Source organism: Hippopotamus amphibius, chromosome 10, assembly GCF_030028045.1.
Source record: "Hippopotamus amphibius kiboko isolate mHipAmp2 chromosome 10, mHipAmp2.hap2, whole genome shotgun sequence".
NCBI classification, from domain to species: Eukaryota; Metazoa; Chordata; class Mammalia; order Artiodactyla; family Hippopotamidae; genus Hippopotamus; species Hippopotamus amphibius.
Genome location: NC_080195.1, coordinates 51,853,095 through 51,925,183, shown reverse-complemented (window position 1 = coordinate 51,925,183; position 72,089 = coordinate 51,853,095). Strand labels below are relative to the sequence as shown.

The window sequence follows — 72,089 nt, the reverse complement described above, 5'->3', positions numbered from 1 at the left end:
CTCTCTGAAAGATTGCTTTTTGGGTTATAATCCTCAGTTTGGCTTGAATAGAATTATCCACTTGTAAAAAAAATCAAAGTGTAGTTGATTTACAATTCCATTTTTTTTTGGATCGACTATTAATTTTTTTCATCGACACCCTTATTGCATTGTCTTGACATCCTTGTCAAAAATGAATTCACCATAAATTAGGGTTCATTCCTGGATTCTCAATTCCGTTTTATTGAACTATGTATCTATTCATATGCCCACACTGTCTTGATTTCTATAGGTTTTTATTAAGTTTTAACACAGGGAAGCGTAAGTCCTCCAACTTTGTTCTTTTACAAGATTGTTTTGGCTATTCTTGTTTTGACATTTCCAAATGAATTTTATGATCAATTTGTCAATTTCTGCAAAAAGGCATCTGGGATTTTTTTTTTTTTTGGCTGAGGGGCTTTTGGGATCTTAGTTCCCTGACCAGGGATTGAACGCCAGGTCCTCAGCAGTGAAAGCACAGGGTCTTAAATGTTGGACAGCCAGGGAATTCCCAGCACCTGGGATTTTGATAGGGAATGTCTTGAATCTATAGATCAGCTTTGGGAGTACTCCCATCTTAACAATATTTTCTTCCAGTCTATGAACGTGGATACTTTCCATTCATTTGGTTCTTTTAAAATTTCTTTCAGTGATGTATTATAGTTTTCAATGTGTAGTTTTCAATTGTATACAACTTCAATGTATAATTTTGTTAAATTTATTCCTAAATATATTATACCCTTTAATGCTTTGTAAATGCATTTGTTTTCTTAATTTTATTTTTGGAATGTTCTTTGCTAGTATAAAGAAATACAATTAATTTTTGTATATTGATTTTGTATCTTGCAACCTTGCTGAATGTGTTTATTAGTTGTATAGTGTTTTTGTGTGTGTGTGGATTCCTTAGTATTTTCTATTTACAAGATCATATTATCTATAAATATAGTTTTATTTCTTCCTTTCCAGTCTTGATTACTTATATTTCATTTTCTTGCCTAACTGCCCTGACTAGAACCCCCAGTACAATGCTGAACAGTAGAAGTGAGAGTAAATGTTTTGTTCCTGATCTTAAGAACAAAACATTCAGTCTTTCAGTATTAAGTATAGTGTTAGTTGTGGGTTTATTATACATGGACTTTATCAGGTTGAGAATATTGTCTTCTGGTGCTAGTTGCTGACTGTTTTTTATCATGAATGAATTTAGGATTTTGTCAAATGTTTTCTCTGCATCTGAGATGATCCTGTGGTCTTTGTCCTTTATTAATATGGTATATTACACTAAGTTTTGTATATTGAACTGACCTTGTATTCCTGGGATATATCACACTTGGTCATGGTATATAATCCTTTTTTTTGTTACTGGTTACCATTTACAGGTATTTTGTTAAGGATTTTTCTTCTATATTCTTTTTCAAATTTTTTTCTTTTTTTCTTTTTTCTTTATTGCTTCTATATTCTTAAGAGACGTTGGTCTGTAGTTTTCTTTTCTCATAATTTCTTTCTTTTTCTTTTTCTTTTTCTTTTTTTAAAATTTTTTCTTTATTCTCATGATTTCTTTGATTTTGTTATCAGGATAATACTGGCCTCACAGAATAAACTGAAATGTGTTCCCTTATCTGCTGTTTTTTTGGAAGGGTTTTTGAAGAATTGGTGTTAATTCTTCTTTAATTCTTCCACTTTTAGTTTTCTTTATTTTCTCTACTGTTTGTCTATTCTCTAATTCATTTACTTCCACTTTAGTCTTTATTATTTCCTTCCTCCTGTTTGCTTTGGGTTTTGTCTGATTTTCTCTTTCTAGTAATTTGAGGTAGAAGGTTAGATTATTGATTTGAGATCTTTCTTCTTTGTAAGTATAGGCCTTTACAGCAGTAAATTTCCCTCTGAGCACTGATTTAGCTGCATCCCATAAGTTTTGGTATGTTATGTTTTTATTATCGTTCATCTCAAAGTATTTTCTAATTCCCCTTGAGATTTCTTCTCTGACCTATTGGTTATTTAGGATTGTGTTTGTTTAATTCCTATATTTGTTTTTTATTTCCTAAATTTCATTGTTACTGCATTTTAATTTCATCTCATCTTAATAAGCTTTGAAAATGAAAGTGTTAGTTCTCCAACTTTACTCTTCTTCTTCAAGAATGTTTTGGCTATCCTGTTTGCCTTGCAATTCCATTTACGTTTTATTATCAGCATGTCAACTTCTGACAAAAAGGTAGCTGGGTTTTTGATAGGGATAGTGTTGAATCTGTAGCGTGGCTAGAGTAATAATTTAAGTCTTTTGACACGTGAATATGTGATACCTTTCCATTTACTTAAAGGTATACTTTTTAAAAAATATAAAGTAAAATGTGGAAGCCCCAAGGTAAAGTGAATTTGGAGAGAAAAAAGACTGGTACGTGACACACTAGAGAAGTGAAATCAACTTTAATATTAACTTTGCTACTGTTAAACATTGTTAAAGGGTCTAATGACTCAAATCCACCCTGCTGCAAAAAAAGATAAAAACAAGGGGAAAAGTGAGGATGAGAGAAAAGGGAAAGGAGGGAAGACGAGAGGGAGAGACAAAGGTAGGAGGGAGAGAATGCAACATGTACTGACAAGTTAGATAAAGGCAGAGAATGCTTATTTCATTTAGTGCCTTGCAGGTCTTTTGTGACTTTGGCAAGTGGTGCTCAGTGGAGCAATCGTTCAGCAACCACAGCAGAAAAGATTGAGGATTGACAATGACAGTTTTTTTCTCATGGCATTAATATGAGAATGAAAAGATTTAGTGACGTTAAAAGTTCCTAACACAATTGCTGGAACATCATACACTAACAATAAATGTTAGGTGTTACTGTCATTAAGAATGTTCTTGTTAATATTTTTATTTCAACGTATTTACAGTGCTTGTCTTTAAGAGAATAGGATTATAGATTGTGCCTTTTATGCATTGCTTCTGAGTCATAAAATCACTGACTAATAGTGGGCAAAATTTAAAATAAAAATCATGAAATTCATTTAAATAAGCTGACCAGGCATAACTGTCTGAGTATAAAAAGACAAAAATAAGAAAAGGAAACTCCAAATTTAAAAAAAGCAGATGCTTAATTTACTTTATATATGTACAGATGATATTGCAAGAGGAAAGAATAATCTTTCTCCTCTCTATAAGCTTATTATAATAAGCATATATTTTTCTAACTAGAAGAAAAAATAAAATGTGGAGGAAATAGCAGGCTTTAGAGAAGAGGAACATGTTCATATAGTAAAAGATCAAATAATTAGAACCTAATCTTAAGAAGAAACGATTAGGAGACTGTTATTTTGGCCTTAAATATTTAAAGCTGATCTGCTGTTTATGAGATTTGCAGAGGAGATAATAAAATGGAAGTCGTAAATTAGAACATAAAGATTTCAAAATATCATTTAAAAGTTTGTCAGAACTGAACTAGGCAACTGAAGAAGAGTGTTACTGTATAGCCAGGTGTGTGTGTGTGTGTGTGTGTGTGTGTGTGTGTGTGTGTCTATGTCTGTGTTGTATGGGTACAATAAAAATAATAGCAAATACTGAAATAGAGCTCTTACTTGGCTTGTCTTCAGTTGCTGTTCTAAGGCTTTACAGGGTTTTTTGGGGTTTTGTTTTGGCTTTTTTTTTTACATTTTAATTACTACTTATCCTCATGGGAACCTTATGAGGTAAGAAATATTATTATCCACATATAGGTAGGTTTGCCAGATTTAGTAAATAAAAATAGAGGATGCCCAGATAAATCTGAATTTCAGATAAACAATAACTATTGCCACATACATATGCCAAAAAAAGATTCATTATTTACCTGAAATTCAAATTTAACTGGGCATATATTTTATCTGGCAACCCTCTGTTTAATAGATAAGGAAGCTGAAACTCAGACATGGTGGGGAGGGAGCATCCAAACCTCACCGGAAGAACAGAAAGGAGAAACTGCAGAATGGCCACTCTTTTACACTCTCTGTGCTTCTCTGTAGAAGACAGGGGGCTGGAACCACGGGTTTTGGAGGCCTCATCTTCACTACTGGTCTTTGTCTCTAGGAAGCCAGTTGGAGTCATTCTTCTATTAATTCAACAAATATTGGTAGACGGTTTAGTCAGGTCCAGACTTTGGGACTGCACCATGAACCTAAACAAGATAGGCGTAGCTCCTGCCCTCATGCAGTGGACAGGTTAGTGAGAAGACACAGGTTGTATGAGTGAACACTGCAGAGCGAGGGAGGTTGTGATGGAGAAATTGGGTGCAGCCCCCATGCAGAAGGCCTCCTCTCCTGGCTTCGGGGACTACTGTCAGGTAGAGCAGTGGTTCTCCAAGTGGTGCCGCCCCCCGCCCCCACCCCCTCCCCAGCAACACTGGCACTACCTGGGAGCTTGCTGGAAATGCAGATGTTCAGGCCCCACTCATGTCCTCTTGATCAAAACCTCTGGGGGTAGGCCTAACAATCTGTGTTTTAATAATGCCTCCAGGTGACTTTAACTCTCTCAAGAACCACAGATGTAGAGCATTGGCCATTAGAGGAGGTGAAGATACCCAGAGCATCTCTGGCTTGTCCTCCTCTGTGAATATGGGGTGCTATTCCCTCAAAGCCAGTTGAGGGGAGCAGGGCTTCTGACTCCTTGCCCCATTCCAGTTAAAAAAAAAGACTAACTAGACAGACGCAGTGACTTAAATGTCCTATTTAGAGCTATCCTTTCCTTAAGAAAGGAAAGGAAAGGAAAGAAAAGAAAAGAAAAAGAAAAGAAAAGAAAAGAGGCAGTTGCTCATTCCCCAGACTCTTTCGCCTTTCCCACACATTCAGGAGTAGTTACAGGTCTCTGATCCTTACAGTGGCCTCAGATGCTCTTCTGAGACACTAGGATGAGTTATCAACGAGCTGACTTTTAAGGAAATCCTTGCTTTATGTCCCTCTAGATTTCCACACTTAAAAAAGGTCCTGGAAAGGTGAGAAAGGCCCTTTTAGTTTACTTTTCCTCATCTCCTTCCATGGACTTATTTGTATACAGCCCTTCGAGATCTGGTGTCTGCCAATTTTTCGAGTCTCCTAGGTCTCTTTTTCAACACACGGCTATCGCTCATTGCTCTCAGCTTACTGACTCCTTGTGGTTTCTAGTCCTGTTTACTTTTTCATTCGCCAAGCCTTTGAAGAGACTCTGCCTGTGCTTGGAATGCCCTTCTCGGACTGCCTCATGGCCTCTTCTCATCCTTCAAGATTTCATTCCCACGTTAAGCCCGTCTTAACTCTCAGCTCTCATTTCCATTTGTTCAATATTTCATTCATTTATCAAATATGTGCTGGGCTGCAGCTCTGCGTGAGATACTTTTTTAGGCTTTGGGGATGCAGCAAGGAAGGAAACAAATCCCTGCCCTCGTGGAGCTTACACAGTGGCAGTGGGGCAAAATGGGCAGTAAATACGCACATCATTAAGATACGTAGCATGTCACTAGATGAGTCCATGTATATGAAATACACAAGCAAGCAAAATTAATCTGTGCTGTCAAAACTCAGGATAATGGTTACCCTCGGAGTGTGAAAGGGGGATGGTAGCTAGAAGAGAGCATGGGAGAATCCGGAGGTGTTAGTGATGTTCTGTTTCTTGATCTGGATGCTGGTTACGTGGTTGTATTCAGTTTGCAAAAATTAATTGAGCTGGACATTTACATGCCCTTTTCTGTATGTATATTACATTTCAATAGAAAGTAAATATTTGTGTAGTATATCAGATGGTGAAGAGTCATATAGAGAAAAATAAAGCAGGGAGGGAAGATTGGGGAGAGGGGAGTTAAGGGGGGGAGGAGGGTTGCTACTTAAAATGGGCAATCCAGAGAAAGCCTCACGGACAGGTTAAATTTTAACAAAGATTTATAGGAGGTGAGGGAGCCAGGCCTTGAGGTGGGTGAGGGCTGGTGGATTTGAGGGGCAGCAAGGAGGCCAGCGGTTGGAACAGAGAAAAGGCAAGGGGAAGTGTAAGAGATACCAGAAAGTTAACAGGAGACTGGATAGTGTGGTGCTTTACAGGCCATTGTAAGGGTTCTGGCTTTTGCTCATACTATGGGACAAGATGGAAAGCTATTGGAGGGTTTTGAGCAGAGGAGTGAAATGGTCTGACATATTTTAAAAGTATCTTTCTGGCTGCTTTTGAGAAAAGATCCAAGAGAGGCAAGCATGGGAGCAGGCTGACCAGTTGGGAGATGGTTGTAATAATCCAGGTGAGGGAAGATGATGGCTTGGTCCAAGGTGATAGTAGTGGAAGTGGTGAGAAGAGAGTGAATTAAGCATATATTTTTGAAGGTAGAGGAGATAGGACTTTTTGACAGGTTAGATGATGGGTGTGAGGGAAAGAGGGAAGTTAGTGATGACTAAGGTTTCTGCCCTGAACAACTGGAGGAGTGGTGTCACCATTTATGATGATCAGGAAGTCTGGAGTTTGGACTGGGATGTGTTAAGTTAGAGATGCCCATTTTAGAGATGCCCAGGTTGAGTAGGTTGTTGGATATGAAATTTGGGTTTAGGAGAGAAGTCCAGGCTTGAAACATAAACCTGGGAGTTGTCAACAGATAGATGGTATTTCAAATTATGAGATTAGATGAGCTCACCAAGGGAGTGAATAGAGGTCCAGGGACTGAATCATGGGACACTGCAACATTTATACATCAGGAAGGTGAAGAGAAACCAACAGAGGAAAATGAGAAAAAGTGGACAGTACAGTAGAAGGGAAACTACAAAAGTGTCATGGCCTGAAAGCCAAATGAAGAAAATGTCTCGGGGAGAAAGGAGCGATCACCTGTGTCAAAAGCTGCTGATGGGTCAAGTAAGATGGGGACTGAGAATAGATCGTTTGAGAGAAGGAGTGTGGGGACTGAGAATAGATCACTGGAGAGGTAACACGGAGGACAGTTTGCTTCAGAGGGGAGCAGCAGAGAAACGTGTATTAAGTGAGAAAGTTATAGGGTCTCATTTTTCTTTTTCTTTTTTAGATGAGAGAAGTAACAGTGTTTGTATGTTGATAATGAACAAATGGGGGGGGGGTAAAGTCGATGGTGCAGGAGAGGGGCGAGAATGACTGAGTGATGCCTCTCTGTAGGCAGAGGGGATGGGGTCTAATGCACAGGCAGAAGGGTTTGCCTTAGGTAGGATTACGTAAAAGGGTAGACAGAGTATGTGGGCAAGATGCAGAAAGGTGAGTGGTGTGGCAGCTGGAGCCTGTGGAAGTGATCTTCTGCTTGCTTCTAATTTTCTCAGTGGAACGGGGCAAATCATGAGCAGAGTGTGAAGCTGGGAGTGGTGGTGTTGAAGGTTTGAGGAGGAAGAATGGAGAGCAGGAGAGAATAACTAAAGAAATATTAACAGGCTCCCTGAGCAGTACGAAAAGCACTTTTGAAGTTTGTGGTTGTAAGTTTAACGTGAGAACGCTCCGCATGGTTATGTATTTTCCTGCAGCCACATCCCGTTGCCTGTGTGCGGATACAGAATGGGAGGAGAGTCAGATGTTGGGACTTGGCCATGCAAGTATGACAAAGGAAGCAGATGAGTGCTGGAAAGAGAGGACAAAAATCAATTATGGGATCTAAGCTGGATTAGAGGATGAAGGATGTGAAGCACAGGAAGGACAGTGAAAAAGTGGTAGGATAATTGGGTTTTAGGTCTTGATGGCTGCCAAAGAATTCTAGAGTCGGGTACTAGAGATAGTGAGTGAGCTGGAAGGACAGAGGTAGTGGTTGGAGAGTTTCAGTGCTTGAAATTGAGGTAATGGCATGGTTTTCATTATTGCTAATGACAAAATCTAAGTTCTAACTGTGGGGAGGGTGGCTAAAATAAGATGGGAATAAAGGGTCCTTGGAGGAAAGTAGAAGGGAAACTACGAAAGTGTCCTGGCTTGAAAGCCAAATGAAGAAAATGTTTTGGGGAGGAAGGAGTGATCACCTGTATGATGGATGTATCATACATGAGATAGTGACACCAAGAATTACGACAGAAGTAGTGCTGGCAGCTTGACAAAGCCAGTAGCTAAAATCAAGGAATGGTGGGGGCTTCCCTGGTGGCACAATGGTTAAGAATCCGCCTGCCAATGCAGGGGACATGGGTTCGATCCCTGGGCTGGGAAGATCCCACATGCCGAGGAGCAACTAAGCCCGTGCGCCACGACTACTGAGCCTGTGCTCTAGAGCCTGTGAGCCATACTACTGAGCCCACGTGCCATAGCTACTGAAGCCCGCCTGCCTGTGCCCTGCAACAAGAGAAGCCACCACAATAAGAAGCCCGTGCACCACAATGAAGAGTAGTCCCTGCTCGCCAAAACTAGAGAAAGCCCGTGCACAGCAACAGAGACCCAACACAGCCAAAATAAATAAATAAATAAATAAATAAATAAATAAATAAATAATAAAATAAATCTTAAAAAAATAAAAAAGAAATGGTAGTAGGGAGCAGTAGAAGACTGTAACAAGGAAGGGTGGTGCATGACAGTCTAATGGGATGAGATTTTAAGCTGAGGTATACAGAGAGGAGGACAGAATGATGTAGAAGCCTGATGAGAATGAAAGAATTCACTTACGAAGTGCATGGCGAATGTTAGAAAGAAAACCAGTACCCCTTGAAAGGACTACATGGGAAGAAATGTCCTCAGTGGAGAGTCAAATTCCAGTTAGAGCCACAAAGTGCAGGAAATGTTAACAGAAGAAGTGGAAAACAGAAGGGGTTTGCTGATGATTCATAGCAGGTTCCAGAGGGCACAGTAGAAGTGTCTCAGAAGTTGGGAGCAGGTTGGAAATGGGGTCAATAAAGGGAGAGTAAAGCGCCATATGGTGCTCAGAGTCCGTGTGGTGAAGGATGCACTGAGGGTCTTGGGCTTCTTGTGGGGGTAAACATGCATTGGGAAACAGACCTGATGAGATTCCATATGGTGGTCTCGAGGCAGACTCTGACGGCAAAGCTGTGAATGTTGTGGGGGTGAGAGGGTGAGGGTGTTGTCAGGAGCACCCAGAGCGATGTGGTCCCCTCTTCATTCTCCGTGATGGAGGTGCAGAGGCCAGGGTGGAGCAAGCTTACCTGGACTCCCTTTTGATTCTTGTGGGTGACGACGTGGAAACTGGAGAAAGAGAAGCAAGATGGCTCAGGTCGTGCATGTTACAACTCAGGAGTGCTCCACTGACATAGACTCTGATGTGCCTGGCACCCCTGGAGAAGGGCAGTGTGACTGCCCTGGAAAAACACACTCTTCAAGCACCTCAAACACATCGTGCGTGCAAACTTATGGCATTGCTGAAATTCATTCTTATTTATCTTGTCACAAGACTGTGAATCCCTCACAAGCGGGAGGAACCCTGTTCCTCTGTCCCTCTTCTCTGGCTCCTGATACACAGTAGGCTCTTGGAATAGATGTTGTTACCTCTTAATTTCTGAGTCTTTTGTCATGGCCCCAGAGATGCAAAATAACTTGGAAACTTGAAACGGAAATGCACAACCCTGTTGTTCCTTTTCTCAGGACACATCAGGAGCATCCTCCCTCCTCCCCCTGTAGGCTCGCAAGCTAATAAGCAGACTGTGCAGTCAGTCATTCCTTGGCCTGGGATGTGTTCCTTCCAGTGTATACTGGAATATGGTGGGATCTGGTGACTGAGGGTATCAGTTCCTCTTACATATGTCTCGGTCCCACCAACCTAACAGACACAGTAGTATATTCCAAAGCCCTGGGCCTATTTTGCTTCTCTGTCCCTTCTGTCTCTGAAAGTTGGTGGGAGATATCTGATTCACTTCCCTTTTCTCTTTTTGCTTCTCTCATTGTCCCCCTAACAATATTGTTGAATTAATGAATGAGGAAACCAGGATTTTGCCTTACAAATGAAGGAGAGTTGCTGATGGCAAGTGAGTTATCTGAGGGCTGCTGCTCTTAGGAGGAACAGAAAGGACTCATTTTTTCACAACTCTTCTTTCCTGTGTGACTTTCAGGAATGCACTGTAGCTGAAGCAGGGTTTGCCTCTAGTATACAACAAGCCTACCATGTTTTTTTCTTTTTTACAGGGAGAAAATATCCCCGTACATAGGACTACTATTAAAAGATTTGTATAACATCTGCCTGAGGACCAAACTGTCTTGCCTTTAGCCTCTGGAGCTACTGGTTTTCTCTTGTGGACCATATTCTCTTTGTCCTAGGCAACTACCTGTCATAAACATAAAAAATAAGGAGGTAACAGGTCCAGTGTACTGGATGTTGACTAAAACTATAGGAGCTCCCCTATTTTGTCTCTCTTAGGTCTGTATATTGATAAAGTCTTGTTCGTTTATCTCTAATTCTCTTATCTATAAGACTTACTTTTATTTGATCTCATGCCTCACACATGCCAAGTTCTCTGAATAAAATTTAAAAATCTTTACTGTGAGATGAAATGTGATTAAAAACCTGATGAACCTTCTACACTGTGTATGTTTCACTGATGTGGTGCTGCGGTGACAGACGACTTGTTGGAGACTTCAGGGCAGAGCAGGTTTTCTCTAAGCCAGATTTTTTGGATTTTGGTACTGGTGTTATTACATGGGCACTTTGCTGATACAAAGTTGAGAGAGAGACATCTTCCTAAAACTGATTATGAATGGGAATTACTATATTTGTAAAAACCTTCTCTGGCATAACTAAAGAAAGGCTATGGAAATCTTGGGAAGTCAAAGAAGGTGAGACTAACTCTTGAACTTTTCTGATTTGCCCAGTTGATTTCAGAGTCTTTATTATTCATAAAACTCACCTTCCAAATCTCTCCTCTCTCTATGCTTTTTGTACAGAATCTTCTCCTTCGTTCCTTTTGGAAAGGGGCGGGGGTAATACCTTTCCTGGGCCTTGTGGGAATCAAGCTTAAGTTATGGGAGAGAGGAGAGAAAGGCATGTAACGGAAAAGGAAATTCAGGGAATTCCCTGGTGGCACAGTGGCTAAGAATCTGCCTGCCAATGCAGGGGACAGAGGTTCGAGCCCTGGTCCCGGAAGATCCCACATGCGGCAGAGCAACTAAGCCCGTGCACCACACCTACTGAGCCTGAGCTCTAGAGCCTGCGAGCCACAACTATTGAAGCCAGCACACCTAAAGCCCGTGCTCTGCAACAAGAGAAGCCACCGCAATGAGAAGCCTGTGCACCACAACTAAGAGTAGCCCCCACTCTCTGCAACTAGAGAAAGCCCACACACAATGAAGACCCAACACAGCCAATAAATAAATAAATAAATTTATTTAAAAAAAAAAAAGAAAAGGAAATTCAGAAAATCATCCAGAAACCAGAGATTTTAATTGGCTTAAACACCAAGTTCTTTGAATTACTGGATTCAGGTGATAAAATAATTTTGATGGCGGTAAGACATATGTCTGCTTCTAAAGCCTCCACACAGAATGTCACAAAAAGAAGGCACATTAGAGAGCTTTCCCACGACAAACCTCCGAGGTGTGCACTGGAGGTTGCTGGGCTCCCACACTGGCTGGCATGACTCCTGGATGCATCACCTCTGGGTAGAGCAAGCTGGATTGAGGCTCATGCTTCAGGGAACTTCAGGGGCCTGGCCTGATCTGTACTCATATATCTACTTAAAAGTGAGAAGACATGCAGACTGTTATTAGAACTAAATAAAAAAACTTGTTAATTACTTATATGTGATCAGCAATTACATAATTAGAGAACACTAATGAAGAATGGACAGTTCACATTGATGTAATAATTTTTAAAATAAAGGGAAAGATTGTGGCAAGGTGGAATGAGCACAAGAGGGACCCAGGTTTGAATCTGGACTCTGTTCTTTGCTAATTGTGTGGTCTTACATAAGTTCCTTAAACTTTAAAAACTGTGTTCCTTATCTGTAAAATATCTTTTTCACAAAGTCATTGCGAGAATTATAAGAATGTATAATAGGTGAAAATAATTGGTGATAATGATATTTTACACTTACACAGCACTTTCTATGTGCCAAAGACTATTAAAAAAAATCATATATATTAGCTCATTAAATCCTCGAAAAAGGAAAAAAATGAGGTAGGTGCTATTGTTATGGCACTTTAAAGAGGAAACTGAGACACAGAGTGGTTAAATAATTCCCGGAAATACAAAGGACAGGGGCAGAACCAGGATATAAACTCAGGAAGTCTGGCTGTTAAACATTACATTATACTATCTCTCGGCAAGTTCTCAGTCACAATGTTATGATACAGGTCAATTAGAAAGAAGATGAAACATGAAACGAAGAATGGCATTTATGAAAGACGAAGAATATGTGAAGTTATCAACATTACTGGCTACCAGCTTTAACTATGGAGAATGGTGGAAGAATTTTGGAGCAAGCATTGTTTTGAGTTGTTACTGCTCCTTGGGAAATGACAAATTCTGCTAACTTCTGTCATTTAAAATGAGGCTAGGCACTAGAAGGATAAAGTCCCTTCTCTTTTGTAGGCAGAAATTGCCTTTCAAATATGTCTCATCTTCTTGACAATGTTATATAGGGTTCCTGGTTAAATATTTTATTCTTATCCATTAACAATCTTGTCTCTTATTTTCCTGGCAATACGTTCTTTTTACAAGCCCTAACGTTGTCGTTTCTTATCTGATCACAGCAGGTCAGTTAAGACCTGTGCTTTCCCAGGTATCTCAGTGGTTAAGAATCCGCCTGCCAATGCAGGGGACATGGGTTCGATCACTGGTCGGGGAAGATTCCACATCTGTGGAGCAAACTAAGCCATGTGCCACAACTACTGAGCCTGAGCTCTAGAGCCCTTGAGCCACAGTTACTCAGCCCACGTGCCACAACTACTGAAGCCTGTGCTCCTGGAGCCTGTGCTATGCAACAAGAGAAGCCACTGCAATGAGAAGCCCGTGCACTGCAATGAAGAGTAGCCCCCACTCTCTGCAACTAGAGAAAGCCCGTGTACAGCAACGAAGACCCAAAGCAGCAAATTAATTAATTAATTAATTTAAAAAATTAAAAAAATAATAGGGCAATGAGTTACTGTTTTTCCTCTATTAAAAGCCCCAAAATTTGAAGGCACAGTGCTTGCAAAAATTTGGGAGAAGACAAACTCAGTGTATGTATTTTTGGTGCAATTATAAGTAAATGCAAGCAATCTCTTTGAAGGACAATTGGCAGTTATAAGCAAATTTAGAACAGTACACACCCTGGGGACTTCCTAGATGGTGCAGTGGTTAAGAATCCACTTGCCAATGCAGGGGACACAGGTTTGATCCCTGCTCCAGGAAGATCCCACTTGCTGCGGAGCAACTAAGCCTGTGTGCCACAACTATTGAGCCTGTGCTCTAGAGCCCGTGAGCCACAACTATTGAGCCCATGTGCCGCAAATACTGAAGCCCATGAGCCTAGAGCCCATGCTCTGCAACAAGAGAAGCCACTGCACTGAGAAGCCTGTGCACAGCAATGAAGAGTATCCCCCACTTGCCGGAACCAGAGAAAGCCTGTGTACAGCAATGAAGACCCAACACAGCCAATAAAGAAATTAATTAATTAAAAAAATTTAAAAAAATTTAAGACGTGTACACACCCTCTAAGAGGATGAATTTTTTTCCACTGGATTTTCTTTGACACAATTTGAATTTTTCTTTTACCATGTGCATATATTAATTTTTCAATAAGAAATGTGTTAAATAATTAAAAAAAATGAACTCGAGGGTATCTAAGCTTAGACCTACTCATTCAATAGATTTGTTTTTTTACTCTCTTCTTCCCCTTATTTCAGAAATAATTTAAGAAGACTGATGGGAACTTGACATAGACACTCCAAAACTAAAGTTAATCAAAGTAATTTGTTCTAGTTTACAGAACTCATAATGTTACATTTTGATTATAGGAAACCTCCCTTCTGTATTATGCTTCTTCTAGGCTATTTTAATTCATTTTCATTTCCTAAACACATGCATACTGTAATAACAGGAAAAGTGGTTGCAGAGCATGGTAGAAGGTTGGGAGAGGCCAGCCGGTACTTAAAAGTGGTGGGGGGGGGGGGGGGGGTTGGGAGGGAGTGAATTGGGAGACTGGGATTGCCATATATACACTCTAATAAGAAAAAAAAATCAAATTGTACACTTTGAATATATGCAGTTTATTGTATGTCAACTGTATCTCAATAAAAGTTCTTAAAAAATAAAATAAAATCCTAGGCTGGGGAACCCCCCCCCAAATAAAATAAAAAATAAAAAATAAATAAAATAAAAGTGGTTGTGAACAAGGTACCCTTCAAATTGGGTTTAAGAATTCTGAGAATGGAGAAAGGCTTTTGTGCCCAGGAGCCCCACAGGGTCCTGCTTGATATCAGTCTCCAAGCTTGGCAAGCAGATTCCCAGGCTTATTGTCTCAAGAACCAGTGATCACTCTGCAAGAATGGAAGCAGCAGATGTTGAGCACGAGGCTGAGTATCTATGAAGACCAAGGCACTCCCTGGAAGATGCATCAGGAATACATCAAAAGATGCAATAAATCCCACAGAAAACTGGCTGAATGCTAGCAGAAGACTTTGGACACCAGAAAGAACTGCAAAGATCCTGACATAATTGGGTAGGATGGAGGGGAAAAAAAAGAGAGAAAGAGGAGAAGAAGAAAGGAAAGGGCTGGCTCCTACACCCTGGGGCAGGGGGAGCTGAAACAGAGGAGAAATTGCCAAATTTGAGGAAACCTCCCTTATCTGACAGGGAAACCCCCTCTGCAATGGGGAATCTGATTGGGTCAGAAGGGAGGCCTTTGGGACGGTCCAAAGAGGGTGAAGTGGCCGATCTATGGCAGACGGGAAAGAGTGAGAAACACACGGAAGGTCCGTACCACAGCCCTGCATGTCCCAGACTGAGACATAGGTTCACAGCAGTACAGGGGATCTGGGAGCTGGAATGTGGGAACCGGAGAACTGGTTCAGGGTGAGAAACATTGTTGGCTGTGGGGAAATGGACTGAAGGGACAGGAGGGGAGAAATCCACAGTGGGGACTGCCTACCACAGAAAGCTGGGTGGCCATGGTGGCGGGGTGCTACTGCTGACTCACAGGCAGTCGGCAGGGAGCCATGGCTGTAGCCTCTCTTTCGGCACCTGTGACTAACAAAGGGAGGCCCCCTCTGGGCCTGGATGTTGTAGTTGACAAGCCATAGAAAAAGTCCCCTGAGGGGGCTGGCCTGGTGTGCCTGCTGCTGAGAGCCAGGAGTCCACAGAGTGGGCCATCTCTGGAGACATTCTGCTTACACCCGAGCCTGTTGGCTTCCCTGTGCAATTGGCACTGCCACCGCTGCCAGGGCTCCTGTAATGCAGGCAGGGCACTACTGCTGACTCACACAGGGGAAGGAGCCACTATTTGTACCCTCTCTCTCCCCACACATCGGCACCTACAGACGAACAATAGAGGAAGCTCTGCTGGTCACAGAGTAGTACAAAAAGCCCCCAAGGGCTGCCCCTCAGGCACCTGGCGCCAGGCACCAGTAAAGAACCACACTAAGGCTAGATTTCCTATACCCATGCTGCAAGCATCCCAGCACATTCAGCATCATCCCCAGGGCTCCAGTGATCCAAGCAGGGCACTACTGTTGAGTCACATGCAGGGAGAGGAGCCACTATCAAATCCTCTCTCTCCCCACACATCTGCATCTGCAGATGAACAATAAAGGAAACCTTCACTGAGGCAGATGCAAAGAGCTCCAAGACAGCCTCAGGACCAGACTCTGGTGGTTAGATCACATGCAGAAGCAGGGACAAAACCAAAGCTAAACGCCAGGGACTGGGGGACTAAGGAAGAGGTTCTAAAATTTTCCCACCAGATATACACACTGCAGACTAAATCGCCACAATCCGCTAGTAGACCCTATGTCTTTGATTTTAACGTGATTGCGCCCCTCCTACCATCTCATTGTGGCTTCTCGTTTGTCTCTGGATGTGGGGTGCCTTTTTTGGTGAGTTCCAGTGTCTTTTTGTCAATGGTTGTTCAGCAGTTAGTTGTAATTCCGGTGCTCTTGCAAGAGAGAGTGAGCACACGTCTTCTTACTCCGCCATCTTGAACCATCTCCAACCCTATGTCTTTGGAACATCTGAGTAGACAATGAATGTTCCCACAAATGAAAAAGGTCTATCTCTGGCAGCTGTGGACTTAAGGAGCAAGCACACACAGGAATTGGGCCAGATCAGAGCCTAAGTGGACCCCATAGGACCCACAGCATGTCTAGAGTCCAACCCAGAAGCAGGGGAGGGCCTCTTGGGGAGGTGAAGGTGGCCTGAGGCTCAAGGTGTGTACAAGGAGACTCATAGCTGAGACCTCAAGGAAGCAGAATTATTATTAATTCTATTGATCCGATCCATTCTGTTGTTAATTCTGGTTTTTTGTTTGTTTTGTTTTAATAAGTACAATCTTAGTCCTAAGGGATCTTCACATTTTATAACGTATTTTTTATTCTATTTTTTACTTTTATTTTTATCCTTTTTATATATTTCTATTTCTAGCTAGCTTTTCTGTAGTGCTGAGTTTATCTCCCCATCTTCTTTTCTTCTTTATCTTTAATACATTTCTATTTTTTTCTTTTTCTTTTTATATTTCCAGTCATACTACGCTCTTCTGTTGCTCTGTGTTTTATCCCTTTTTATTTTATTTTACTTCATTTTATCTTATACTTTTAATCAATATTATTGGTCTGCTCTGTTTCCTTGCTTTACTCTTCAGATGACATACTGCGTTGGTTTTCGTTATTAGGTTTTTTTTTAAATTAATTAATTTTATTTTATTTTATTTTTTATTTATTTTTATTTATTGGCTGTGTTGGGTCTTCATTGCTGCACATGGGCTTTCTCTAGTTGCTGTGAGTGGGGGCTACTCTTCATTGTGGTGTGCATGCTCCTCATTGTAGTGGCTTTTGTTGTGGAGCATGGGCTCTAGGCATGTGGGCTTTAATAGTTGTGGCATGTGGGCTCAACAGTTGTGGCTCATGGGCTCTAGAGCACAGGCTCAATAGTTGTGGTGCACGGGCTTTGTTGCTCCGTGGCATGTGGAATCTTCCCAGAGCAGGGCTCAAACCCATGTCCCCTGCATTGGCAGGCAGATTCTTAACCACTGTGCCACCTAGGAAGTCCTAGGTTTTGTCTTTATCTTAGTTCCAATTATAATTGTTTGATTTCGTATTGGGATCTTCAGTCTATCTGGTTGCTCTCTGTTATATTTGCTCCTTGTTTCTATTTGGTCCCTGTTATATTTGGTCCTCATTTCCACAATTCCTCTGTTTTTTGTTTTTTTTTTTAAACCATACTTGTTAGTTTGTTTTGTTTCTTTGCAACAGTCTTTTGTTGGCACACTGCTTAGGCTGTGGGTTTTTTTTTTTTTTTTTCTTTTTGGTTTTGAATTTTTGTTGGTTTTCTCTTTAATTGTCTGTTTGCATTCCGGGGTTCTTCTGTCAGGTTGTTCTAGTGTTTTATGTTCTATTGGGTTGTTTTTGTTTTTCTTGTGTGTGTACGTGTTTCCTTGATTCAGTATTTGTGTGTTTGATCTAACCTTCTACAATTAGTCTGGGGCTTGGGTACTCTTTTTTAATCCCCTTTATTGCCAGAATGAGCAACCTCTGGAGTCTGGATTCCTCTATCAAAAGTCAAGTCAGAGGCTCTGGAGGGAGCACTGAGTCCAGGACATTGGACCAATAGAAAGTCCACAGCCACAGGGAAGATTAATCACAGAGAACTCTCATGGAGGCCTCTATCAGAGTCTAAGATCCACTACACCTGACTGCCTACAACTGCCGGCGCTGGATACCTCACACCCAACTACAAACAAGACAGGAACACAAACCCATCTGTCAGCACACAGACTACCTAAGCCATATTAAGCTCACAGATACCCTAAAACACACGACCTGACATGGCCCTGCTCATCAGAGGAAAAAGACTCAGATCAACACATCAGAAAGCAGGCATCAGACACTTCCGTTAGGAAGCCTACTCAAGACACTGGACCAACACCACCACAGGGGGCAGAGAACAGAAAAAAGAGGAATTACTACTAGGCAGCATAGGGAAATGAGACAGCAAATACTATACATTAGACAAAATGAAAAAACAAAGAAACACCTTGCAGGCAAAGGAGCAAGATAAAAACCCACAAGAGCAAATAAATGAAGAGGAAATAGGCAAACTGCCTGAAAAAGAATTCAGAGAGTAATGACAGTAAAGATGATCCAAAATCTCGAAAACAAAATAGAAAAAATACAAGAAACATTTAATAAGGACCTAGAAGAACTAAAGAGCAAACAAACAGTAATGAACAACACAATAACTAAAATTAAAAATACTCTAGATGGTATAAACAGCAGAATAACTAAGGCAGAAGAACAAGTAAGTGAGCTGGAAAACAGAATGGTGGAAATAAATGCCACAGAGCAGGAAAAAAAGAATAAAAAGAATGGAAGACAGTCTCAGAGACCTCGGGGACACCATTAAGCATACCAACATTTGAATCATAGGCATCCCAGAAGAAGACAAAAAAAAAAAAAAAAAAAAAGAAAAGAAAGGGTCTGAGAAAATATTTGAAGAGGTTATAGTGGAAAACTTCCCCAACATGGGAAAGGAAATAATCAATCAAGTCTAAGAAGCCAGAGAGTCCCATACAGAATAAACCCAAGGAGAAATACACTGAGGCACATATTAATCAAACTAACGAAAATTAAACACAAAGAAAAAATATTAAAAGCAGCAAGAGAAAAGCAACAAATAACATATAAGAAAACACCTGTAAGGATAACAGCTGATCTTTCTGCAGAAACTCTGCAGGCCATAAGGGAGTGGCAAGATATACTGAAAGTCTTGAAAGAGAAAAACCTACAGCTAAGAATACCCTACCCAGCAAAAATCTCATTCATATTCAACGGAGAAATCAACAGCTTTACAGACAAGCAAAAGTTCAGAGAATTCAGTATTACTAAACCAGCCTTACAACAATTGCTCAAGGAACTTCTCTAGGCAGGAAACACAAGAGAAGGAAAAGACTGTAAAAACAAACCCAAAACAATTAAGAAAATGGTGATAGGAACTAACATGTCAATGATTATCTTAAATGTAAAAGGATTAAATGCTCCAACCAAAAGACACAATCTGGCTGAATGCAAGATCCTTAAATATGCTGTCTACAAGAAACCCACTTCAGACCTAGGGACACATACAGACTGAAAGTAAGGGGATGGAAAAAGATACTCTATGCAAATGGAAGTCAAAAGAAAGCTGGAGCAGCAATACTCATATCAGACAAATTAGACTTTAAAGTAAAGACTATTATAAGAGACAAGGAAGGACACTACATAATGATCAAGGGATCCATCCAAGAAGACATAGAACAATTGTAAATATCTATGCACCCACCATAGGAGCACCTCAATACATAAGGCAAATGCTAACAGCCATAAAAGGGGACATCGACAGGAACACAATAATAGTAGGAAACTTTAACACCCCACTTACATCAATGGACAGATCATCCAAACAGAAAATCAATAAGGAAACACAGGCTTTAAATGACACATTAGACCATTGCGACTTAATTGATATTTATAGGACAGTCCATCGAAAAACTACAGAATACACTTTCTTCTCAAGTGCACATGGAACATTCTCCAGGACAGATCACATCTTGGGTCACAAATCAAGCCTTGGAAAATTCAAGAAAATTGAAATCATATCAAGCATCTTCTCCGACCACAATGCCATGAGACTAGATATCAATTACAGGAAAAAAACTGTAAAAAATACAAACACATGGAGGCTAAACAATATGCTATTCAGAAATCACTGAAAAAAAAAGAGGAAATAAAAAAATACCTAGAAAGAAATGACGATGAAAACACAACAACCCAAAACCTATGGGATGCAGCAAAAGCAATCCTAAGAGGGAAATTTAAAGCAATACAATCGTACCTCAAGAAACAAGAAAAATCTTGAAAAAACAACCTAAGCTTGCACCTAAAACAATTAGAGAAAGAAGAAGAAGAAGAACAACAACAACAACAAAAAAAACACAAAGTGAGCAGAAGGAAAGAAATCATAAAGATCAGATCAGAAATAAATGAAAAAGAAAGGAAGGAAACAATAGCAAAGATCAATAACACTAAAAGCTCATTCTTTGAGAAGATAAACAAAATTGATAAACCATTAGCCAGACTCATCAGGAAAAAGGGAGAAGACGCAAATCAACAGAATTAGAAATGAAAAAGGAGAAGTAACAACGGACACCACAGAAATACAAAAGATCATGAGAGACTACTACAAGCAACTATATGCCAATAAATTGGATAACCTAGAAGAAATGGATACATTCTTAGAAAAATACAATCTTCCAAGACAGAACCAGGAAGAAATAGAAAATATGAACAGACCAATCAGAAGCACTGAAATTGAGGCTGTGATTAAAAATCTCCCAACAAACAAAAGTCCATGGCCAGATGGATTCACAGGTGAATTCTATCAAACATTTAGAGAAAAGCTAACACTTATACTTCTCAAACTTCCAAAATATAGCAGAAGGAGGAACACTCCCAAACTCACTCTACGAGGCTACCATCACCCTGACACTAGAACTGAAGATGTCACAAAAAAAGAAAATTACAGGCCAATATCACTGATGAATATAGATGCAAAAATCCTCAACAAAATACTAGCTAACAGAATCCAACAGCACATTAAAAAGATCATACACCATGATCAAGTGGGGTTTATCCCTGGGATGCAAGGATTCTTCAATATATGCAAATCAATCAATGTGATACATCATATTAACAAACTGAAGGATAAAAACCATATGATCATCTCAATAGATGCAGAAAAAGCTTTTGACAAAATTCAACATCCATTTATGATAAAAAAAAAAAACGCTCCAGAAAGTGGGCATAGAAGGAAATTACCTCAACATAATAAAAGCTATATATGACAAAGCAACAGCCAACATCGTTCTAAATGGGGAAAAATGAAAACATTCCCTCTAAGAACAGGAACAAGACAAGGGTGCCCACTCTTACCACTATTATTCAACATAGTTTTGGAAGTTTTAGCCACAGCAATCAGAGAAGAAAATGAAATAAAATAAATCCAAATTGGAAAAGAAGAGGTAAAATAGTCACTCTTTGCAGATGACGTGATATTATGCATAGAAAACCCTAAAGATGCTACCCGAAAACTGCTAGCACTAATTGATGAATTTAGTAAAGTAGCAGGATACAAAATTAATGCGCAGAAATCTCTTGCATTCCTATACACTAACAACGAAAGAGCAGGAAGAGAAATTAAGGAAACACTCCCATTTACCATTGCAACAAAAAGAATAAAATACCTAGGAACAAACCTGCCTAAGGAGGTAAAAGACCTGTATGCAGAAAACTATAAGACACTGATGAAAGAAATCAAAGACGATAGAAACAGATGGAGGGACATACCATGTTTATGGATTGGAAGAATCAACATAGTGAAAATGACTGTACTACCCAAAGCAACTTACAGATTCAATGCAATCCCTATCAAATTACCAATGGCATTTTTCACAGAACTTGAAAAAGAAATTTTACAGTTTGTATGGAAATGCAAAAGACCCCGAATAGCCAAAGCAATCTTGAGAAGGAAAGACAGAGCTGGAGGAATCAGCCTTCCTGACTTCAAACTATACTACAAGGCCATAGTGATCAAGACACTATGGTACTGGCACAAAAACAGAAATATAGGTCAATGGAACAGAATAGAGAACCCAGAGATAAACCCATGCACATATGGGCACCTTATCTTTGACAAAGGAGGCAAGAATATACAATGGAGAAAAGACAGCCTCTTCAATAAGTGGTGCTGGGAAATTTGGACAGCAACATGCAAAAGACTGAAATTAGAACACTTCCTAACACCATACACAAAAATAAACTCAAAATGGATTAAAGAGCTAAATGTAAGGCCAGACACTATAAAAGTCCCAGAGAAAAACATAGGCAGAACACTCTATGATATACATCAAAGCAAGATCCTTTTTGACCCACCTCCTAGAAGAATGGAAATAAGATAAAAAATAAACAAATGGGACCTAATGAAACTTAAAAGCTTTTGCACAGCAAAAGAAACCATAAACAAGACAAGAAGACAACCCTGAGAATGGGAAAAAATATTTCCCAATGAAGCAATGGACAAAGGATTAATCTCCAAAATATACAAGCAGCTCATGCAGCTCAATATCAAAAAAGCAAATAACCCAATCCAAAAATGGGCAGAAGACCTAAATAGACATTTCTCCAAAGAAGACATACAGATGGCCAACAAACACATGAAAAGATGCTCAACATCACTAATCATTAGAGAAATGCAAGTCAAAGCCACAATGAGGTATCACTTCACACCGGTCAGAATGGCCATCATCAAAAAATATAGAGAAAATAAATGCTGGAGAGGGTGCAGAGAAAAGGGAACCCTCCTGCACTGTTGGTGGGAATGTAAGTTGGTACAGCCACTATGGAAAACAGTATGAAGGTTCCTTCAAAAACTAAAATAGAACTACCATATGACCCAGCGATCCCACTACTGGGCATATACCCAGAGAAAACCATAATCCAAAAAGAAACATGTACCACAATGTTCATTGCAGCACTATTTACAATAGCCAGAACATGGAAGCAACCTAAATGCCTACCAATAGATGAATGGATAAAGAAGAAGTGGCACATATATACAATGGACTATCACTCAGCCATAAAAAGGAATGAAATGGAGCTATATGTAATGAGGTGGATAGACCTAGAGTCTGTCATACAGATGAAGTAAGCCAGAAAGAGAAAAACAAATATCGTATGCTAACTCATATATATATAGAATCTAAAAAAATGGTCCTGATGAACCCATTGACAGGGCAAGAATAAAGATGCAGATGTAGAGAATGGACTTGAGGACATGGCGGTGGGTGGGGGTGGGGGGCCCAAGGGGAAGCTTCAATGAAGTGAGAGTAGCATTGACACAGATACACTACCAAATGTAAAATAGATAGCTAGTGGGAAGCTGCTGCATAACACAGGGAGATCAACACGATGATGGGTGATGACAGAGGGCTGGGATAGGGAGGGTGGGAAGGAGTCGTGAGAGGGAGGGGACATGGGAATATATGTGTAAATACAGCTGATTCACTTTGTTGTACAGCAAAAACTGGCACAACAGTGTAAAGCAATTATATTCCAATAAAGAGCTCAAGAAAAAAAAAAAGAATTCTGAGAATGAAAGTTTAAAGAATCAAATTGTGATTAATGAGATCAGTAATTTGTAGCAATAACACAAGAAGAGATGATATTTTAATATCTTATTAGCATTTGAGTAATACCCCAAATCCAATTAAGTGACCTGGCTATAATTTTAGAGAAGTGAGACTGCTACACATTGTGACTAAAATTAAGAAAGCTTAAACCTCATCAAGGGTAATGAGCTCTCTTGGAAGAAAGAATTATTAGTGGTGGGGAGTACATGATACCTGTAAGAAGCAGTTGGACAAGGAGATGGAGAACAAGTATTGGTCACGTGTCTTCAAGATAGAGCAAAACAGAGGGTCTTAACCAGCCAACATTCAGTCCACTTGGAAATATTTAACCCTATGGGATACATGTGTATCGGGTAAACAGCCACTAAGGTTATTCAACCAGATCTTCGCATACTCCCTGTGCCACCTTCCCAGGTGTGTTTGGCTTCTCATACAGGTTTACCTGCAGCCAGCCTCACCTGATGCCATTCAGTCTCATAAGATCCACGGCGGTTTTCGGAGTCACTTAGTTTAACCTATTCCCAATACGGGAATGTTCCCTGACTTCTCATCACTTCCTAACCAGACCCACAATTGGTGATTCTTTCACATAAACTTGTGGCGATTTTTAAAAATAAACTATCAGTCCTTGAGTAAACCTTCCCCCCTGCAGCTGCCGTCCCAAGATTAGGAAAAACTTTTCAGGCCTCTTTTAAGCCTCCTGAAACTCAAATCCACTTTTATGAGGTAAACGGTTAATGTTTTCACAACTTTATTTGGCCTTAATTGGCAGGAAGGAAAACAATACACGTACTATTTTTATTTCTTTATTTATTAATAGTATCCAAAAAAAAAAAAAAAGAATTAGGAGTTACAAAAACAAGTTAAATGCAATATGGAAGCCTACTAAATACAAATACATTTCACAAATACACAGGCAACAGAAACCTGTCCAAATTGCTTCTTGATATTTGACTATTTAAAAACATAAGTGTAAAGGAAAGACATTCAGACTGGTCCACATGGGCTTATTAGCAGGTTGGAGGAGCCCTGCTTTCCAAAAACAGTGATGGAGTCCAGAGTCATGGCATATGAGAAGGTTTCCATGGACACTGAATCTTAACAGATGCTGTAATATGTTTATAAAAATCATACACACACACAGAAAGTCCAAGGAAGCTTGCAGTCTAAGCCCTGTGCTTTTAGAGCTGGAGGAACTGAACCCGATTTAATCCTGTTTATTTGCTCTATGCAAAGCTCCATGCAAGACTCCCCCAAACTAGGCTATTTAGCAGCTTTCCGTGAATGATTGTCAGATCATGTGATTCTATGGTGCAGACAGAAGCTTCCCTACTTACAGGAGGAATGCAGATTTGCTCTTGGGAATTCAATGTTGCAGGGTAGGGTCGTCTTGAATGGCAACCACTGACTTATATGTAACTGGAGAGGAGACACTCTGCCTTCTCGTTTTAAACAGACTGGTACTCCTGCCCTCTCTTCCATAGTGTCCAAGGGCTGGCAAAACTTGATCAAGACGTGTGTTGGGAGTCCTCCAAGGCACTTTGACAGGGAGGTGCACTTCAGACAGCATAAGTTGGGTTGGAAGAGAGCTTTTAAGTGGGATGATTTACAAAAGCTCAGAATTCTAAACAAGGTGGAATGTTCTCCTTTCAAAGGAGAAAAAGGAAACCTGTTTAGAAGGAATTCCATTTTCAGCACAACTTTCTCCGAATTGCTTGTGCGATATGGCCTACATTATTTCCCTCTAGTGGTCTGTAATCTGCTTTCTGAAAATGAGATCCTATGTCAAATTTTTAATTTTGTTATTCCAAATGCATCTTAAACATGGTATTGACTGGTGTTAATTATCGCAGAGGCCAAAAGACACAGAACTGACTTCTCCCCAATCACAGTTTTAAAGATTTGATTTCCATTTTTCCCCCCTCTTGAAATGTGAAACCCTCTTTTATTCTCATCTCTAAAGGGAAAGCCATTTCTGTTCCCAAGAAGGTTAAAGATGAAATGCAAAAGTGAAGACAAAGTGAAGTGGTTCTCTTTTCCACTCTCTTCCTGGGCAGGCTCTACCCGAGGGCTCTACATCACAGCACAACCTGTGGGGCCATTCAGACCGAGGTCAAATTTGGTCATCTTATTTTTGGCCGTCTGACTCTTACATAACAACAAGGTTTCATTTATCCTAAGGAGAAGGAGGAAAATCATACTGTCTCCTTCCCGGCCAAGTATCAGAACCACAGAATTTACAGTTTCTCAAATCAAAAGTTTAATGCATTCCTGCTTGCTCACTGAGGAAACTGAGGCCCAGAAATAGGAAGAGACCGGGACAGAGTCACTTTCCTAGTTAGCGGAGGATCAATGAGCATAGTGATAGGCTGCAGCATCTCAGCCTTGCTTAGCTGCACTTGTCTCCATCCTTTGGAATACTGATTTGCATGGATCTATCAGAATAAATGAAAACAAATCAGCTTTTTGGATCTTAAAAGCTTTGTATGGAGACAATTCTTCTCCTGGCTTCTGTCTGGGGCACTCCCTGCTCCTCTGGCAGACTGTTGACCCACTGGAAGCCGGGGGGGCAGACTCTGGGTTGCATCTAGTATGTGGCAGGGTTGGGGGAGTCCAGGTGACAGCAGTCCCTGCACAAGGAAGAAACCCTAAACCCTCCCGCCTCTGAAATGGTAGGACTAATGAAAAATAATTACAAAAGCTTAATTTCTAGTCAAGAAAATAAAATATTAAACAACAACAATAACATCATGATAATAACTGAAGAATGAAATCAACTTGCCAAAAAAAGTTTACAGAAAAATAGCACCTTTGGTAAAAAGTATTTTAAAAATTTGGTTAGGTCTCTAAGGGGCTCAAAGTCTACAAGCATCTGCATCATTTGGGCACACCCTCCCAGACACTGGGCAACGAGCAGGATGGCCGTGTATCTAGAGCCAGTGGTTGGGGCCATGAGGAGAAGCACAGATGCTAGACGATGACAGCAGGCAGGGCTGGAAGCAGAAAGCAGTCTTCTCCACTGAGGTTCCCAAATCCCAGCTCTGGGGACAGCCTGCTAAGCTCTCTCTCATTGCCTGCACCCCCCGCAGCATGTTCACAGCTGCAGCAGACTCAGAAGTGTTCCAGATGTGGGTCCACTCCTCTCCCAACCCTGATGCAGTCTCCTTACTTGCCTCCAGCCCCTGAGCACCATTTACAGTTTCTCTTAAAGCACTCCTCGAAACGAAGGCGATGGCCCTTCCCCTCCTAGCCAGCCACCCCCGTTTCCTTTATTGCAAAACAAATAGACAAAATAAAACTCGTCGCTATTACAAGCAAATACTGGTGATTTGGCGATTGTAGCAGACACGTGCGTATACTGGACTCAGCGCTGAAGTCGACGAGAAGGTGCCAGGCTCCGGACACCATTCCCAGATGCCGCCTCATTAGATCTCTTTGGTGCTCACTCTCTTGGTCTTTTCAGCTGTTTCCTTTGAGAAGCAAGAGAAAATTAGCACTATGAAAATATTTAAAAAATTACTGGCATTTATCTAGTTTTTAAGACTTTCCATAGCATTGATAGATACATGCTGATGCTGAACTTTAGTTCTGTTCATTTGCCTAGCTCGTCTGTGGATGAGGAACAACTTTAGGGCAAGGATCATGTCATACTCGTGGCATGGCTGCATAGGGACTGTTGCTAACTTAAGAGCTGACCCCATGTATATTCCTATGAAACAATCAGGTCAGACATTATTATGGTCATTTTAAAAATGAAGAAAAGGATCCTAAGTGGAAGTGCTACAAAATGTTCTGAATCCTAGTTCGGAGAAGCGTTAAGAGCAACAGGCTCTAGAGGCAGACTGTCTGAGCCTGAATCACGGCCGTGTGACTTTCTGGGGGAATCTGGGTGTATTATGAAACCTTCTGTGCCTCAATGTCTTCGACTACAAAATGAGGATAATAAAGTACTACCTCATATAACAGTGGCACATTTCTCCAAAGAAGACATTCTTACTTACGGCCAAAAAGCACATGAGAAGATGCTCAACGTCACCAGTCATTAGAGAAACGCAAATCAAAACTACGAGAAGTCGTTTCACACCTACTAGGATGGCTAATGAAAAATAATGACAATGACAGATGTTGGTGAGTTTGTGGAGAAAGTGGAATACTGCTGCTGAGGATGTGAAATGGTACAGTCACTTTGGAAAACAGTCTGGAAGTTTTTCAAAAGATGAGACACAAAGTTACCACATGATCCAGCAAATCCCACTCCAAGAGAACTGAAAACACGTGTCCACACAGAAACTTATACAAGAATGTTCACAGCAGTATTGTTCCTCATAGCCCCAAAGTAGAAACAACCTAAATATACATCAACTGATGAATGGATATATAAAATGTGGTATATTCACACCACGAAACGTTATTTAGCCATAAAAAGGAATGAAGTCCTGATTCATGCTACAACAAGGACAAACCTTGAAAACATTACACTAAATGAAAAAAGTCAGATGGAAAATGCCATCCATATATCATATGATTCCCTTTGTATGTGTCTGTAATAGGCAAATCTATAGAAATAGAAAGTAGATTAGTGGCTGCCAGGGGCTGGAGGAGGAGAGAATGTAACTGACTTCTAATGGGTGTGGGGTTTCTTTTTGGGATGATGAAAATGTTCTGGAATTAGACAGTGGTGATGGCTCACAATCTGGTGAATATATTAAAAACGATTGCATTGCATACTTTAAAAGGGTGAGTTTTATGGTATGTGAATTACATCTCAATAAAAAAATTAAAGAGGGAATGAAAAACAACAGTGTCTGGCATCCGTAGACACTGTCGGGGCCCCATCCACAGCCCCTGCCTGATGTCCCGGCACCCTGGCCTCGCTGCGCGTCGCCAGCACCTGCATCTCCTTGCCCGAGGCTTTCCCCGGCTGCTGGAGCCTGCTCTGCCCACACATGCTGACAGGCCAGACATGCCAGGGAGTTCATGTTTGCTGGTAGCTGCTCTCAGCCAATGGCTGATGGGAGTTCATGTAGGCATCGCTCGGCTCCCTCCCCCCCGTGCGCAGTAACTGTTCCCGGAGATCTGCAACAGGACAAAGCTCCACTTGCCTCCCGTGGAAATAAGCCTGGATACACACTCTTTATTGGTTCCTTCCCTTCCTGGGCTCACTTCCCAACGCCCCTTCTGGTGTTTCCTGGGACTGCCTCCCAAATAAACTATTTGTACTTGAGTCCTTGCCTTGGTGTCTGCTTCCGAGACCACTCATAAAACAGAGACACTAAAAAACGTTAGCTATTCGAATTCACTCCCCACCGTCTACTCTGATCATTTCTCCACCCTAGATGAAAGGAATTCCTATTAAGTTCTTTTTGCTTTTAAGGGTTTATACTCATCTGAAGGCTCAATGCTGCTGAAATACGGAAAAACAAAGGGCAAGGAGCTTCTGCATTTGTTTAAAAACCCAACATGAGGTTTCTACATTATCAGGGACAATAAGGACGATGCAAACGAAAAACCCGTCCAGAAATATGAGCAATTATCATTAATATGAATAATTCTTGATTTTCAGGTCAAACATTTCATCTCAACAGTTCTTGTGACCATTATATTCCTCTAAAACTTATATGTCAGAGAGAAGGTTTATAAGTTTCTGGCATCACCAGACCCAGTTTACAGACAGATGATTCAAGGAGCAACATCCTTTGTTAAAACTACAGGGAAACCAGTGGAAAGACAGGCCCAGGAGTCACCAGCATATCTATGTTTTCTCTCTAGGCCTTAGCAAAACATGTCAGTGGATCACTATTCTGCTAAGAGCCTTTTCCCCAAGAAGGCCTTCGACTTAATGACATAGAACCTGAAGAAAATTCTGAGTTGATATCTTCTCGTCTCTAAGAAGCAGAATCTCTTCTGGGTTCCCAGGCTATGTTCTAGCCAGCTTGGCATTTAACTTTCAATCCTTTCTGCTGTGGTCCAAATCCACTAATTTCATGCTCATTGAGAGCCAACTACACACCAGGCCCTATGCTGAATGCAGGGCTACCATGGCGAGCAAGGCACAGAGCCTGCCCTTAGGGGATCACAGCCTTTGGGTCTGGACACCGGTCAGGACAAGAAACAGGAAGCTTCTTTAGACTATGCTCATCTGCAAACCACTTCCAACTCATTTGCAAACCACCACCCAGTTGATTCTAACTTATAAAGCAATTTGCCACGTTGTAACCCACATCTGTTGGGGCATACTGGCCCCACAAGGACTCCGTCAGGGAACTCTCTGTACCACGGTTTGCATGATATGGTAAACAGGTATATCGTTCGGGACCTATTGTATGGAACAGAGCACCATCTCCTTGGTCACCTGGGGCATCAGGCAGTCTCTGAGTGGTAGAAGGGCCTGGTGGCAACAGGGATACCTGAACCCGCATGGAGGCTGCAACTCACCTGGTGCTTTTGGAGCTCCTGCACATATCTGGTCATCTCCCCCTCTGTCTGGGTCTGGGCCCCCTTCTGATTCTTTCCTGGAAGAAGAACCAAGGCTCAGAGCAGTGGTGGCGAAGGGAAGCCAGTTAGGGGTCCCACTAGTATCTACCTTTTAGGCTCTCAATTTCACCTCCCATTTAACTTCGGGAAGGAGAGGTGAATGACTCACATTTCTGTGTATGGAGTGTCCCAGTGCAATGGACACCTCCAATGGAACGTGCCTGGGTAGTACGTGACTGGGCCAGGGCTAAAATCCAGGCCAAGGGGAGAGGCATGGAGCTGGGGTTCTGGAAAACTTTCCTGGACGATCTCTTCGCAGAGGGGTGACAGCGGTGGTGCTGCCTCGCGCGCTGCCCCCTCCTCCCCAAACGGTCCCTGACATCTCTCTCCCAAGGCACCCTGCCCACGTCTCAACTTCCTCTTTTTTTTAGGATCACCCAATGCTGTGAACTCAAACATGCCTATGAACATGCCTCTTCTTCCTGCTGGGCATGGATGACAAGCGAGTCATTTTGTCTTCCAACCACCTAAGTCTTTGACGTATAGGATTCGCTAAGCTGTCATAAGGATTAAGTGGGTTAACATGTAAGGTGCTTAGAAGAAATGCATGTAGTTCTCACTAATATGCGTTTGCTTTCCTTATTATTATTACCGTTCTAATCTCTTACCAACATTTGATCTTGTCCTGGGTCTTAAACCTCTCTTGTTCCAAACCTCTGGAGTGACTTTCCAACATACTGCATCTGACATAAACGCTTTGCCCTCAATGCTGCCCCCTGAGAGCTCTGACATTACAAGTTTGAGCCGGTCTCTTGCTCCCCAGTTTCCTTGCTGGGACCCAGACACTGCACTCTTCCCTGTCACCCCCACCCTGACTTCTCTCATGGCAATTTCACAAAGGACGCTCTCTCCCTGCTGTCCCTTCTTTCTGCGAGAGGTGCGCAGCTCACCATCACAGGTCATGGCTGTGCAGACCCAGTTTCCGCAGGCACACACGCAGCGGTTACAGTCCACCTCGGTCTCAGCTCCATCAGCGTACGTTTCGTCCTCCAGGGCACACTCTGGGGACCAGAAATAAGGGGCAACAGTTGAGGGTGAGAGTGGAACAGGACGTCTTGGCCATACTATGTGCACCTTACCCCTTTCCCAGACAAGACCTGCTCATCCCTCAGAGGCCCGTATCAGAAAAAACACCACCATCAAACTGAAGAGTTTTCGACCTGAACCTCAGCATGGACATGACAGGCTGGGGCCCAGTCTAGAATCGGGGAAGGGAATTTTCTTAGCAAGCTCTAGAGAGTTCCACCATCCCCTCTATCGCTCCCCCTCCAAATGCCTCCACTCCCTACAACCCCCTGTGTGTTAGGTTAGGCATACTCTTCTCTGGAGGGTTGAAGGATGGGTTGAGGCACTTGAGGAACTCTTGGAAGCTGAGTTTCCAGTCGGCATTTTCATCAGACAGTTCAATGAGAGCATCAACACAGAGTCCTCTGAAACGAAACACAGGAGAAATGTGTCAGCAGGACCTCAGCTTCACTCCTGAAGAAAGGAATTAAGCATCAGGATCACACAGACCTCGACCTCCACAGGCGCCAAGGGGACTGTTTAAAGAGAAAGTTTCTACACTGACCTCCTACAACCATCACGCATCCCGACTCCTGGAAGCATCCAACCTTTGGTTTATTACATGGGATGTCAGGTCACTCAAGCTGTTCAAACGATATGCCCAAGATGCCTAAAGGTTCCTGGATGGTTTTGTCCACTTTGATTGACAAATATTTCACCACTGCATACCATCCACTAGCAATTGTCTCTCCCCATGCTATAAGTGTCAAGTCAACCCAACTAGAAAAATCAAACAGAAGTGGTAGGAAGAGATGATATGAAATGAATGTGTGATTTGGAAGAATATAAGTTGAAGCAAGTATCACCACTATCACCCTTCTACACAGAGATCTCTCAGACAAGTTTTCTAGAACTCTGGCTCCCTCCTTCTCCACTTGGCCTGATTTGAGTCCTGGATCAATCACTTACAACCCAAATGGCCTTGGGCTAGTTATTCAACCTTCCTACACCTGTTTCCTCATCTGTGAAATGGGAGCATGGAGCCCTCCCTCACTGGGATGTTATGAGGATCAAATGTTGAACCTGTAAGATGTTACCTCATTGCAGGTGATCAAAATAAGAAGGATTTACAGATATTATACTTTAAGGCCACGGGCTATTATTAAGAAAGAATTCTAGAATCTGGACTTCATGCCTGGAAGTCTTTTGAACAAATAGGTGCTTTTCCTATTTTTAATTCTTACCAATATACTGGAAGCACACCAAAAGTTTCTTAGGGGTTAATTTTTATTAATATTTACTCTGGCATAACACCAGAAAAGGAGAGGAGCATGCTCACATGTGTAACAATTAGAGCTCTCTGCATGAAATAGCACTGATTATCTTAAAATCAGAACTAAAGCTATTTTAGACCTATCATTAAAAAGAATATTAAAGTCATTCCTTAAGAAAAGTAACCATTAAAACATCACCCACAATACTCAGAAACAACTTTGGTCGGATGTGATCATTTATTTTAAAATTACAGTCTTCTATTCCTTGCAAGTTCCGGCCAAACACAGTAACTACTTGATCAGATATCAGTGGTGCTCATTGTGTCAGTGCATAATATTCACAGAGAGACCAGGACAGAATCTGTATTTTGCTTTTTGCTTCACACTGACTTTGACACTGGTGGCTTCTTTGCTGGTAGGAAGGGGTTCAAATCCCTTCTCTTATCAAATCTCCCCTCGTGGACCTCTCCCTGACCCCCTCAACTCCACTCACCTAAGTAGCTTGTTGTTCTCCTGGTCTGCATAGGTGGTGATATTGATGGCGGTTTCATTTTGCTCCACGAATTTCAGAAATTCACTGGAGTCCAAGCGAGAGTCACCATTATCAAAGTTCTACAAAGGGGATGAAGAGATCTTTCAAAAACGTTTTGTAAAACCCCAGTTCGATCATTCTTCCGTTCAGCTTGACCCATCTCTGGTTCATCTTTGTCTTGACACAGTCCAACCCTGCTCTGCCCTTCAAGCAAAAAAGGCTCGAAGCCCTGGGGTACCCAGAGAAGGCACCTGAGCCCCAAGATGAGAGTATGAAAGTGTCTGGGCAGAGGCCACTGAGGAGGGCCTTTCAATCGCAGACTGCTCAGGAGGGCAGCCTGAACACAGGCCTGCACTGTCCAAGGAGCCTGGTGTGCTTGTGAGGTCTCTGTGGCCCCATCCCCGACACTGTCCTCCAGACATTCTTGAATTCACTCCACCACACCATGTTCTCAAACCCTAATGATCATGGGACAACAAACTTGTGAATCAGAATCTGTGTTGGAGCCCAGGATGTGTACTTCTAACAAGCTGCTTGGGAACAATGATGCAGGTGACCCTCAGAGCTCACTCTGGGAATCATAGGACCATTTCTTGCTGCTTGATTCCCAGCCTCACTGGCCTGCTCTCAGTGCTTACCTCTCACACTGGTACCCCTAGCTGACCTCATCAGTGAGAAGTCAAAGGCGAAGACCCTTGCATGGTATGTGCATCGATAACCTGCCAGTGGAGGTGGTGCAAGCCCCCTACCCCTCTGCCCTGCGCTGCAGGCCCTGCTCTAAAAGATGCAGCCTGTCCTCATGACCGAGCTCACATCCCATGAACGCAAGGCAAGAGTGTAGTGAGTTCAGCATTGTCCTCCCTTCGGCAAGATGCTGAACTGAGACCTTAGCTTCCTGGGACGGTTCAGGATGCCCAGGCCCTAGCTGCAGGAGGAGGGGCAATTTCAAGGCTCCGATCAAATTCCAAGTTGGATACTGCCGCTCTCCTGAACAGTTCTAGCAGAAAAAAAATTTTTTTTTCAAAATTCTTTCCCTAGGCTGCCTCATACTGCTACCCTGGGAAATAATCAGCACCCCCATGTTACTCTCAAGTTGGCTCCCCAGATGGTGGAAGGGATTCTGGAAGAAAAGTCTGTCTAGGTTTCCAGGTAGAAGGGAAAGATACTGCTACTGACTTGCCTTGTATGACTGTCACGTGTCATGTGTATTCCACTTGAAGGTTGTAAATCCTTCCGTGGTATGTATGACAGGTATGTATAAAACAACTCTGTAGGCCCTTGCTTAATACCTATTTGTCATTCTCACCCTAATTCCTAGGAAAAGGTCTCAGATGTTCTCTCATCACTATACTTTTACCCTGGCTCCAATTTAAGCCACCAGGAATGCAGGGTGTGTGTGTGTGTGCCACGGTCATAAAAGGTTCTTTCTACCTGGTCTTCCCCTCTTCACTCTGCTATGCTTTTGTCTAAAAATTGTGACTGAATCACCAGTTGAGATGGGAGTCTGATTCTGGTCTTATCCAAATTCCAATTAGATTTGTTCTGCAACTAATTGTGATGTAAGGAATGCCAACTGGGCTGGAGGGCAATTCACTGGTTCAGAAACAGTCTCTGTGAGATACAGATCTCTCAGCAACAGGCAGCTGTCTGCCTCGTGGGAGGAAGCCTCCCTTTGAAGATTGCACCATATGGTTCTTTGATAAACATCCAACAGTAGATAGTGACAGCCCTGTTCTCTCAGAGGACACTGGGAAGAGCAAGCTTAGTGTTTGTCAGTCATGAAATGAGCAAGCTTGCTTGGTTAGCATGAGCATGCCCTAGAGAAAACCTACGTTCTCAAGGGGCCTTGCAGTTTTTAGATGGGAGCCTGTTAGAGAAAGTTACTGCCAGAGGAGGTGGAGATGTGTGAAGCGGGGTGTGGGGCCCTGGTCCTTGAGAATCAAATTAATAGCAGCTGCCAGTGATGCCCAAAGCAGGCTGCCCTCAAGGGGCCACCATGAACAGCTACAAGGTCCCAAGAGGTCTCCTGGAAAGAATGCCCTCGGCCCCATGGCTCCTGTGCTATAATGACCATGGCAAAGTCACTGTTCACGACAGACCCAACAGGTGTTGTTCACTTGGCTTTCGAAAAATCATTTAAGTTACTTTCTGCTCCTGCCCGACTCTCCTGGCTCAGCAAAACATGTTTTTCTATAGACAAGGAACCATGCCTGCCTCCAGGGCTCCCTAAGGTGGGAGTGGTTGAGACAGAGGACAGAGTGAGGGGGCTGTGCTTTCTCTTCTCAAACACTTGGAATCCAGACAGACTTACTTCCTGCCACACAGAGAAACTTCTACCTAAAGACAATAACACAAATGAAGTGCTAAATGACCAATAGACTATTTCAATCCCAACCCAATATTTCTCCATCTGTTGGGGTCCATGATGTCAGTTAAAAAAGAGGAACCTGCAGACTCAGCTGGTGTTGACCACATTTAGTGGCCACAGAGCTGCCAAGAGACCCCTCATGTGTGGAGGCTGCTCCTGAGTCTGAGCTGGTCAGGCCTGGGACACCCCCTGGAGGCACGGGTGGGCGTCTGGGGATGAGCCCCTGAGGGCAACTACCCAGAGATGTGTGTCTGTACGTGATGGGGGCTTTTGCGGCTACGCGGGAATGTGGGCGCCAGAACACATGTGTCTGTGTGTAGGATGTCTCTGTGTGGTACGCTCATCCCTCTATATGGGGGGTGTGTGTGTCTGTGTTTCTGTGTGTGGTATGTTTATCTGAGTGTGATGTATTGATACATGTGTGTGTCCACGTTCTTATCAATCAGCTGGAAGAGTGCCTTAACTGCTTCTTCTAACAACGGTCTCAATCCCTCTGAAAGATCTCCATGTCATGGCAACGCTACCCATTACTAAACACGATTTCCTCCCTTGTTTTCTTTTTTGAAAGCAGCATCTCTCCTCCCTCCAACTGGAACAATCTGTCTCTTCAACTGAACATGATGGGAACAGCAATATCCAGGTTCATGAAGAATTCTGGACCCATGAAATACCAGTCCATTTACTCTCCTCAGATGAAGAGAAACTCTGCAGGCCACGGATGGTCAAGTTCAAGACAGAGAAAAGCCAAACCAGGTGCGAAAGAGGCTGAAGTGGCCTGGGTCTGGGTATCAGCAGCCAGCCCTACAAGGTGTCCTAGGTAGGAGGGCGATAGAGCCTGGCCACATTTCTCACGGGCAGGCTCTCCAAGACCTCTGTGGCTTTGGCTGCCCAAAGGGAGCAGCCCACGTGTGTTAGATCCCAAAGGCTTGACTCCTGGACCCCCCCTGATGAGGCTGGTCCGGCGGCATTGCCACGGCTCCACGGAATGATCTGTGAGGAAACTCAGGGACTCTACACAGGTTTGCATTTTCTTGGGGTCCGGGAAGATGTGATCAGGCAACGGGAGAGGAAGTCTCCCTTTCTCTGGGCTGAAAGGTCTTTGAATCCAACTCTGGATTACCTTAAAGTATTTGTCTAGGATCTCACTGTAGTTGCTGCCCTTAGAGAACCAGCCATCTGGAACGATCTCCGCTTCCAGCCACTGGATGATGCGACGACGGAGCTCATCACGGTTGGACTGATAGCAAACAACTGCAGGAGGGGGGAGGGGGGTCAGCGGAGTGGTGAGGATCCCAGTGTCACCAGCACCCCTACACGGGGGGCTCAGTGCCCAGGGATCCGCTGTGTCACCTCGCTGAATGGTCACAGCAATCCAAGGAAACAGAATTATCACACAGAGGAGTCAATGCAGGGCAGGCACTGGAAAGTATCTACCCCAGGATTCAAGCTCACGTCTCTCAAAAATTTGTAACGATTGAGAATGCCGAAACAGAGATTACGTGGCTTAGGTGAGAAAAAAAAAGGACATTTTCATGAACTTTAGGAAGCTGAGGGGAAAAAAAAAAATCAATCAATCAATCAAGCAATCAACAGAATAGCTCTCTTGGCTCAAAAATGAGCTAAAATAATACATAAATAAGTGAGAACATTATAATTCTTGACGCCACAGGATTTCTGATTCTTTCCATACAGCTTTCCCCTCTCTCCCACTTAAAAACGTCTCCCACTTAACCTTTTATCCTTTATGATACACAACAGAAAATGAGGTCAAGGAGGGGCACACTGAAGCTCTGCTCTGGACAGCTGTTAGTTGTAAGCCACAGGGCAACAACAGGTTGGGCTGAAAGTCCAGCGGATAGCGAAGCAGAGAAGGGAAAGCCTTGCAAAAGGCAAGTCCTGGAAGGCAACATACGTTGGGATGTGAAAAGGGCGCTGAAGCAGGGAAATGAAACTGTGGGCACTTTTCCCCCCTCTGCCACTTCCAAGCTGTGTGACTCAGGGAAATTCACTTAACCTCTCTGAGCCTCAATTTCCTCATCTATAAGGCGATTATAGTAAGAGCTACTTCACAAGACCATCGTGAGGATCTAAGGAAAACTGTATGCTAAAGGAGTCTGTAACTATCAATCATGACAAAATTTTAATCTGTATTCACAGAAAATCATGGAAGGAGTCTTACTGACATTTCCAATCATTCCCTTTCAAAAAGAGTTGTGCCTTCTGATTCTGCTTGTCCTGTGACACCCGCAGGTCTCAGACAGTGTTGAAGGAGGGACCCTGAGGCTTTCCCGTCCTTGCAGTTCAATCATTACTCAGCAAAAATGGAAAACACAGCCAACATTCTGACCCAACCAGCTGCTTCCAATGGCAAGCACAAAAAATGCAGTTTTGCAGCTTTTCTGGGCCGTGCTGAGGAGCGACCAGTTCTGGGTCACAAGTTCTGACACACTGAAGATCTCGTGAGCTTTGGCAGGGATTGTGGAACGTGGAATTTCTGTCATGAAAAGAATTTCCTCCTAAGATTCGCACTGTAGGAAAAACAGGCACTCAACTCACCAGGGCTGGCAGATGGACGTACAGATTTCTTCTCTGCAAGACAGAAAAAGAAAAATGCATAATGCAACGCAAAGAAAAAAGAAATTTCTCTGTATTGCTATGATTAAAACTGCCCACATGAAGGGGACCGCTGATCATCTTTTCATCATCTTGTCTTGCGTCCTTGTATCCTTCCCTTTCAGGTCCCAAGTATGGGGCTCTCTTCTTTTCTGATTTGTTCAACATTTTGAGGGCACTGAGGTGTCCTCCTGATCTCACACCTCCTGTGTTAGCTTGAGGGGTAGGGGGCTGCTGGGACTTTGAGAACTCACACGGAATCATTACAGACAAGGAAATGAAGTAAAGACCAACACGTGGGAAACGGCTTCTTGTTTCTCCAAGGAAGTTCAAGGCTGGCCAGGAGGCTGATGCCTAATTAGAAACAAGCTTGGGACCCCCTCCCTCTTACCCTAACAGTAATGGTGTGAGTGTGAATTAGAGGAAATATAATATTATCAGGGCTGAGAGGTGCCCACTTTTAAAAAGCACAGGATATGTGAAACTTACTTGCTTGCTAAAAAGACAGAGAATCCATTTAAATACTACTGTGTTATGGACTGCGGATGCGGCTCCCTATTCACTCCCCATCTCCAGACAGCGCTGGAGGCCGCCTTGGGAATCTGACGCAGGAAGCACAGGGTAGAGGCTGGGTGACCCAGGGCAAACCCTGCAGGCTCGTGAGCACCAAGGGGGTGCCTCTCCGAGCAACTGGGTGGTTTCCACAGCTTTGGGCGCTGTGCTCAGGGTGGCAAGGACTCCAGGGAGCCAGGCCACACTGCTCCACTCCCTGGCTCCCAGCTGGGGCTGCGATGTGGTGACGGGAGCACTCTTTACCTTTGCAGTGTCCATCATAATCCACCTGGATTTTGGATCCCGTGAGACAGGCATCTCTGTGCAGCTCACAGTGGTTGAGGTAGGTCTTGCCGTTGCTACCACACACAGGCCTCTTGTGAGGTTTGCATTGCTGAAACAGACCACGGAGGATGTCGGCGCAGTTAAGGCTGCGTGTGTGTGTGTGTGCACATCCACACACACCCACGGAGCCATCTTGTGAGGGGAGTCCCCACCAGCAGAGAGGACCTCTATCCTGCCAGGACCCAGGGCGCCTCGGCTCTGGCATCAGGGACCCTACCCCGTTCAGTGTTGGAGGGACCACATCACCCTGCAGCCCCTCATGGTGCTCTGGGCTGATCCCTGCCCGGGTCATCTCTTCTATTCAGCGAAAAGAAATAAACCCCCTACCCCAACCCTGTGAGATTAGCAGGAAGGGCATGTTATTAGAAGTCAGGAATCTGGATTATCTGTCACTTTATCACTTTGTAGAAAGTCACTCCCTATCTCTGGATGGTCTAAGATCCCTTAAAATTTCAACATTCTATGATACAAAGCAGCCAGAGCTGAGAGCTGGGGATGTGGAGAGATTGGAAGGCAGGCAAACACACAGCCTTCCACCCCCGTCATCCCAGTTCCTCAGTTATTCCCAGGTCTAGCTATAAGAATCTTTGCTCTCTGGCTTTGTTTAGTATTTTGTTTTTCTCCTAATCTCACAACAGTTGTTGTGAGGCATGGGGTGGGGGTGCCTGGGTCTTTGTGAAGTACTACAAAGGATCATTCTGGACTGGGAAATGGACGAACGTTCACTTGGCAACTCGAATCTACTTTGGCTACTTAAAGTGCCATGGTGACAGGCAAGCTCAGTTTCTTTAGACTTCTGTGGTTTTTGAAAGGGGTAAGGGGGAAGCAAGTTCTGCTCAGATCTAATAAAGGTACCAAAGCAAAAAGAGAGTAGCTGCGGTAAAAGAACACAGAACCCTGGAACTGGAAAGTAGCCCAACCTTTCCAATTTATAGATCAGAAAACCAAAGCCCAGAAAGACAAACTTCACTTAACCAATACTTATCATTGGGTTCTTACCACGTGCTGGACCCTATGCAAAGCCAAACATGGTCTGTTTTTATGGCAACAAGTGGCAACTAATTTGTTTAAAATCACACAATGATATGTGGCCGAGCTGAGGCTAGATGCCAGGTTTCTGTACACTGAATGGTCACACGGTAGCAGGGTACACGACTAGTGAGGACCTCCCAGAGTCCCCAGCAGATCTGGTTTGCAGGTTTCTGAGTTGAGGGACTTCCTTTCTGGGACAATGGGTCAGGATCCTTCACCTGGGGACTAAGGCGAGTGTATTCACTTGTAGGATTACAGATGAATTTCCAGTCTTGGGTTCGTTTGACAGAAAGGGGAAAAAAGGGCACACATCCAGGCTATTTATGTTTGCCAAGAGCGAGAATCCTGCCTACAAAAGAAGTATTTCTCAAAAGGTCATTTTGTTTTTTAAATTTCATTAAAAACAAAACCAAACCTGAAAAATCTGCATTCTACCTAGTATTTAAAAATGTGCGTATCCTTGGACCTGGCATGCCCCAGTGTGACTCAATCCTACAGAAATTAAGCCAGCAGCATGTAATAACATTTGCACAAAGATGTCATTGTTTGTAGTGGTAAACAACCCATGAAACAACCTAAATGTCCATCTATGAGAAAATGATTACATAAATCTGGTTCTTGTATATCACTAAATATTATTGCACTATTAAAAAATGAGTCATAACTATATGTGCTGATCTAGAGGGTTGTTGTTATATATTAATGAGTACAAGATGCAAGTTGCATATATCTGTATCTGTCTATATTATGATCCCATTTTTGTATAAAATAGGGAGAAACCCTATATGTTTATAGTTGCATGTGGAACAAATATACACCAAACTGTTAACACTGGTTGTTTCAGACTAATGGGATTTGAGGGTTATGGGGAAGATTATTAATTATGTTTGCATAAATGTCTGTACTACTTGACTCATACAAAGCAATTGTTAATTTTGTAATTTAAAAATCTTATAAAGCTAAACCTTTTTTAAAAGGAAAACTATCCCTACATTCACAAATGATTTTTAACCCCTGAGATAAAAATTTCACTTCTTTCAGACAGACAAGGCATGTTTTTATAAAAAGAACAAGATCATCGGCACTGCTCTGCAGACTGGCAGCTCCAGCGAGGTAACCACACTGGCCTTGGCCACTGTTCTCTGGCTCCCGCCCTCAGGACTTACCTCGATGCAGAGGCAGGTGGGCTCTCCCTTCTCTGTGACTGCACATTCTCGGCCAGCTCCACAAAACACATTGGCACAGATCTTGGATTTGCTCCTTGGTTCCTCCTAAAACATAAAATCATCAAGGAAACCCTGTCACTGAAATGAGCCCATCTCCGGATGGGCCACTGGTGGTGATTATCTCTCAGGCTCGGGCTGTGGTCTAGAGTTGAGGCTTCAGGTGCTGAAGGGTCCTAAACAGCCAGACGTTCTCCCCAGCAGCCAGATTTCCTGAGCCCTCTTCCTGACTGGCTGGGCAGGCAGTCACCACGGCCTCCAGGCTCCCGCCCGCTGGGGTAGCATTGGCCGTGGAAGAACCCACAAAGAGGGCAGAGGCTGGGATGGGGTCATGGGGCTGGCTACAGCAAAGGTGGGGGATGGAACCTAAGATTCCATCCTTTAGGCCATGTCTGCTGTGTCGTGCAGAGAACTCACACCCACAAAGCTTGTAACTGTAAAATTCTTATAGTTGGTAAGTGTTTTATACCCAAAAATAGGTCAAAGAGAGCAATAAACAAAGTGGATGTTGAGAGCTGAGAAGCTGTGCCCAACCTAGCTGGTCTGCTGCCACCAGGAGGCTGCTCTGCAAACTCCAGGTTATTTTCTCTCTCAGCCCACTTGCTGGTCATGCAGGGCTCCCATTGGTCTAGAAACCGTTGCCATGCTCACATTTCATTGGTTCACAGGCTGTTGCTAAACTCATTCTTTTTTGGATGTTGCTAAGGAGAATTCAATAAAGCTGGCAGGGAGCAAAGAAAAGAGGAAGTAATTCCGAGCTGACTGGGGATACTGGAGAGCTGTTGTTTCCTAAACCAGGAGTGGAGATAAAATCGAGTATATTCTCCAGGCAGGGCCTTGTTGGAAACTGCCTGGGAATGGCAAGCAGCTCTAAAAGTGAAGAGGAAAAGGTTATTTATTGCTGACCAGTGTAAAAAAAAAAAAAACTCAGATAAGACCACCTTCTCCTCTCCACCTTCATGAAACAACATGCTGAGGGCTACAGACAAACATACACCCCCAGTGAGTGTGTCACATGTGTAAAAGACACACTAGTGCAAGATGCTCAGACACATGCCTACACTCAAAGACACACCAGCCGACAGTCCCACAAGCCTGTACCACTCACTAGCTGTACGTCCGTATTGAGTCATTTTAATTCTCTGAGCCTTGGTTTCTTCACCTGTAACATAGGGGTAAATACCTGCCCTCCTTTGTGAAGATGAAATGAGATAATATATTTGGAATTGCATCATAAACTGTGAAGCAAGCTGCCTGTTAAGTATTATTCATGTTAATGCTTATAAAGCTTCCTGCAGAATAACCTGCGGCATTTACAGAGCCTCTTTTTACCTTATGTTTGTTTTTAGTGAATATTAAAAATAAAAGCTTTTACTGATAGGTTGAATTCAACCCAAGTCATTTTTCAGGAATAATTATCAAAAATTCATTTGAAGAAACCGATACTCTTCCTTAAAATATAATGACTAATATTTGAATAGTACTATTAAAATTTACAGCGTTTTCATACACACAATTTCATCTTACTGTGGACAACCCTGCAAAAACACACGTATTATTAGTCACATTTTATAGATGAGGAAACTGAAGACGGGAAGGTCAAGTAACTTGCCCAAGGTCCCACCGCTAAAAATGAGAAGCTACGATTCCAACCTAGATCTTCAGACAATAGATGACTAAGCTCCCATTTATAAATGCCTGGCAGCCGGCTAAGTGATTTTCATTATATACCATCTTATTTAAGCTCTACACCACCATAAGCCAGACACCATAACTAAACCCATTTTACAGATAAGCGAACTGAGCCTTAAGAGGCTAAATACATAGAAAGTGGCAGAGCCAGGATTCTGCCCGACCAAGGGGAAAACTACCCTTTTATATTTGATTTATTTGCATATCATCTAGAAGACTGAAGGCTAAGGAAGTTATGATGGGGACTCGATTTGTGTAATGAGCAAATGTCGGGAGAACGTGCTCACGAGTATGACAGAGTTAGCTCTGACTTCCAACTTCCACCTCTGCTCCTTATTTGCCATGGTTGTGGGCAAGGTACTCTCTTTGCACCTCAGTTTCTAGGGTGTAAAAGGTGAACTCTAATCCCTATGAGGACCGTGGGAGGGTTCTATGAGATGTGCTACATGCAGCAGAGTACCTGCCGCACAACAGAAACTGGCAATTATTACGGTGGGCAACTGATTTTCAGACAATTTTCCCACTGAGAGGCAGTCAAGATCACCTTGGGCTGTCAAGTCCCCACCCATCCTTCTCTACCCTGAATGATAATACTGAGAGCAGCACCGACTGCATGGAAAAAACCAAGGGCCTGACGACCCTGTTATCCGGTTTGAAGACCACAGAGAAACGCTGGTTACACAAGCATTCCCCTTTGCAGGTGGCACATCTGTCAATAGGTGGCAATCTCTCTCTTTGTCTCACGGAGCTCAGAGCCGCAGTGCAGAAGCGCCGCTTTGGCTTCAGCAGCTCCTCCCAGCTGTCCTCCCACCGAGATGTGGTGAAGGGGGAGGGAGAACAGGCGGGTGCCCCGCGGGCATCAGGACACCAAGAAACAGGGATTTGCTGACTTGGGGAGAAACGTCTAACCTGAAGCCCTCATAGCACCCCAGCTCCCCAATTCTGCCCATTCACAGGCATGCTACAATGTAGAAATCAGTAAAGAAGAAAATTTCTGTGTCATTGAAAGCCCTTCTCCAAGCCCTGTCTTCTCTGGGAGCAGGGATGGCAGGAGCATCCCTGAGGCTCCTGAAAAGTTCCTTAGGGTGGTAGGTGGTCTTCCCCACCTGCTGAGTGACTGATTTTGAGTGGGGGAGAACGTGCTGAGGGGGGATAAACACAGCATGGTCACATGCATGGCACAGGACAATGGCTGCGGGGGTGTGAGTGGAGGAAGAGAGAGGAGGTGGGGTCATAGGTGGCAGGGGGCAGGTCTTGCCAGGTAATCCAAGGGGCTCTCCATGAATCTGATGCACAATGAGGATCCTGGGATGTTTAGGATGGGGCAGGTGACATGATGAAGGTGATGCTTTCCTATATTTTGTCTGGTCCCCTCCAGCTTGCAAATACCAACTCTCAGTGCAGGGCAGCCTTGACAGAGGCTGGAGGCAGAAAAACCTGCCAGCCATAAGGCAGCAGTCTTGTGGGGGGTGACCAGGGCCTAGAGCTTGTATTCATCAGAGCACCTATAACTGAGTGAGGCTCTTCACAGATCTCTTGGTCCTCACGACATCTGTGAAGGTTTCCACATTTTTAGTTCCATGTAACAGATAGGGAGGAATTTAAGATTCAGAAAAGCTCTGTGATGTGCAGAGGTCACAACTAGCAAGAGCTGAGTCAGAACTGGAACACAGGTCAGCCTGACCCTGGAGCCTCAGGAATCCCTTACGGGGAACAGTTAAAGGAATGAGCTGTGGGAGAGGGTATTGCTACAAGGGCTGGCACAGGCAGAGGTCACAGGCACAATGCAATTCTCACAATCAAAATAGAATTGTTTGCTTTACCATCATAACAATGTTAGGAATTAGGTCCCAAAGCTGTATGAGAATTTCATCTACGTAGAGATAACCACACTGGCATGTGAATGTTCTCTGGGAGGGTGAGGTCTCAGGTATGTGAACCCGTTAAGAATGAACACACCTTTGAGAGGATGATTGAGTGGGGAGAGAGAGTGTGTTCTGGAAGTGTGGACACCATGATATGTTGAGAGAAATCAACAAAATACTTGCTCCCTATGGAGAAACATCAAGTTTCTAGCTTTATCCTTCTGTATCATCTCCCTGACTTGCTTTTATGCTGTTTTCATTGTGTGTTGCAAGTCAGGTTCTGGAGGTTTGGTCTCACGTTAACCTGCACAATGCAAGTTCCCCTTGGTAAAAGATGACCGAGAACACTGCTGACCTTTACCAGGGAAAAACGTCCTTTCTGAGTCACCGCATTATAAAGCCATTGCGTTGACGATGATACTTTTTATTTGTACAGCAATTTTGACTAGTCTGTAATTTTTACTATTACTTTTATTTTCAAAACCTTTTAGGATAGGCAGGCAGGGGTTACCTCTAAGGCCCCTCCAGATGTAACATCCTGTGATAAAGAAGAAACGGAGGCTCACAGCTGTACTGACTGATCCAAGACCTCACGAGTACAGAGCTGGGTCCTGGCCCAAGGTCTCCAGACTTTAATTCCAGCCCTCTTCCCAGTAAACCACTTTGCCTCTTTATAAATCAAAGCTAGAAAAGGTGTTGTCTTGGATCCAATGTCTAAAAAAAAAACAAACAGAAATTATTTTTGCACTTGAAAAAGATCCTTTGCAAGTAAAAGGAAAACCAAGGTATTTGCAAAACCACTAGTAGAGGTGATAGTGTGTCTGAGTCTCTGGGCCGACCAGCATTAAGCCTGAACATAAAATATGCTTTGAATGTTTAAAAAAAAGTCTTCTGAAGTAAAACAGTTTCTGGAAGAACAGTGTGCTTTGGCAGGGGAGGAAGCTTATACGCAAAGCCATAAAACTGTCAGCTTAATATACCATCATTTCACTAATATGAACTGGGTCGGTCCCCTCCATCCCTTCCCTCCTTCCCAACTTTCTTTTCAGAAAAAAACAAAAAACTGCCCCACATATGCCAAGGTGGAATTTTGGCTCCCCTTGCCACTATTCTGTGACAGAGCAGCTTTGTTGACATGAGAAAGGCTCTCCTTGCTTTGCCAGAATTAGTCATGGAAACTTCACAGGAACCCCAGGGCCCCGCAGATATGCAGAGCACCAGAGTTGGGGACAAAGGAATTCACAGAACTGGGGAGAGCAGGAGATCTGGGTGGGGCGCAGGGTGGGATGGCCGTTCTGGAATGGAACCCAGTAGCACAGGCCTGAGCAAGCCAGGAAGAAAGCAAGGCCACTTCAGGACCTTGAAATCTGGCTGGAGCATCACGTGACCTTGCTCAGTCCTCTCTGATTCTTTTTTGCCGAAGACTGTGTTGCTGCATTCTACATATTCTAGGAAAGAGGAGGGAGAAATGATTTCTGGCAGTTGCTCTCATGGCAGCAGGCACTGTGTTTGCAGAGACAGTGTCCCTCCCTCGTGTGTCCTCACAACCAATCCCTCATCTCAAGGTTTAGGCACCAGGGCCAGACCCAGGTTTTGTGGGGTCTGAAGCTTAAACAATTAGAGAGGCCCTCCTTAAGAAAAAGAATACACACCTATGACTGCAAAACTGGCCCAGGGCTTTGGAAGGGGGCCTTACAAGCAAAAGGACCGAAACTGAGGCTTAATTAGCTTCTCAGTCAATCTGACTCACCACCTACCCTATACTTTCTTTATAAACAAGAAGGCTTTGAGGCCTTTCGTCTATTAGTCAGAGCCCTGTTTAATATTTTACGCACATACAGTTTATCTCAAGCAGACTAAGTGCCTGCACATTTTGGCTCCCCACAGACTCACCACATTGTCTTGCCAGAGAAAATGCTCAATAAACCTTTTTTACATTAAATGTCATTTGGGATTCTTCAGGTTGGTGTCAGTGTCAGTAGTGAGTGACAATGCACTCAGGATGTCTGGGGGAAGGCATAGCTAAGCTTTATGATATCAAAGTAAGGGCATCACCCCAAGAGGATTAGCCTTAAGATTAAAAAAAAAAACCCTCTATTATGGATCTGTCATTCAAGAATTATCTAATTTTTCATGGTATTAATTTCTATGTTCAGCCTCTGTCATAGCTTATGGGAGAGCACACGTTCTACTCATTATGTGATAACGTATTGTGTGCCTGGAGATGACTACTTTCAAATTTCAAATGGGACAAGCCTGTTTACCTTAACCATGGTCTTTATTATTTTACAGATCCTGTCACATTCTCTTAAGTGTTGACCCTGCCAGACAAGGATCTGCACTCTCACCCTCATAAGGAAGTCCTTTCACCTTCCCTGCTGCTCACCTGCCATCTCTGGAATGCCACCCCCCTCCTTATGCTGTGTCTTTCTTGCGGTGGCCCAGACACAGCATGGCAGCCTGGATGCTTGGTTTCTGCACAATGGTGAGTTCGGTTTTCTGTAATGGTCCCGTCCAGTCACAGCATAAGTACACAGCAGCATGTAGTAAGCACTTACAGAGTCAGCAATGTGTCAAGCCCTTTCACATGGCCTGAAAATAACCTCACACGGGCTGTGAGCTTGGACGACTCATCCCTGTGGGCAGCGAGGAGGCTGTGACTCTGGGCTGTGCTGTTGACTGGGGTGAGAGTCAACCCAGGGGGCACTTCTGCTCTCATGCCTTCAGGGTCATGATCCACAGAGATGAGCCGGGGTCTCCCAAGGCAGGCACACCCGGGACTCCACTCTGACAGATGGGGCTACTGGGCTCCCCACCACCAGTCAGCAGTCCTCAGAGTGACCCCTGGGAATTCCCAAGATAGCGTGTCTGTCTTAAAGAGTGCTTTCTTTACGTCCCGTCACTTCACAATTTCACCCTTCAGTTTCTTCAGAACCCGGAATGGAAACTTTTAGGCCAGACCACCCTCCACCCCAAATTAGTCTGTTAGCCTTGAGCGTGGTATTCATCTTCTGTTTTCCAACCATCTGCCGGAGACTTGTCCACTTTAAAGGACAAAGCAGAGGGTATGGCTAGTCCTCTAGCCTTCTTCAGTGAAGGCCAAGGTAAGGAGTTTAACCCCATCAGACAGCATATCTGATAATGCTGTGACAACAAACAAGGAGAACAGCCTGTGACGAGCATGGTGCAAGTCCCATGGCGTATACTCTAACAGAGCACAGGATGTGGCCTCCTGCCTGTCAGGAGTTTCTAACCTATTCCAGGAGATGAAACAAAAACACACAGACGAGTGCAGTCCTGAAGTAGATGGGGCTGACCCTAGGAGATGGGTTTCATGGACGAGATGGGACTTGAGCTGAGCCCTGAAGAATGGTAGGATCTGGACAGAAAACCCGTACGTTTTTCAGCAGGAGGGTTTTAAGAACAGCTGGGTGGTAGTATATGGGAAGAAATAGGTAAGGAGGAATTGGGGGCACAAGGAAACCAGCTAGAAAGAGTCTGGGGTGATGGGTCTCATGGAAGGTACTGACATGGATTCAGAGAAAGGAAGGAATCTAAGAGAAATCTCTAAAGAACAAGGGGATCCAGCAACATACCAGACCGAGGGCAGGAAGGAGAAAATCCAGGTTGCTGCCAAGATCGTTGGCTTTGAGGGCCTGGAAGGCTGCTGGTGTGTCTGTCAGAGATGGAGCCCCGGGAAGGGGCTGAATCAAAGAGGAGCAGGCGATGGTGAGTCAGTTACAGGCATTAGTCTCAAGGGACAGTAAAACATCCCACTGACAGATGAACATAAGGGACTGGAGGTGCACATCTGGATATCATCTGTGTAGATGATGAGAACAAATGAGCTCAGGAGGAGAGGGTGGGAATGGAGGGCTGAGGGCAACTGAGAGAAAGGGACAATACAAGCAGAGAGGAACAGGAAGGCAGGTTGCACATGGGGTCCTTGTGCAAATCAGAAAAGGTGTCTTCCCCTCTGGGCAGATGCAACACTGGGCCAGGTCACAGGGCTTGGCAAGCAGAGCGCAGGCTGGATTTCAGCCCCCCCTCACCTCCTTGTGCAGTGAGGAGCCTGCACAGCTGTATGAGGGCTCTGAAGGCAGACCAGCCAAGAAAGGAGAGTAGGCACATTCAGAAAACTGGGAGCAAAACCAGGAAGTCTGGAGAGCTCCCAGAAATGGGTGGTGAATGGCACTGCATGAGAAATACTTTGGCAAACACTGGGAAAAAGTAGCCCCATCCCTCCCCTGCAAAAAACCCCAAAACTTTTAAACCTCTGCTAAAACCTGAATCAGTAATCCAAGCAGCAGACCAGGCAGAGGCAATGAGGTCATATGTAAAGAGAACTGGTGCAAGAGCCTGGAGACATGCCCTGGACATATCTCTGCCTCTAACACACTGTGTGACTTAGGGCAAGGTGCTTGACCTCTCTGGGCTTCAGGTTCCCCGTGTATAAAATGCAAGTGTTGTGGATGATGCCGAAGTCCCTTAACTTGTTAGAATTCTCTTAACTAGTGAGCACAGGAATTTACCATTTCAGATGTTCCTGAATATCACTTTAATCTCCTAAGGAAACTAACCTAAATGCCCAAACTAAAGATACTGGTTATGTATAGACCCTCTTGAGGGTGTTTCGGGGTTTTTGCTGGGCTTTGGTGGGGGAATTGACATTGGCTTTCATAGTCAAAGGATTTTCATAAGCAATGATTCTTCATTCCCTTCTGGATCATGGCAGAGGAAGTCGGGGGAGCAGTAATGGGACCCCAACTGAGTGGCCTGATTCACTCTTCGCTAACTGGTTGGAACCCTCTACTCCCCTAGAATGCCATTAATAACGTTTTTATTTTATTTATGTTTGCCTTGCAAGAAAAAGAGGGAAGAAAAGAAGGGAGAGAATGGCTAAAGGAAATTCACATGAGATTCACAATTCTTCATTCCTGCCAAGAACCTGTCACTGAAGTATGTCTGGGACTGCCAGGACTCACATTTACTCAGCATTCATGCTCTAATTATTTCCACATGTAGTTCAAGGAAAATGGTTGATTAAAAGTTAAAAAAAAACCCCAAAAAACTCGTACACCTAAATCCCAATTCCCTCAACTAAAGAGGGGAGACAGCTCTAGGGCAGCTGTGGGAGAGTTCTGAGAGCCAGTTTTAGAAGTGTCCCCTGCAGTGCTGGCCACATCTGGACCAACATCCCCACACATTCCTTGCACTCCAACCCGAGCAAGCCAACTCTCCACCTCACAGGCTTCCCAAGCCCCGAACTAAATAGAATTCACATTCCTTGGACTTCTGAGTGGAATATAGGATTTATTCCCCCACTTTGGTGGAAGGCAGAAGAGATATGGATACAGGCTAAGAGCTACAAGTTCTCTTCCCCAGCCCTTTTGGCCTGGGCTCTTTTGAATTTAGGTAGTTCCTGATATCACATAACTCTTAAGGAAGGAATCCACTATGGTGGAGAACTTGGGTACTCTCCCTGAACTGAGGAATACCCATCTGTGGTTCCTTTCCATCATCCCAATTTGCACATGGTTCCCCCTAGAACTGAAAGGGAAGCCATCACTCTCCAAGGTGGTTCACATGACCTGGCACCGATGCCAACACTGTCATCTACTTGGCCACATTTAACCAGGTCTTTGGCACGTGGCTCAGTCTTCTTCCTGTCTCCTGGGTGACTTCATTGTTTACTTGGCCTTCTCACCTCCAGGAACCCTCATTTCTCAGGTCCTCTGGCTACAGGCACTTCAGGAGGTGTCTGTGAGTAGAGCAGGTGGCCATAGCAGAATAAAATAAAGGAGATGGGGCCTCCCCAGGTTCTACGTTTTGAAATAACTTGCTACCCTTTGAAAATGTCAACACCATGAGGTATTGTTAGCTGCTTCTTTAACCTTCAGATGGGCAAAGAATGTCCCACAAGACCAGCTAATCACTGTCACTACCTGGGTAGTCTGATTTACCGTCTGGATTGCCCCCAATTCTTCCTGTCCTTCAAGGCTTAGCTCAAGTCACACCACTCCATCCTCAGTGACTTTTCCCTTTTGGTTGGTATGAATTCCTCCTTCCTTCCCTGAACGTTCATTCATCTCTGTATGAACTCCTTTTGATCAATGTTTAAAAATTTTAATTAACTGTGCAGATTTTGTCTTCCCAGCTAAACTATAAGTTCCTAAAGGACAAGGATTATGTTTTAGAGTTCTGTCATAGGTCCTGGCACAGTACCCTGTGACGCTCAGTCAACCTTTGTTGAAAGAGGGACTGAACCCCACTGCCCTAAGGACTTGGAACTGGGGCAGAAAGACAGCCCCCATGTTGGCTCCTCTCTGGGGGCTGCCCCCTTCCAGGACCAGTCTTTGGGGGGAAATAGCCTCAAGACCCCAATCTTTTGCACCAGGCCATACATATTTAGTTTGGAATTTCACTAACTAGAGATTGTCTTAGACCCACAGAAAGACACTGGTGTATGTGTGTGTGTGTGTGTGTGTACTGATGAAGTGGACAGGAGAATGGGGGACGGAAATGGCTTTCAGTCATGCCCTTTGTTCACGATGAATGTAAAACCTAGCTGACATGCTGAGGGAATGAGAATCTGGTGGAGGGAAGGAGGGTGGAAGATGAGGTGATGTGGGAAATGTGAGGTCCCTCAGAGGAAGGCAAAATTGGGTGGGACTTCAAAGTGTAGCGTACGGGCCACCCAAGAGCCGCCCAACAAGGTGGCCTATAAAAGGGAGAAGTGGAGATGAAGAGAAGCACGTGAGGAGAGGCCAAGAGGAATTGTGAAAATGGGCTTATTATCAAGGCAGCTGTTTTGTGTTACCTCTTCTCAGGAACCCTGCCCCGACACTGGCCTATGAGGTAGAAGGAAGGCAAGATGGTCAGTCTCCCTAGACAAGAAGAAGATGCTTCTTGCCTTGCTCTGCCCCTCCTCCAGCCCCAGAATGTCTCTAGCCACTCCCCTCTGGTTCATCTACGAGGCTGTCCTTGCAGTGGGCTGGAGCACACTGAAATGTGAGTTGCCAGGGAAGGGCAAAGACTTAGCTGTGCTCAAGTGATTTATTTCCCCTGGCGCTTGGGTACCTTAAAAGGAATTGTGATGTCCAACCAAGAGCTGAGACCATCTGACAGAATGCAGGGGGCAAGAGGGTGGCGGGAAAGCCAAGAAGGCAGGGTTGACTCGAACAAAATACAACAGAGAGACCCAGAGACCCAGCATAGCAGAGCAGCCCGAGTCGCCTCTTTAAAGACATTGACAAAGCCCTGGGAATCTTTGGGGGCAGGGTAGCTGAAGAGCATCTGCCAAGGTTGCAGCACCCTGGCAATTATTCTCCAACCCAAGGAATGCAGAAGGGGTTAAAACCCAGCAAGAAACTCTGGGCTAAATGAAGTCTCCATATGTGTGGCTCGGTATGGTCCTAGGAGAAATAGACAGATGTAATTAGAAGTTCTCAGATACTGTGTTGCCATGGCAACTGCCAGACAGGGGCGGGGGGGGGGGGGCTGTGGGGGGGAAACCTGGAGTCCCAGGAATACAGTCTTTCAAGGAAATGCCCGAGGCAGGTGGTGATCACCTCCCTCAGGCTCCACAAGCAGGCTCTGTCTCTCTAGCCTACCCACTCCCAGACTCTTGAGGACCCTCCCACCCAGTGTCTCCTCATCCTCACTTCCCACTACCCTGATACACACCCAGAGCACTTCCAAGTGCAAATGAAGGGCTCCAGTCAGATGGCATTCAAAGGAAGTTGATTCTTGGAGGAGAGCTTGTGCAGGTGACTTTGTTCCCTGGACAGTCTCTGGCCCCAGGAGCTTTCTGGATCTGAGTCTGAGAATCAGCGAAAGAAGCTGCAGGCTTAATGGACGCATCACTGTGGAGCCTAGCTCCCCCAGGAGGGGGATGCGGGATGGGTGCTGAGGGCAAGCCAGGGTGTGTGAGCTTGAGCAGGGGAGCATTGGCTCATAGTAGGACAATGATACATTGTATCAGCCAAACTGGGACATTTTTTGAGAGTAAACCGGGAACTTTCAAATAGATGTACTTGGACAACAGGCGTAAACTGTAACAGGCGTAAACTGTGACATACGGTCACCTTAATTATTACGCTGCTGAAGTGGAAAGTGCTTTTTCTCATGTTATAATGTGGGAGTTCTTATCTGGTGTCTATGAGAACCTAGAAGCCCAGCTAGAGATTCTGGGACTCAATTTTCCTAGGGCATAACCTACGAAAGATGAGAAACCCAAAGAAAGTACTATTTGGGGCATGAACTGCCTCTTGCAGCTTTAATCTCCCTGATTCCACTGCCACATGAGGTTATTCATGGGGCCCTGCTGCTGCAAAGCTGGGGAACCTGGGCAGATGAGGCCCTTGCTACTTCAAAATCTTTGTCGTTACAAATCCTTCTAACTCCTTTCCTAAAGAGACAATCATTCATTTCATGCTCTGTTGCCAAAGGGAGATGGTTCTCAATGAATTTACGGCAATCACGTGGTCAGTGGAGTGGGATCATTCCACCGCAGTGAGACCCACTACATCCCCCCCTGAAGAGGGGAGGTATCCAGAGGTGCATTCTTACACATTCCTTTACAACCAAACCAGAAAACAGTGGCTCAGGGATCCTGTGGTCACAAACCCCAGGGAAAGGTCAGCCTCTCCCAGGGAACCAGTAGAAATGAGTGTATTTTGGGGTATAATACAGTCAGCCTAGAAATTATGAGCATGTGGTTCAGCCACAACCTCAGTTACAAAATTGTAGGATGTTGAAAGGGTAAGGCCCACCCAGGGTGCATCCCCTAGTGTTTTCTCAGGGACTCTGGGAATCACAGCCGTCTGGTCAGAGTTCCTGGCAGTTACTTAGCAACCATGGCTGGTGGTAGCCCTCTCCTTTCAACCCTGGTTCGAGGTTGGGAGCCACTGGGGCCAATGTGCCTTATTTACCTGGACCTATACCCCAACAGGTTCTGAAAAATGGGGTGCAAATCTCTGAGCTTAATGTGGAGCTTCCCCAAGATTTCTGGGTGGCAATTACAACCCTTAATCATCAATTAACACCGTTGCTCTCTGCTGGGTGGGAGTGTCAGGAAGTTCCAGCACCCACCGCAGGTCTCCTGGGTTTTAATAGTCCAGTTTAGAGGAATGTTAATCTTTCTGGAACAAATTAAGAATTACATAAAATCAATCCTTTTGAAAAAGCTACACTCCAAACACAATTTAATCTGCACTACCTTATCACTGTCCAAAGTGGAATTGGACAAAACCTATTTTGGAGAAAGTCAGCAAAACATGGCACAATCAAGCAACAAAATACCAAACATCATGCTAGATGCCAGGGACTCAAGGAACAGTAAAGCATAGTCATGTCCCTAAGCTGTTGACAGTTTAGATGAGGAGGTGAGGCATAAATACATGGAATTTTAAATAACAGAACAACACTATAAATAGTGTTAAAATAAGAGCTAAATCAAGACAATGTGTGGCTAAATGCAACGTGTGGTGAAGTGACAATTGTCTACAGCAGTGCTGTCCAACAGAAATATAACAGCAGCCTCATAGATGAGTTAAAATTTTCTAGTCGCCATATTTTAAAAAGTCGAAAGAAATAGATAAAATTATTTTAATTTGTTTTATTTAAGCCAACAGAGCCAAAAGATCACCATTTCAGCATGGAATCAACATTATTAATGAGACATTTTACACTCTTTTTTTTCATACTAAGTCTTTGAGATCCGGCATATATTTTACACTTAACAGCACATCTTAATGGGACTGGCCACATTTCAAGTGCTCAAGAGCCACTGTGGCGAGTGGCTTTTCCTACTGAACAGCACAGCTCTAAACAGTACGTTCTGAGTTCTGACACATTACTGAGAGTTGAATCAAGGAGGAGAGATTAGATAGAAAGGTTAAGACTTTGGGAATGTTTTAGAAGTGATGTGTATAATTGAAGTCAACAGCTATCACCTGGTCACACGGGGAAGGCAACACGCTGGGCTGTGTCTGAGACCCGGAAACTGAAAGAATGCTTAGTCCTCTGAAAACTGACACACGTCATGGGCACTTTAGCCTAATTCTGACTCGGCTTTCAATGCCTGTGGACAAGTCATTTCACCCTTCTGGTCTCCTCTGTAAGGAAGATAAAATGTTTGCCACCTCCTATTTTAGGGTTTTGCATGGTTTATCGCATGAAACAATGATAAGAGGCTAATTAAACTACATATTAAACTACGTATTTTGAGCCTTCTCTTAACTACTTAAATACACTTTTTCTTTCTTTCTTTCTTTTTTTTTTTGCATAGAAGTCCCTGGACGACTTTTGCAATGAGGTGGATATTTCTCAAAACTTTTTTTTTTCATTCTTCTGCTCTACTGATACACTTACTCTGTTGCTGTCAGCTTTCAGTAATCTCTCTCTCTCTCATACACACACACACACACACACACACACACACACACTCTCTTTTAGTGCCTTAAGATTAAAGTCAATGAAAACATGCACATTCTATTCTTCTTGAGACATTCCTGCCTTGCATTCTTTCTTTGGAGCAGTTGGGAAGTCACAGCTGGGGGGAAGGAGCTGTAATTCCTACGTGTGCTGGCCAATCAGGCACCAGCTGACAGGAGGCCCACCAATGAGACTCTGCCAGGTACCCTGCTCCACTGTAGCAAAACTCCCTATTTTTGCAGAGATTAAAATCCAGTGAGACCCTTAAGCTATATCAACAATGCACAAAGACCTCCTTTTCTGTTCATTTTGTCTTCCCTAAGGACGGCATTAGAAACTCTACCCCAAACCCACTAGCTTAGTAACTACACACAGATTATCATTTGTGGTAAAAACATTCCCAAGTATTATGTGGTGGTATAGTTCTTAAAGCTCTGTTCTCCTTCATTTTTAACTGACTAAACACTAGAGAAATGCCACACATTGAACTGACGCCACTGAAAAGTGAAGCAAGATGCTGCGGGAGTCGGGAACTTGGTCTGCGGGTCAACTGTAGGAGAGTTTAGAGAGTAAGACTGCAGATAAGGGGGGGGGGGTGGTCTGGTCCCTGGGACTCCACTCCCTACAGATCACTGTGCCCCTGGTGGAACCTTCCCCAGGAGAGAAGACTTCTCTGAGATCTAATGTATAAATCCAGAGACATTGTTTTACCCATACTTGGGACATCATGGGTACCATTCAAATGAAACAGAAGAAAGAACAAAAGCAGAAAGGATCCTCGAAAGTAAAGATCTCAGGAAATGGTGAGGTCAGAAGACAAAATGACCAGAGAGGCTTTGGGGCAAAGACTCACCAGTAACAGAATTTAATGCTTTGTTTGACATTCCTTGGGACATTTGCTTACTTTGGTAATGATGCCCAGTTAAATCAGAACTGCTCATCATGGAAAGGAAGAATAAAAATATTTACCATTCAGCTAGTGTCTGTGTAAATTCCAGCATTACCTGGAGCTGAGAGAATCAGAGTCCAGGCTTCAGACTAAGCAAGCCCTGCATTACCACCAAGGTCAGGCAGTGTCGATGCACACGTGCCGTCAGCCACCTTCCCAGGTGCACAATATACTTGCAGAATCTGGCACAGACGTGACTGAAGTAGGCAGTATACTGTGCATTTTCTCACATCTCAGATGAGATATTTGGGTGTGCTGATCAATACATTTGGCCAGTGGATTAATTTCACAAATTACTTACTGAGCACCTACTATATGCTAAGCTCAGTTCTAGGTGCTGGGGATTCATTGGTGAAGGAGAAAGAAGGTCTCTGTCCTGAAGGAGTACATATTTTAAAGGGAAGACAGTGAATAAACACAAATAATAAGATCATTTCAGATTGTGATGAATGTTTAGAAGAACATAGAGAATGCTGGACAGAGAAATCTGGGAGAGAGGGTACCACTTCGATGGAGTGGTGAGGAAATGCTCTCTTGAGCTGAGACCTGAAGGATGAATGGAGGAGTTCAGACAGAGAGAAGAAAAGCGTGAAGGTTCTGAAGCAGGGTGGAATTTGTCATGTTCTTGGAACAGGAGAAAGGCCACTCTGGCTGTGACACAGGGCCCGACAGGGAGAGCCGTGAGAGGTGAGCTGGGAAAAGCAAGCAAGGGCTGGAGCACATAGGGCCCTGTAGGCGCTGGTAAGAAGTTTGTATTTTATTCTTAATGAGATGAGGGCTACTGGAGGGTTTTACATAGAAGAGTGACATGATTATATATGTGCGTTATGAAGATTACTCAGGTTGTTGTGCAGAGAAGTAGATGGAGAAAGCTAGAAGGCTAAGGGGTAGAGCAGCTAGGATGCTACTGCAGTAGTCCAAGTATAAAATAATGTTGGCATGGACTAAGGTGGTGGTGATGGAGACAGAACAGTCAATGGAGAGGTAATATATTCTGACTGCAGAGCCGACAGAATTTGCTGATGGACTGACTGGGTATGGATGGGGAAAGTGAAAAATCAAAAAGAAGCTTCCTGGATACTTCGAGCTGATAACAAAAAAAAACCCCAGCCAGTTCTAGGTAGGTATAGACATGGCCATGCCAATGATCCAGTCTAGAATCAGGCTCAGAAGAATCTTCTGTTGGACTGGCCCTGGGATCCAGATGAGTTCCATGCCTTCCTCGTGAAACTGAGTTATAGTTTAGGAAGTGTGTTCAGCAAGCTCACTACACCTGGGGTCAGATGTCAACAGACTCTGCTTATGGAAATCTGTCTAGAAATGACCCATATTTCCAAACTTCCACTAGTCTTTAAATAGTTGTGGTATTTTTTGAAATGGTTTTCTGGGGTGAAATGTCTGGAAAACATTGCTTACTGTACTTGCTATTAGAGAGGAAAATAAATAATGCACACGAACATTATAAGGCTCTGAAGTCTTGCAACAGAAAAAACCATGTAACCTAGCACATATACTTACATCGCTCAGTACTCAGTTTGAGAAATATGGGTTTAGGCTCTGTATGTTTCTCCTTGTAGTTCTACTCTCTCCTGGAATTCAAGCACCAAGAGGAATAGCAGCTACTATTTACTGGAGCACTTACCTTATGTAAGGTACTTTATAGATCGTTATCTCCCCCGCTACACACACGACAAACAGGCGCCATTTTAATTTACAGCTTGTGCATTACCATTCGCTGTCCTGAGTTTTGCTTACAGACCGTGCATTCATTTAGCAAAAACAGTCACCTTTCTTTTCTGGTCATATGAATCCATGGTGTCCATTCACAGTATTTCCTCACAAAGCATTTAAGATAAAGACCAGACAGTCTTCACTTTAACCACCCTTTTCATGTACTTACCCAACTACAGCTAACAGTGAGCTTCCCACACACACCACTGCCTCCCTCCTCTTCCTATAGTCTTCCCCATCACTATTTTCCTTTTTCCTATTTACTCCACCCATTTCTAAACAAGAAACTGCTTTAGGACAGTTGCCATGCTTCGAACACCCTTGGCCTTAGAATCCTCTGTCTCTCCCTCAAAGAGAATGTCATGACTTTCCAAGTATGGCTGTTGTCACATCTAAATCCACAGACTGGTAATGCAGAGCCCATAATAGTCCTCAACTGCCTGGGAGACACACACACCCCCACACACCCACACACACACCCCCACACTAGCTTTACCAACCTGGGCAGAGAGAAGACTTTCCTGGAGTTAAACAACAGATCACTGGGGAAGGAGGAGGTCTTTGCACTCCAGGCCACTGTAACGTGAGTAGTTATGGTCACTAAGTGACAATGCCATTTACACTGGGCCAAATAATGATAGCATTACTTAGAAAAAGAACCCAATCACCAACTGAAATATAGCCCTTGGGGAGGAACCCAGCTTGCTCGCTAATCCACACAGCTATTCGATGAAGCAACTTAAGCAGGAAATGAAGAGCCTTCTGTTTGATCAAACGTGTAAAGGGAATTTAGAGGGAAGATGCAATTAGCTAAGCTGTCAAATGACCAACACAGCGGGGTTAACAATCCTCAAACATTGGTTGTTCTTACAAGATTTCATATCACCTTCATGGTTTCTCTATTTTTATGTAAAAAAACAAGAATGCCTGGAGAGGGCATATAACAAACAACAAAATATAGTTTCATATTATCATCCAGGTTATACTATACATGTTCTTCCATATAAAATAAAGAACAACCAGTTGTATTTCTCGGAGAGAAAACTATTAACTTTTTAAATGTCCTTTAAACAATATGGCCCACAAATAGCTTAGAAAATTTGATTAAGAAATAAGTCTGCAGTGAGTACTGAATTTATTACATCCAACATTTAGCAAAGACTTGAATGTCTGGCCTCTTCTCAAAACACTTCCCAATCCCGTTCTCCCTTCTAGTCCCATTCCCAGGAAAGGAAATTGAGAAACCCCAAACGTACTCACACCCGAAGTGGATATCCTTGTGCTGGGGTTTTCTTTGATCATTAGCCAGCCCTTGATGCCATGCAGAAAATTACTCTTTTGTTGAACATGATACAGACACCAATTAATGCATAAAGTGAAAGGCTTTACCCTTAAAATAAATAGCTAAACCAGGAAGTCTGCTTCTCTGCATGTGGCTGTTGGCAAGGTCAAGGCCACACAGGCTAAGAAAGGAAAGAAATTAGAAAATGCCAAGGACAGAAGCCTAGAGGAGGGGTGGGGGAAACAAAGCACAAATGAACAGATTCCTGAAAGGTCCTTAGGGCTCTAAGGAGAAGCCAGGTGAATTTCCTGCTTCTGACCTAGACCTCAGCCAGCCCCAATTAATTGCAGCACATGGTGAAGACCCAAGGATGGGAATGCCCTTGGGAAAGTGAAGCTGAACGTTCTGAGCGTTTGTGAATTCTGCCTCCATTCCCAAGCAGGTTTTGTGAGCTGGGCTGGGCCACCCAGAAGCCACACCTGGGTCCTCCTGACAGGGACCCTGATAATAAAGGGAACTCTGGTATGCCGGAGCGTTGGCTCAGTGCCAGCATCTGGAATTCTGCTTCAAAAGTTCTAGCTGCTCTAACAGAAAGTCCACACTATTGTGTCAATTCTACACTAAAATCTAGATGAGCCAGGTATCCTGGTGAGTCACCAGGAATTTTAAGTTCTCCACCCATTTTGTTTTTCTCTGTTGCAGATGTTATGCCATGAACTTGAGTCCTTCTCCGTAACTGAAAACACATCTATTTAGAGTAACCCTGACAGACACTAGTAGGACATGCTAGCCATAGGATTTGAGAAGAAAAACATCCTTCTTATTCTTGGAATGAGGTAGGGAATGAATGAATGACATACACTGGTTAAGTTAACAAGGAAGCTTCACAAGCACAAGAATAAGCACTGATCTACATCACCAGGCTCAGAAAGAAATTAGGACAGTATAACAGTCGTTAAATACCAAACTAGATTAAACACAGCAGTCAAAGTAAGGGAAATTTAATAACATATATGCTTCTCTTCATTAGTTTCCACAGGAATTTGTTTTTGTGAGGGCAGTGTATTTGAGCTATAAGTAGATGGTCACATTCTCCAAGTAGTGAAACTTAAGTCAATTAAGCAGTAAAATTTATGGTGTGTCTGTGCTACCCTGGAGCACAGCCAATCTGAATTCAATTCTGACACTGTACCAGTGGCCTTATTAGGAAAGCCACAGACAACACTGGGCTGGCCCCCCCATTCAGAAGCAAAAATCAGCACAATTTAGCATACTGGGATTGTCTAGCGGGATTCGGGAACTAGAGTGCAGTTAAGGTACCGAGCATTAAGCAGGACTAAAATACCTGCACTGGCTTCTGTTTCCTTACTGCATTCACCTTCTCAGGTCACTTGATTTAAGCACTGAGATCAAGGCCAAAGAGCAGTGCCCTCAGCTGTAACAAGAGCCCTGAACTGATTTAGAGAGAAGGCATGGGGACCAGGACAGGAACTTCATCAATTCCTGTTGAGGAAACCCAAGATCCTGGTCATGGGCCAGGCAACATGGTGAGAAGGCAAGAAGGGTTGTGGAAAACAAAACAGGGTCCACGCAATGCTTTCAGACAATGATTTTTCTAGGCCGTTTCAATAATGTATCATTATTTTTAAAAGAAAACACGAACGTTTACAAAGTTCAGAAGAAAATTTTGTTTTTGTCTTTTTAGTAAGTTCAGTAAAAGCTCAAGTTGCACATTCTGGAATTTTGGGTTTTCTTTTTTTAAAGAAGATTCCCTGCCCACCCCCAAGAGGACCCAGCATCCTTCATTTCTTGCCCAGTGTTGTGGAATAGCTGCTTTCTAAAGTAGAAAAATCAAGTGATTCCTTTCTGCAGAATAAACAGCAATTGGGATTTCTGGGCATGAAGACTGTCCGGGTACCCCATAATGTCCTGTTTATATTTCATTCAATGCACGCAGGAGGAAGTAAGGGACACAGAATGCCTCCTGCTTTTACTTGTTCACTTTTCCCATTCCTGGGCCAGCTTCTCCTTCAAACAGCTCCTCCTTGGGCTGTCAATGAAGACAAGAGCTCATCAAATATCCTAACTCCATGAAGCAGAATACGTTGACAACTCAACCTAAAATGTCTGCCTCCTTTCAGATGGATAGGATTTCAGAGCTGGGTTTGAGAGCTGCCCTACTCTAACCCCCAGATTTTGCAGATGAGGAGCCCAGGGACTAGCCCAAGTGCACTCCACCTAGGACAGCACGAGGCTCATTCTCTGGGTGCCACTGTCTCTTCTGGGTTCGCTCCAGCCCATCTCTGGCCAATACATGGAGGCCTGCTGGAAGCTGGCTCGCATCAGGGATGTCTGTAAACTCAGCCACACTGCTGCAGCCAGCACTGCTGATAGTTTCTCAACTCTGAACCTCTCAAGACAGCTGAATCCCAACGGTCTCATAAGGTCATTCACCTGTTTCTTTTATGTGTGGCTCATGCCCGTCCTGAGACAGCTTAAGGCTAAGGAAGAAAATGGGGGCATGCGAGCAGGGTGGGGGGAAATGAGTGAAGAGAGGCAACCCAAGTCAGAGCTGCAGAACTGTGCAGCTTGTGCTGAAAAGGCTCACTGCCAAGCAGACACTGTCTAGACTTTAACTGGCCTCTCCAGAGGGGGGTGTGGGAAGGAGGGGGAGCAAGGCCAGAAAGCCTGCTTGCTTTTTGTTCAGCTAATGCAAACACATGACACAACCTCTGACAGGCTCCAGGCTGGGAGTTCACTCTGTCTAAGACATTTCTTCCTCAGGGCTGGAATTCAGCTGTGGGCTGAGGGAAGTTGTGCTAATCCAGCCATCGGGGGAAGCTAGGAATGCCTTTCTCAATTCCGGGGAATCACAGTTTCCAAACTAGACTGAGCTGGGCAAGAACCAAAAGTAGGACACTTTTGGTTAAAAAAGAACAGATTTTTGAAAATTTTCATTTGTACCATGAGGAAAATCCACAAAAATACAGAACTGGCTTTTGATGGAGGCCTGTTATGAAAACTTTTTAAGACTCTGAATGATATCAATTTACAAAATGTACGGAGGAGAAATGGCCACCATAGTCCAATACGCATCATATATCTGAGAGAAAATGTCGGGTCTGGGAAGCTCTGCACATCAATTAGAAAAAAGATGATCCTCCCTCTGGGTGCACAGAGACTGGTAAGCAGAGTGCAGGATGGAGTCAGCCCAGTGTGCCCCCTTGGCCAGCCACTCTTGTGCAGTCAACAGTCTGAGCAACTGTACTCAGACACTTAGCTGGAGTCTTAGAGCTGCCTTGCAGTTTGGTCTTACTCAATATGGAATGGCTGTGAATACATCTGAAGGACAAAGAAACTGCTTTAAAGCATCTCCTGAGTCACTGACCATTATGCGGCAAGTACTCTGATGGAACAACTATATTGTTGGGTCAACTTCAATGTGGGTCAAAGAAGCACCTGGACCTGACCCAAGTTGAGGCCATGCCTATGTGGATGTTGCCGGAATGACCATGACCAGGCCTAAAGTATTGATCCAGGCACTTGCAGCTAACAGGACGTGAGGAGCTAAGTGACAGAGCCTGTGCAAGTTTTTTTTTGAGTCCACATTCCCTCAAGAAAAGGTCTTTGCTTTGTTTTCAAAGTCACTTTCAGAAATAAGACTTAGTGGACCTTAAGCAGACTTGAACACAGAGTATTTGCCTTGAGAGCTGAAGTCCTGGGTTTGTATCCTGGCTTTACTATTTACTAGGTGACTGATGTGGGGTAACTAACTGAATCCTCTGAGCCACAGTTTCTTCACTAAGTGAAGATTATAGTAACAGCATCATCATGTTGTGAGAGTTAGGTAAGGCTTTCCCTCTCCTTGCTGTTATCTGGCTAACCCCCCTTACATTTGGGGCTCAGCTTGGGGGGACACCCTCTCTGAGGCCTTCCTGCAACCCCCAGTGCTGGGTTAGGTTGTCAGCCCTGTCCTAGCACTTACCATGCTGGGTCACTGCCCTGTCTGCCTCGCCACTGGACTGCAAGCTCCCTGGGGATAGGTCTGTGTCTTACTTGCCAGCACTAACTCAGTGCCTGATAGAGAACAGGTCTGTGATACTTTTTGCTTTCCATCCTTGAGTTTACTTGGAGAAATGTTACTTTGTCCCAGAGATGGGTGAAGCAAAATAATACATCAAGATTTTGTGCAGCTTTTTTCTCTCTGCATGAAATGTGAACCTGGTTCTCTGAGCATGTTTTGGCAGCTCCTAAAATACAGCCCAAACACTCCACGATGACCTCTCTGTTATGGTGGAGAAAGGAGATGAGAAAGGAAAGGGAAGACAAGAAGGGAGAGGGGAAAGATGAAGAGAGCAACGCAGGCAGCAGTAAAGAGACCAGCCTCCGGGGCCTGGGAACTGGTGGCCGCGTGAGGCTGCAGTCAGGGCTGGCTGCCAGACACAGCAGTGCCCAGCAGAGGACTCAAGTCTGTGTGCAAAACAGCCAAAGCGTTGCCTTGGTTCCCAAACGGACAAATCAGCCTGCTCCAGGCATACTTCCTACCCTGTCTTTGAGAGAAGGTATTTATTTTTCAAACAGGGAAAGCAAAGGGTTCCATTCCTTTGCCTGATCATATTTTCTAAACCCTAAATTTAGAATTTGTGGCCCTGGAAACAGGCTGTGCTACGGGGACTAAGCAAGAATATATGCAAATAACAAATTCCACAAAAAATCCAAGATATCTGGTGGCCACCTCCATATGTAAGAAGGATGGACACAGGAGAAAAACTGAATCTGGAAAAATTCCAGAAGAGTTTTCTTGCCTCTCTTTTTTGCTTTTTCTCACTCTTCTTCCCTTTCCAGGTCTCGGCCTGTTCACTCAGTCTTCAGGGAGAACCTATGCTGACTTAGCCCACTCACTGCCTGCGCACGGGAGGCACTCAATGAGTCCTTAACTCTCTCCCCAGAGGAACGATAAGAGTTGTGGCTCCACAGAGGAAAGGCTGGAAGTTTGAAGGCAAGATTGGCTCAGTGGAGGCAAGGGTTCTGATATGAATTCTGGGCTTTTGTTCACTGAAATAAACATCCTAGTTGATCCTTAATCTCTGGAGACAGAGGACTTCTAAATCAAGGACTTTTTTGTTATTTTATAATGTTCCTCTTAATAATAAGAAAGTTCAGTAACAGGTCCGTGTGAAAGATGACTTGGAAACACCTGGATATGAGAACAAGAGAAGAGACTGAAGAAAGGAACTCAGTGGAAGGCATGAGTGACACAAAAATGGGAAATAAAAGTGTCAGCGCTCCAGGAACAGACAATTTCAGATGAAGCTCCACACAAAAAGCTGCCACCTACTGGACAGACTGGTCAAGCGGTCAAGGTGAACAGGCTGAAAGTGGCCCCAGCCCCCACGGAGCCTCTCAAACTCTGAGAGGGCATCCATCTCACAGCTGCATTTCAGGGATTTCTGCACCAGCAGCAAGAGGTGACCAAGGCGGTGGTAATCTCTGTGAATGCCATAGATCTGGCCCCCTAATGGCCAGGCCCATTTGAGCTATACAGTAGCTATGACGGTAGCAGGTACTTCAGAATAGGAACCGATATGGTATTGCTTTAGTTCCACACTATTCTTTTTTTTTTTTTTTTGGCACACGGGCTTAGTTGCTCCGCAGCATGTGGGATCTTCCTGGAGCTGGGATCGAACCCGTGACCTCTACACTGGCAGGCGGATTCTTAACCACTGCGCCACCTAGGAAGCCCCACACTATTCTTAATAGAAGCATATGTGCAGAGTGAGTGGTATAACATCTGGCACTGCTGTAGATCAATAAATTACATTCATTTACTGTCACTGAAGGACAGAATGACAGACCGTGGAATAAGACAAATTTTGACTCAGACACAGGATTTTAAATCTTGAATACAATAAAAAGTAGCAAAAGAGACCGTTTCCCTACCTCAAGCCAATTCAAGCCAATATCCCATGTCACACACATGTATAAACCGGGCCTGCAATATCTCACGCCTTTGCCATTGGTCACATGACTTGTTTTGGCAACAGCTTAGTTGGGCACAAATACTGTCTGGGATTATACAGGAAACATTTTAAAGATCATAAATTCAGATAATCCTGGGAACAGCTTACTGGTGATGGCTTCCAAATGAGCATATAAAAAGTCTGTGAAGAGATTACACGGAAATCCTCCAACCACAGCAGAAAATGCAGATTTACAGGGTATATTTTGTACTCCAACTACCCAAAGAACTTTCCATTAGCAGTTTCTTGCCAGGCAGCTGCTAATGCAGAAGCTGTTATCTATGACAGCAGCAGCTCTTAGAGACTTAGCAAGAGCAAACTATTTACTCTAGCAGAAAAGCCAAGAGAATTCTCATATTTTTGCTGATGGCCAATATTAGAGAGTTTGGCTTATGTTTTAAGCTATCTGAATTCATCTAGAGAACTTAGAAGCTTGAGCCAGGAACAAACTGCTGTTCTCTTGACATTTTCATCAATATGCTACCCTAGTTCTGTCACCTATTACCCCATGTTGTCCTTGTTTCACATAGTCCCAAACTCTGCCTTCTAATCATCTTAATTCTGGCTCAAGATATACCAATGCCTGTCAAAGCGGATTGACTTTTTCCAGCAGAATAGGCCAATGTCTTTCATCTCACACACAGACTAACTGATTGCTAGTGGTTACCTAGAGCCTTGCTGAGAAGGATTTTCTAACCTCCTGCAGGCTCTGAACGAAGAATTCTACAATTGATTAGCAAGGTCTGTCCTGGGTAAGGGAGAGGGTAGTGATGACACGCATACTGTTCTTTCCATCTCTGCAAATGATCTATCATAGCGTTGGGAGGCACTAATTTTCACTGCCTGTGGCATCTAGTAGGCATATCACGTACATTTGTTAATTGACTTTGATAATTTCTCTGAAAGGAAGGAGGAAGGGCTAGTTTATCTTTAGGTGGTAGAATTATGGGCAACTTTATTTTTTGTTCTAGTTTTTTCTTATATTCTCTGAGCTTTTTAGGAACATATTTTATTTCCATATTTTATCAGAAAATAACATTTTTTATTTAAATAAAATAGCATATGTTAGGATAAATTCCTCTTGAAAAAGGTGAGATGTCACAAGAATCTTCATGATGGATTTTACGACATTTTGTCGTACTTATCTATAAATTTTTACATAGTTGTGAGGATAAGGCACTGGAGTGGAGGGTGTTCTGCTTCTTAATTTAAATCAGAATTATTTGCCAGAGGCTTAAATTTTTTGTAAACATAACTTTGAGTGGCATATATTGCTGTAACTCAACTCTTCTCCTCTTGTTAGATATGTAGTAGGTTTTACGTTTTTAGCTTTCATAAATAATGTGATAGCTGTCCTATGCAGAGGCCCCTTAAAAGTAACAATGACCAGGGCAAAGTGGTCAAATAGAATTATTCGAGTTTCTTTCCTTGATTTAGTTTCTCAGTATAGGTTATTTTGAGCCCTGAAATATACATCAGCAAAATAGTCAAGTCAGCGCCCCCTCACAAAGCCTATACAGTTTGCTAAAATGAATTCATGTCAATAAAGACTGTATTGAACTGTTTGCTATGTTTTTGTAGCTAACGGGAAAAATAATTTTCTACTGCAAGCACTGTTAGCTACGAGTTAAAATGCTTAAAATAATATGTAAAGTGCCAAGTCTCATATGGTGAGGCTTCATTTACCTTTTCATTAATTATTAAAGGTTCATTATTATTAAAACATGAACTAAAAGCTTGCCAAATGTTAGTAAGGCCAGACATCAAGAGACTGGACTACTTAAATGATAATGACCAAGTGATGAAACGTAACCTTGATCATATCTACTCCTCACTTTTTTTCATTGTAACTGTTTCCACACACCCTGAGTTCACAGCCTCCTTACTGTACCAACTCCCTCAGTCTTGACTGGGTGGTGGCTACCTGGGTACATTCATATGTAAAAGTTCATCAAGCTATACATTAAAGATGTGTGCATTGTGCTAATGTAAAACAACTTTAAAAATCAGGGGAAGGCCCCTGTTAATGTAAGAAAAAAAAGCAATAATAATAATACGGAAGATACTTGTTCACCTGGTAGTTACAATATCATACATTACAGCTGCCACAGTTTAATCCTAAGCGCCCACCATTAGACCGTAAGCAACTCGAAGGCAGAGACTGTCTTGCACTTCACCCATGACTCTGCCCTGTATAGGGCATGCTCAGCCTACATCAGGGAATACTGCCTGATGGGCACCGCGAAGGGAAGGCCTGTGCGGTTAATGACTCACTCCTGGAGGAAGCACCCCATGCCGAAGCCACAGGTGACAGAAGATGGCACCTTAGAGAAAAGTATGCATTTGACCTGCAGGACATCAGTCACTTAGCTTACAAAATGAACCCATCTAAGTATAAGTTTTCCAATCCTATAATATCTGGAGTCTTTAAGCTAATACTATTTGTGGCTACTAGAAATTTCTGTCTGGATGTCCATTTATTTGAGAAGGAGTAGGAAAAAAGACACTGTGACATTTTCAATTCTCCGTGTGTGACCACTGGCATTTACAGCTCATCCTTTACTTTCTCTGTTCTCCTGGAAACATGCGTCTTTCTGCCCCACTGACTTTGAAGACATTTTTTCTTCTTTGGGACATTGCATTCACAGCAGCCCATGCCCCCACCTCAGAGCTCTTCCCAAACTTGTTCCTCTGCACTTGAGAATGGACTCCTGCCTTCTGTTACCCAATCCAGAGACTTCTATGGGAATTGTGACATGTCCTTTCTAAAGACATTTTCAATATCTCGGGCCTCAATTTGCAGGGTGCGTGTCCCTCTGTTTTGGCTATTCAGCAGAGTCTCTGCAATGTTTTAATATCTCGATTTCCAACAATGGTCTCCAGAATCACAGCAAGGAATTTATTTGCTAAAGGATAAACAAACAGGAGATTATTTTAGTGGTATTAACCACTACATGTACAAGATGGATGTTAAAATCCTAGTTTTTGCTGTAGCTTCAAGAAGCGGTCAGAGGATGTGGGGAAAATCAAGGGAAAATGGGAAAATCACACTGTAGGCCTGCATGAATCCACTATTAGAATAATTCTAAAGAATAAAGAGGCGACCCCACATCAGCCAATAGTGCCCCTAGTGGTTGATTGACTGCATGTTGATAACAGCATATACATGAGGTTAAGAAACTTGGCTTCAGAGGGACAAAGCTCTAATAATCTTCTTGCCTATCTGTATAACTGTTATTGTTCTTGCTACTGTTATCTTAGGTGATGCACGCACAGTTCATGGGTTATTCCCTTACTGGAATGAGTGTTCTGATTTGTGAACAGTTACCCGTACTTGTGATTTACCATGACGGATTTATAGAACTGGAATGTTGGAAATCAGAGTGCCAGAAGAAATAACCACCAACGGAGACTGGAGTGTGCCTGGGCACCTGCCAATGCCGCCTTTTGGAACCAGGCAGTTGGGCCACAGGGTCCTCTCCAGCCCATGGTGTTAGAGTAGACTCAGACCCTCCTACTGAGACTCAAGGGCACATGTCAACCTTTCCCAGCCTCCACTATCCACACTTCTCAGTGAACTGCAGTAATTCTCACTGGGAGGGGAATGGGTGAGGGAAGACGAGCAGGCCCACACAGCCCCCTCCCAAGAGATTCTGCAAAGAGGTAGCTTGCTCTGCTGCTGCCACCCCCATTCTTCATCTATAGCAGATAATACTATATGTTCATCAAGAGACAAGTGCCAATAGTCCCTTTCAAGCAGACTCTAAAGAGCACATGGGTGTGAGCTCAAGTGGATGGGATGGGATTTTGATGGAGGCTGCCTGAAGTATTATGACAAAAAGAAAGAAAGAGAAAGCATCAAAAAAGCAACCCTGAGGTGCCAAGTTAGAGACCACGGAAAACATTCAAAATATAACACTTTCCTTTATGAGATCTGTTAATAGTTTCTTGAATCTAACAAAGCAGGATTTACAGACTGGCATTAATAATGACAGCAACCACCTTTTCTCAAGTTTGGGACACCTCTGATCCTAGGGGTCTACTTCCATTCCAAAGGCTTGGCTTCTTCGCACATCAACATAATTTGTTGTGCAATCACATACTTTAAAAGACATGCTGAATTGAATCCTTGTGCTTGTATTAAATAAAAAAGCACCAAGAAAATTGTTTGTTTTTTAAATTCCATCTTAAAAGTTCAATAATATTTGTACAATTTTAGCTCTAAAGTCTACTGAAGTGGATTCATGTCAATAAAAACAGTAAATACCATTATTTGGTTTTGTTTGCTAAATGTTGTTATAGCTAACAAGGAAAAAAATTTCTACTACAAGCGCCATTAACTACACAATAAAATGCTTAAAGTAATATCCAAACTGCTAGGGCTAATTTACCTTTTCATTAATAATTAAAGGTATATGATTATTAAAACATGGATTAAAATCTTGCCAAATGTTACCAGGGCCAGATACCAAGAGACTGTATTGATTAAAAAATAATCCTTAATAATCTGGTCATGAAATGAAACCTACATCATACTTCCTCCTCAGGCACCCTGAGTTCACAGCCTTCTTTCTGCACCACTCCCTCAGTTTTCATGCCTCAGCACTTCTTGATTTTGCCTCTTTCTCCATGTACTCTGCCCTGGGAATTCTGTGTGAATACTTTCTGCTCTTCCACCTCAAGCAGGAAATTGCTGCTGGGGGAACTTCCTATGAGGGCTGAGCTTTTCCCTGCAATGCACTGGGGGGAGGGGGTGTAGCGCAAACAGCTTCAGCGAGTAGATCCTAAACCCTGGGCTTCCTCACGCCTCACATTTGCATTCCAGTTCACAGAGCGATTTCCCACACTAGCTGGTGATTCCTAAACCTGCAGTAAAGCAAACCAGGGATTCACCTCATCCATCAAGGGACTGCAGCTGCCTTTTGAGGGCAACAGCAGGGATAGAAGGTGTTCCTTAGTCAGCACTAAATCAGCCAGTGAAGAAGGATCCTCCCTCAAACTCAAACCCTGGAAAACAAAATGCGTTAGAAGCAGATCTGGAATTTAAGATGAGCTCTACCAGTGGAAGGAGCTGGGTTCAGATCCTTCTTGAGAACTAACTAGCTGTGTGACCTTGGGCAGGTTACCTAATCCCTGGAACCCGTTTCTTCCTCTGTAAATTGTGGATAACAAAACTGACCCTACAAGGTTTTCTGAAGCTTTAAAAGAAATCACGCATACAGCCCCACCAATTGCTATATAAGTACATGGCAAATATAAAGTCCTCGTGTGAGGTAGTGGTTAAGAGCCTGGGGTGTGAAGCCAGACCGTGTTCAAATCCCACTTCTACCATTTAACAATGTAGGGCACTAGATAAATTATGTGACCTTTCTGACTTAGTTTCCCCATCACTCAAATGGAGTTTTATTACAACACAAAGTAGGTATCCAAAAAATATTAGCTATTTTAATTTCACCGGGAGTAAAAACAGCTTGTGTTTCCAGATCAACCAAAAATGTGGTAGTGAATTAAATGAGAGTTCAGTATAATGTGTATTTTATTTTTAATCCTGAAGACCTTGCAGGCTTTTATGACTTTTCTGGGCAGTCAAGCTGTGATGCTAAGGGTGGGGCTAAACTGTAATATAAAGAAAAAAATTCAAAGAGGGAGAATAACCACCCACCAGGGAGCTATTTCTTTTGTAATGTACATTCCATTTCTTCTCCCTCATGCTTTTTAATTCCTTCCACATTTCCTGCCATAATTATCAAATGTTTGGTTTCTGACCTCACTTTTCTGGAGACTAGAGCCCAGGGAATTTAGAATTGTTTATTTTCTGTCCATAAACCTTTGAGTTAATGGAGGGGCTTGTGAGTGAAGGGTTTGTTGGTTTGTTTGCAGTGTCTCAGGAAGGTCACTGGAGTTGAAAAGAAAACATTGCCCAAAAAGCGCTGAAATACTTTGACTGGAAACGCAGAGCCCTCAAAGAGCAGAGCAACGGATCGCTCGTACTTGCGCAACGCCAGTTTAAGAAAAAACTGAGATTTTAAAAGGCCGCTATTTGGCTCTGATAATAACACAAAATCCGAAGGCTCTTTACAAAGAAAGAAAAAAAAAATCAGAGAATCATAATCCTACCTTATAAAAGAGGAAAAAAAAAATCCCGCCCCAAAAGAAGAATCTCTTGCGATCCCCCGACCCCCTCCTCCCCCAGAAGACAGACTCGGAAGGGAAAAGTCTCCAACTATTCTCGATTTCCCCTCAAGCGAAGGAAAGAACTCAGGCGCCTTTTTGAACTCTTGTCGCCGCCTCCGTCCCAATCGGCCCTGCCCGTCCCCTCTCCCCCTCCCCACTCTGCCTCCATATTAGCCGCGGTGAGGCTCCGGCTTACGGCCCAAACTACTTTTCCTGATTTTAAGGTTTGAGTTTCGTGAAGTAGCATTTCTGCTCCGAGCGCCCCCCTCACCCGGCGGATGGAAACTCCCAGCCCTGCCCGGGGAGAGCATCCCCGGGACGCACGCACCGCGCGCGCCACGCGCAGACCCCAGGGGCCCCGGCGCCTGAGTTCGGACCTCCGCGGAGGCTCGCCTACCTCGGCGTGGACCCAGGCGACAGCCACCAGCGCGAGCGCGAGCCAGCGCGTCCACATCTGCGGGAAGAGAGAAGAGCTTAGGACCGGAGGCGCCGGGCCCCGCGCCGACCCCGGAAACTTCCTCAGGTCCCCGAGGCTCGCCCCCTCCGCCCGGCCACCCTCGGCCGCCCGGCGGGGTCGGGCCCGTGCGCTCGGCTCTGCGCTGCGCGGCCCGCTCGCACCGTGGTCCCGTCCCGGTGTCCGGAGGGCGTGGGGCAGGCGGCTGCGGCGAGCTCTGCGGGAAGGTGGGAGCTCCGCGGACCGCCGGCCTCAGAGGAAATCCGACCTGGGTTCGCCGCCCCTTAAGACCCCTCCTTCGCCGACAGCCTGCCCCCCGGCTCCTCCCCCTTCTCCTCCCCCTTCTGCGGCGGAGGCCCCCGCGGCTCCGGGCTCCGCTGCCTCCTCCCCATCCCTCGCTACCCGGAGCCCGCGAGCGTCCTGGCGCCGCCGAGCCCCTTTCCCTAAGCCCAGTCCCCTAGTTTGGCACCCCTCCGGCCCCCGGGACGTGGAGGCCGAGGCAGAGAGGGGGTTGTCCTGGGGGACGCCGCGGCAAAGGCGGAGGGGGTGTGGGGTGGGGAGGGGGGAGACGAAACCCCACCCCCGGGAGGGGCTGCTGGCTTGCGGCAGCTCGGGCCGGCTGCGGGCGCGGGCTGCGGCGCTGGCCAGGTGGGGAGGTGCTGCTGGGCCCCGGCCCGGACTGGGGCGGGAACCTGGGGGAAAGGACCCTGCGGCGTGGGGAGCTGAGGTCGCCCCC

General features: G+C 43.9%; 1 protein-coding gene across 1 annotated transcript; it reads right to left on the bottom strand.

The window, feature by feature from the left end:
* Positions 1-24,064: 24,064 nt before the first annotated feature.
* On the bottom strand, positions 24,065-71,647 carry FSTL1 (follistatin like 1). The gene is made up of 11 exons (XM_057697160.1): positions 71,518-71,647; positions 71,297-71,353; positions 40,693-40,797; positions 38,414-38,543; positions 37,541-37,573; positions 36,105-36,235; positions 32,578-32,696; positions 31,123-31,235; positions 30,696-30,806; positions 29,707-29,783; positions 24,065-26,741 (listed from the first exon to the last, which is right to left on the bottom strand). Exons 2-11 carry the CDS (start codon positions 71,351-71,353, stop codon positions 26,697-26,699), a joined length of 921 nt encoding a protein of 306 aa, XP_057553143.1. The 5' UTR covers positions 71,518-71,647; the 3' UTR covers positions 24,065-26,696.
* Positions 71,648-72,089: the final 442 nt, after the last annotated feature.

What these genes read in the sequence shown, in the direction of transcription:
- FSTL1 (XM_057697160.1), bottom strand. Translation starts at nt 71,353, where the DNA reads ATGTGGACGCGCTGGCTCGCGCTCGCGCTGGTGGCTGTCGCCTGGGTC. An exon ending in CCACCTGCCTCTGCATCGAG is followed by an intron (nt 38,544 to 40,692) that starts GTAAGTCCTGAG and finishes GGTCTGTTTCAG; the next exon opens with CAATGCAAACCTCACAAGAG. An exon ending in AGGAGCTCCAAAAGCACCAG is followed by an intron (nt 26,742 to 29,706) that starts GTGAGTTGCAGC and finishes TGCTTCTCAAAG; the next exon opens with GAAACAGCTGAAAAGACCAA.